Consider the following 70,006-nt stretch of genomic DNA (forward strand, 5'->3'; position numbering starts at 1 on the left):
AAATTTTTTCACAAAAGTTTTGATAGAATAATTAAATTTATGATGACATAGTAAATATATTTAATTGGAATTTATCACATTTCTCTAGTAGAGATATCCACCTAAATGACAAAAAGGATTTCAATTAATAATATTGAAGGGCTAGAGTATTATAATCTTTTGAGTTGAAAGTTTATAAAAGTGTCATCATAAATTTCCAACTAAATTATATAAATTTTACTATTTTTATTGAAAATTTTATAAAATAAAAAATTTATAGGGAATCTTGATATGTTTTCTTTAAAGAAATACGAAAAAATTATACAATTTGCATAGTTTTCATGGTAAAATATTCAATTATATTATGTCGTCTATGACAGTGGAATTCATCATATTGGGATATTTTCCATGAATAAAAGTTTTTCTGCAAATTAATTTCAAAGCTCAAAAGTAAAAATGTTTTAGGAAATTTTCATTCAAAAATATAATAGAAATCACACATTTATACTAAAATATAACATTATTAATAAAAAGTGTCAAATTGTAACGAAAAGTTAAAATAATCGTGAAGGTGTGGTATATCATGTACAGCGATGTTAACAATGTTGAATATAGTTGAAACCATAAAATTAAAATATTTGCAAAAGAAATTAAATATATATATAAAAAATATTAAAACATCGTAGAAAAAATACATGTCGGATTATAATACCATTTTAACAAAATTTTAAATCGAAATAATATGAATAAAAATTTGCCATAGCTGATATACCACCTCTAGCCAAATTTTAAGAAATTGGCTATTTTTGATATAAAATTTCGCAGAAAAACTAAAAGAATTATAAAAACAGATGGAATAAATTTAAGTCTAACGACTTTAGGAAATATATAAACTATAAACACCCTAGAAAATTCAAAAATAATCTTCGATTTGTTACGAAAAGTTTGCCATATAGTGTTAGAAAATATTTCATAAAATGTTTGCCGCATTGAATGTAGCATTAGATGAAAATAAGAAACAAATCCTCCTACTTATATCTTTTCTTCTTTTAAAAAATAAATTAATAGAAAATAAATTGTGAATGAGTACGAAAAAATGTAAAACCATTGGAAAGCAAAATCTACATCATATATCAACATTCCCTTCATATCCAACCTAATACAAAAAAAAACACAAATGCAATATATTTTATTGATATCAAATAATTAAGAATAAATTCTTGTCAACTGTAAAGTATTGAAAAAAATTTTTCTCTTTTTATAAAAATATTGTGGTCCTGAAAAGGACCGATTGTTTTTGTAAAAAAAGTTGGCTTTTAATATGTCAAAAATTTAAGCACGTTCTCCACGAATACGTCTGGCCAATTGGATATCCTTAGGCATGATGGTGACACGCTTAGCATGGATGGCACACAAGTTGGTATCTTCGAATAGACCAACCAAGTAGGCTTCGCTGGCTTCTTGCAAGGCCATGACAGCAGAACTCTGGAAACGCAAGTCAGTTTTGAAATCTTGGGCAATTTCACGAACCAAACGTTGGAAAGGCAATTTGCGGATCAACAATTCTGTGCTCTTTTGGTAACGACGGATTTCACGCAAAGCAACGGTACCAGGGCGGAAACGATGGGGTTTCTTGACACCGCCGGTGGCTGGGGCACTCTTACGAGCAGCTTTAGTAGCCAATTGCTTACGAGGGGCTTTGCCACCGGTAGATTTACGGGCAGTTTGCTTGGTACGAGCCATTTTTCACTTTATATTTTTTTCACTTCACGATATGAACACAAACACTTTCAAGATAGTATTAATTGTGTGCCGAGCATGAACGCGCATATTTATAGAAAAATTGAGCGCGCAAACTGTTAGTTAAGGGTGTGTGTAGGGAAAGATTGAAATATTGTATCTTACAGCTGCCTGTATAAACACGAAGTATACACGAACGAATCCGAGGGTAGATCGTGTCATTAATATTAGTAAGCATTTCAGGGCATTTTTGTATAAATAGAAGCGAAATGATGTTGGAACAGTATTAGTTCTTGTGCAACGTTTGTGAAGTGAATTTAAAAAAAAAGTGAAAAATGACTGGTCGTGGTAAAGGTGGCAAAGGCTTGGGAAAAGGTGGCGCTAAACGTCATCGTAAAGTGTTGCGTGATAACATCCAAGGTATTACCAAGCCTGCAATCAGACGTTTGGCTCGTCGTGGCGGTGTAAAACGTATCTCTGGATTGATATACGAAGAAACCCGTGGTGTCCTCAAGGTGTTTTTGGAAAACGTTATTCGTGATGCTGTCACCTACACCGAACATGCTAAGCGTAAAACCGTCACCGCTATGGATGTCGTCTACGCTTTGAAGAGACAAGGCCGCACTTTGTACGGTTTCGGCGGTTAAACATTTTCTTGACGCTATTTGGAGAATATTTAAATACTTTAATACAAAAACAATCGGTCCTTTTCAGGACCACAAAATATATTTACAAAAGAGATCATCTTGTTACAAATTTATTTAATTATTTTAATAAAATTTTAAATTTACTTGGTTTAAATAAAATTACAAACATTTGGTTTGCCGTCGGCAAAACATTGTTACTAACCCAATGAAACAATTATGTATGGACTTACCAAAGGCGACTACTATGCTATTTTTCTGCCGTCGGCACTTGAAAAACATGACACACTACAAAAGAAAAACACTACGAATGTAATACATACGAAACATATATGCAATTCTCAATATGCCATTTCTCGTCCCATTCCCCAAAGAAAATGATTCTATGATTCTCTTACTCTTTTGCAGAAATCAAAGAAAATGATTCTATGTTGCACTGTACTCGATCCTAGTCTCATTTGTTCTTACTCTCTTTTTGCAGAAATCAATTATGTATGTATTGGTACAAACAACTTCCTCTGTCATCAACTATTTGCAACTTTCCGCTAGAAGTTACGAACACTTACGATCCTACTAGACTTCGGCATTGCCAAAGCATACAAAAGATACATATGTAGTAAATAATCAGAGTTGATACAGATGAAAATAAAAACACTTCGGCTCAGAAAACGAATGCTCTCTTAATGAAATTGGTGGGAATTTGTTGTTTTGCGATATTAGGAATAAATGGCATTAGATAGGAACAAAATGAAAATATGAAGTGGCGAAATTTTTCGATAAACTAAATATATGTATATATAGTGACGAAATTTTTCGATGCCATAACAGATGAATATCTTCATATAAATTTTTTTATAGTAAATTTTATTGTTACAGAAAAAAAGTATGTATGAAATTATATTGTTTGAAAGTATTTTTTCTCTTTTTAAAAATGTTTTGTCGTCCTGAAAAGGACGGATTGTTGTTTGATAGAGATACGATGGTCTGTATTTACATTTTCTTGTAGATAATTTAAGCCTTCTTTTCGGTCTTCTTGGGCAAGAGAACAGCTTGGATGTTTGGCAATACACCACCTTGAGCAATGGTGACACCGGACAACAATTTGTTCAATTCTTCGTCATTACGGATAGCCAATTGCAAGTGACGAGGGATAATTCTTGTCTTTTTGTTGTCACGAGCAGCGTTACCAGCCAATTCAAGAACTTCAGCGGCCAAGTATTCCATCACAGCAGCCAAGTAAACTGGAGCTCCAGCACCAACACGCTCAGCATAGTTGCCTTTGCGCAAAAGACGATGGATACGACCGACGGGGAATTGAAGCCCAGCACGATTGGAACGAGACTTTGCCTTTCCCTTAACTTTGCCACCTTTACCGCGTCCAGACATGTTTCAAATTTTTTTTTCTTTTTCACTTCACTTCACAAAACACTAATGATAGCGTTTTACTAGTTGTCAGTTCTTTATATACTTTTCGTTCGAGCTATTTAATACATTTGAGGGTTGTTTTGCTGCACGAAGTGGCTCGTTTTCCGCTACCTGAATATCTTGTCCACGAAATGGTACAAATGTGTGCTCATCGCTGCAAACACACAAAATTCTCTTTTGAACAGTGTAAACAGTGTTTGTGTGAAAAAAAAATAGTGAAAATGCCTCCAAAAGCCAGTGGTAAAGCAGCAAAGAAGGCCGGCAAAGCCCAAAAGAACATCACAAAGGGTGACAAGACCAAGAGACGCACCAAGCGTAAGGAGAGTTATGCCATCTACATTTACAAAGTGTTGAAGCAAGTACATCCCGATACTGGTATCTCTTCAAAGGCAATGAGCATCATGAACAGTTTCGTTAATGATATCTTCGAACGTATTGCCGCCGAAGCCTCTCGTTTGGCTCACTACAACAAGCGTTCCACCATCACCAGTCGGGAAATCCAAACTGCCGTTCGTCTATTATTGCCCGGTGAATTGGCTAAGCACGCTGTCAGTGAAGGTACCAAAGCCGTTACTAAGTACACCAGCTCCAAGTAAATGGCTTCATATTTCGTCGAAAATTTATTTCCTCCACCATCAAAGGCCCTTTTCAGGGCCACAAAAATCATTAAAAAAGAGATTTTCTTTGTTGATCAACTAAAAACAAAATATCCTTATTTTATTTCAATAAAAAAAAAAAATAAATACATCTTCCATCGAATAATAACAAATAATTGATTTTTCAACTAAGAAAAATTCAATGTTGTAATCTTCATTTTATTAAAATTCTATTATGGCATTTCATTACTATGTCTAACTTCTATTAAAATTCTAATTTGGCATTTCATTACTGTTTCTTCAATATTTCTTCTTTTTATTTTTCTTCATTATAATAACGTCGCTATAATATTTTTCTCAGAGTAAAAGACTTTATTACATTGATCGTATGCATTACTGTAAATGGCGTAGTTAAAGGATGTGTGTGTGTGTGTGAGAGAGAGAGTTTTGATGATGACTCTATGCGTAGGTATATGAAACCTTTTTTTCTAGAATTCTAATTGCTGTGGTTTATTACCACATCCCAATTGGCTAATCCAGTTTTGGAAAAATTCCCATAAAACATGTGATTATAAATTTCAATTTTACCATGAAAAATAGATTAAGTACAATGTATATTTATTTAAATAAAAATTAGGTAACAAAACAAAATTGTTTGTATAAAATTTGTTCTCTTTTTCAAAGATATTTTGTAGCCCTGAAAAGGGCTGTTAGATAAACTGCTTTCGAATATCGAAAATAATCATTCTGCCATGAAATAGAAAATTTACTTCTTGGCGGCGGCTTTTTTAGCAGCTGGTTTCTTGGCAGCGGCGGCCTTTTTGGGTTTGGCTGCTGCTACTGTTTTTGCCTTGGGTGCTTTTGGTTTTGTGGCGGAGGCCTTGGCCTTGGCGGCGGTTTTTGCTGGTTTAGCTTTAACTGTACCGGTCTTTTTGGCAGTTTTAGCCTTAGCCTTTTCGGTCTTCTTCTTTTCTGCTGTCTTCTTAGCGGCAGAAGGTTTCTTTGCAGCAGCCTTCTTTTCTCCACTGGCCTTTTTGGGTGCGGCAGCCTTCTTTTTCTTATCACCAGCTGGGGCCTTCTTCTTTTCGGCGCTCATTGCTTTAGACATTTTGAATGAACCAGATGCACCCTTACCTTTAGTTTGGATCAATTTTCCACTGGCAACAGCGCCCTTCAAATACTTCTTGATGAAGGGAGCCAATTTTTGGGCATCAACTTTGTAGGTGCTGGCCAAATATTTCTTGATGGCAGGCAATGATGAACCACCACGTTCTTTCAATGTTTTGATGGCAGCATCGACCATTTGTTGGGTTGGTGGATGAGATGGGGCAGCAGAGGGCTTCTTTGCCTTGGCAGCAGCTTTTTTAGGTGCCTTTTTCTCAACAGCGGCAACTGGAGATGCGGTGGCTTCAACTACGGCGGCGTCAGACATGTTTATGTTTTTCACTTAGATTCACTTCAAGCACTAATATACACTAACACGCGTGTACGTTTATTATATATGATTTTTACCGTTCAACGTAGCTATTCTTGGGTACATCGGAATTATGAGAAGTACATAGTAGTCAGCTACGAAATTTTGTGAATTCTTGTGTGGAAGAGAATAAATTTTTTCACAAAAGTTTTGATAGAATAATTAAATTTATGATGACATAGTAAATATATTTAATTGGAATTTATCACATTTCTCTAGTAGAGATATCCACCTAAATGACAAAAAGGATTTCAATTAATAATATTGAAGGGCTAGAGTATTATAATCTTTTGAGTTGAAAGTTTATAAAAGTGTCATCATAAATTTCCAACTAAATTATATAAATTTTACTATTTTTATTGAAAATTTTATAAAATAAAAAATTTATAGGGAATCTTGATATGTTTTCTTTAAAGAAATACGAAAAAATTATACAATTTGCATAGTTTTCATGGTAAAATATTCAATTATATTATGTCGTCTATGACAGTGGAATTCATCATATTGGGATATTTTCCATGAATAAAAGTTTTTCTGCAAATTAATTTCAAAGCTCAAAAGTAAAAATGTTTTAGGAAATTTTCATTCAAAAATATAATAGAAATCACACATTTATACTAAAATATAACATTATTAATAAAAAGTGTCAAATTGTAACGAAAAGTTAAAATAATCGTGAAGGTGTGGTATATCATGTACAGCGATGTTAACAATGTTGAATATAGTTGAAACCATAAAATTAAAATATTTGCAAAAGAAATTAAATATATATATAAAAAATATTAAAACATCGTAGAAAAAATACATGTCGGATTATAATACCATTTTAACAAAATTTTAAATCGAAATAATATGAATAAAAATTTGCCATAGCTGATATACCACCTCTAGCCAAATTTTAAGAAATTGGCTATTTTTGATATAAAATTTCGCAGAAAAACTAAAAGAATTATAAAAACAGATGGAATAAATTTAAGTCTAACGACTTTAGGAAATATATAAACTATAAACACCCTAGAAAATTCAAAAATAATCTTCGATTTGTTACGAAAAGTTTGCCATATAGTGTTAGAAAATATTTCATAAAATGTTTGCCGCATTGAATGTAGCATTAGATGAAAATAAGAAACAAATCCTCCTACTTATATCTTTTCTTCTTTTAAAAAATAAATTAATAGAAAATAAATTGTGAATGAGTACGAAAAAATGTAAAACCATTGGAAAGCAAAATCTACATCATATATCAACATTCCCTTCATATCCAACCTAATACAAAAAAAAACACAAATGCAATATATTTTATTGATATCAAATAATTAAGAATAAATTCTTGTCAACTGTAAAGTATTGAAAAAAATTTTTCTCTTTTTATAAAAATATTGTGGTCCTGAAAAGGACCGATTGTTTTTGTAAAAAAAGTTGGCTTTTAATATGTCAAAAATTTAAGCACGTTCTCCACGAATACGTCTGGCCAATTGGATATCCTTAGGCATGATGGTGACACGCTTAGCATGGATGGCACACAAGTTGGTATCTTCGAATAGACCAACCAAGTAGGCTTCGCTGGCTTCTTGCAAGGCCATGACAGCAGAACTCTGGAAACGCAAGTCAGTTTTGAAATCTTGGGCAATTTCACGAACCAAACGTTGGAAAGGCAATTTGCGGATCAACAATTCTGTGCTCTTTTGGTAACGACGGATTTCACGCAAAGCAACGGTACCAGGGCGGAAACGATGGGGTTTCTTGACACCGCCGGTGGCTGGGGCACTCTTACGAGCAGCTTTAGTAGCCAATTGCTTACGAGGGGCTTTGCCACCGGTAGATTTACGGGCAGTTTGCTTGGTACGAGCCATTTTTCACTTTATATTTTTTTCACTTCACGATATGAACACAAACACTTTCAAGATAGTATTAATTGTGTGCCGAGCATGAACGCGCATATTTATAGAAAAATTGAGCGCGCAAACTGTTAGTTAAGGGTGTGTGTAGGGAAAGATTGAAATATTGTATCTTACAGCTGCCTGTATAAACACGAAGTATACACGAACGAATCCGAGGGTAGATCGTGTCATTAATATTAGTAAGCATTTCAGGGCATTTTTGTATAAATAGAAGCGAAATGATGTTGGAACAGTATTAGTTCTTGTGCAACGTTTGTGAAGTGAATTTAAAAAAAAAGTGAAAAATGACTGGTCGTGGTAAAGGTGGCAAAGGCTTGGGAAAAGGTGGCGCTAAACGTCATCGTAAAGTGTTGCGTGATAACATCCAAGGTATTACCAAGCCTGCAATCAGACGTTTGGCTCGTCGTGGCGGTGTAAAACGTATCTCTGGATTGATATACGAAGAAACCCGTGGTGTCCTCAAGGTGTTTTTGGAAAACGTTATTCGTGATGCTGTCACCTACACCGAACATGCTAAGCGTAAAACCGTCACCGCTATGGATGTCGTCTACGCTTTGAAGAGACAAGGCCGCACTTTGTACGGTTTCGGCGGTTAAACATTTTCTTGACGCTATTTGGAGAATATTTAAATACTTTAATACAAAAACAATCGGTCCTTTTCAGGACCACAAAATATATTTACAAAAGAGATCATCTTGTTACAAATTTATTTAATTATTTTAATAAAATTTTAAATTTACTTGGTTTAAATAAAATTACAAACATTTGGTTTGCCGTCGGCAAAACATTGTTACTAACCCAATGAAACAATTATGTATGGACTTACCAAAGGCGACTACTATGCTATTTTTCTGCCGTCGGCACTTGAAAAACATGACACACTACAAAAGAAAAACACTACGAATGTAATACATACGAAACATATATGCAATTCTCAATATGCCATTTCTCGTCCCATTCCCCAAAGAAAATGATTCTATGATTCTCTTACTCTTTTGCAGAAATCAAAGAAAATGATTCTATGTTGCACTGTACTCGATCCTAGTCTCATTTGTTCTTACTCTCTTTTTGCAGAAATCAATTATGTATGTATTGGTACAAACAACTTCCTCTGTCATCAACTATTTGCAACTTTCCGCTAGAAGTTACGAACACTTACGATCCTACTAGACTTCGGCATTGCCAAAGCATACAAAAGATACATATGTAGTAAATAATCAGAGTTGATACAGATGAAAATAAAAACACTTCGGCTCAGAAAACGAATGCTCTCTTAATGAAATTGGTGGGAATTTGTTGTTTTGCGATATTAGGAATAAATGGCATTAGATAGGAACAAAATGAAAATATGAAGTGGCGAAATTTTTCGATAAACTAAATATATGTATATATAGTGACGAAATTTTTCGATGCCATAACAGATGAATATCTTCATATAAATTTTTTTATAGTAAATTTTATTGTTACAGAAAAAAAGTATGTATGAAATTATATTGTTTGAAAGTATTTTTTCTCTTTTTAAAAATGTTTTGTCGTCCTGAAAAGGACGGATTGTTGTTTGATAGAGATACGATGGTCTGTATTTACATTTTCTTGTAGATAATTTAAGCCTTCTTTTCGGTCTTCTTGGGCAAGAGAACAGCTTGGATGTTTGGCAATACACCACCTTGAGCAATGGTGACACCGGACAACAATTTGTTCAATTCTTCGTCATTACGGATAGCCAATTGCAAGTGACGAGGGATAATTCTTGTCTTTTTGTTGTCACGAGCAGCGTTACCAGCCAATTCAAGAACTTCAGCGGCCAAGTATTCCATCACAGCAGCCAAGTAAACTGGAGCTCCAGCACCAACACGCTCAGCATAGTTGCCTTTGCGCAAAAGACGATGGATACGACCGACGGGGAATTGAAGCCCAGCACGATTGGAACGAGACTTTGCCTTTCCCTTAACTTTGCCACCTTTACCGCGTCCAGACATGTTTCAAATTTTTTTTTCTTTTTCACTTCACTTCACAAAACACTAATGATAGCGTTTTACTAGTTGTCAGTTCTTTATATACTTTTCGTTCGAGCTATTTAATACATTTGAGGGTTGTTTTGCTGCACGAAGTGGCTCGTTTTCCGCTACCTGAATATCTTGTCCACGAAATGGTACAAATGTGTGCTCATCGCTGCAAACACACAAAATTCTCTTTTGAACAGTGTAAACAGTGTTTGTGTGAAAAAAAAATAGTGAAAATGCCTCCAAAAGCCAGTGGTAAAGCAGCAAAGAAGGCCGGCAAAGCCCAAAAGAACATCACAAAGGGTGACAAGACCAAGAGACGCACCAAGCGTAAGGAGAGTTATGCCATCTACATTTACAAAGTGTTGAAGCAAGTACATCCCGATACTGGTATCTCTTCAAAGGCAATGAGCATCATGAACAGTTTCGTTAATGATATCTTCGAACGTATTGCCGCCGAAGCCTCTCGTTTGGCTCACTACAACAAGCGTTCCACCATCACCAGTCGGGAAATCCAAACTGCCGTTCGTCTATTATTGCCCGGTGAATTGGCTAAGCACGCTGTCAGTGAAGGTACCAAAGCCGTTACTAAGTACACCAGCTCCAAGTAAATGGCTTCATATTTCGTCGAAAATTTATTTCCTCCACCATCAAAGGCCCTTTTCAGGGCCACAAAAATCATTAAAAAAGAGATTTTCTTTGTTGATCAACTAAAAACAAAATATCCTTATTTTATTTCAATAAAAAAAAAAAATAAATACATCTTCCATCGAATAATAACAAATAATTGATTTTTCAACTAAGAAAAATTCAATGTTGTAATCTTCATTTTATTAAAATTCTATTATGGCATTTCATTACTATGTCTAACTTCTATTAAAATTCTAATTTGGCATTTCATTACTGTTTCTTCAATATTTCTTCTTTTTATTTTTCTTCATTATAATAACGTCGCTATAATATTTTTCTCAGAGTAAAAGACTTTATTACATTGATCGTATGCATTACTGTAAATGGCGTAGTTAAAGGATGTGTGTGTGTGTGTGAGAGAGAGAGTTTTGATGATGACTCTATGCGTAGGTATATGAAACCTTTTTTTCTAGAATTCTAATTGCTGTGGTTTATTACCACATCCCAATTGGCTAATCCAGTTTTGGAAAAATTCCCATAAAACATGTGATTATAAATTTCAATTTTACCATGAAAAATAGATTAAGTACAATGTATATTTATTTAAATAAAAATTAGGTAACAAAACAAAATTGTTTGTATAAAATTTGTTCTCTTTTTCAAAGATATTTTGTAGCCCTGAAAAGGGCTGTTAGATAAACTGCTTTCGAATATCGAAAATAATCATTCTGCCATGAAATAGAAAATTTACTTCTTGGCGGCGGCTTTTTTAGCAGCTGGTTTCTTGGCAGCGGCGGCCTTTTTGGGTTTGGCTGCTGCTACTGTTTTTGCCTTGGGTGCTTTTGGTTTTGTGGCGGAGGCCTTGGCCTTGGCGGCGGTTTTTGCTGGTTTAGCTTTAACTGTACCGGTCTTTTTGGCAGTTTTAGCCTTAGCCTTTTCGGTCTTCTTCTTTTCTGCTGTCTTCTTAGCGGCAGAAGGTTTCTTTGCAGCAGCCTTCTTTTCTCCACTGGCCTTTTTGGGTGCGGCAGCCTTCTTTTTCTTATCACCAGCTGGGGCCTTCTTCTTTTCGGCGCTCATTGCTTTAGACATTTTGAATGAACCAGATGCACCCTTACCTTTAGTTTGGATCAATTTTCCACTGGCAACAGCGCCCTTCAAATACTTCTTGATGAAGGGAGCCAATTTTTGGGCATCAACTTTGTAGGTGCTGGCCAAATATTTCTTGATGGCAGGCAATGATGAACCACCACGTTCTTTCAATGTTTTGATGGCAGCATCGACCATTTGTTGGGTTGGTGGATGAGATGGGGCAGCAGAGGGCTTCTTTGCCTTGGCAGCAGCTTTTTTAGGTGCCTTTTTCTCAACAGCGGCAACTGGAGATGCGGTGGCTTCAACTACGGCGGCGTCAGACATGTTTATGTTTTTCACTTAGATTCACTTCAAGCACTAATATACACTAACACGCGTGTACGTTTATTATATATGATTTTTACCGTTCAACAAGATTTCAAGATTTCAAAATTTAGGTTTTATTGGTCAAAAATTTCTAAACTATTACAGTTGAAACCTTACAACTACAATTTTCAACTACATACATACATATATAGATTCTTATATTTAGCGTATATATAATACTTTTCTAAATTTATCTAAATATTACAAAATACGGCTTAAACTATTTATTTAAGCTAGTCTCTATTTCAAATTTTTTCTCAATTAAACAAAATTTCCCTGAAAAATGACTAATAAAAACAGGGGCCATAACATTTTTCTATTATTTACTTAAAAACTATCACTTAAAACTAAAAATCAAAAAAATATATACAATTGTCCTTAGAGTTACTATTGTGCCAAACTGTAAACAGTGTCGTCCACGTCTAGCGTACCATATCGTCGATGATAAAACACAAGCCTCTCATCCCTAAAGAGAAGTCCCTGTCTATCTAACTGTAACAGACAAATCTGCCTTGGAGAATCACGCCTAAGTATTTAATGCTTTCACAAGTGCGAATGGTACGATCACCAATTGCAATGGCTGGCTCGTATCTTCTAGAGCGAGGATACAAGTTTCGCCTATTGCCTTTGAAAATCACACCTTCACACTTGTCCACATTAAGCCTTAGTCGCCACATATCGAAATATGTGGATAGTTCACCCAAGTATTGATTCAATCTGTCATTGACAACCGCTGCATCTGCTCCTGATGCTGCGACGAATATGTCGTCAGCATATATCAGGAGTAAATCTCCAGATGGTGGTTGCGGTATGTCACTAATAAAAATGTTGTAGAGGACTGGACCCAGTAAAGAGCCCTGGGGTACACCAGTCCTTACAACCCTATCGCTAGAGTAGTCATCGCCTACTCTAACCCTAAATGTCCTGTCCCTAAGAAAGTCCGCGACGATCCTACATAAACTAGTATCAAAGCCTAATACTCTCATTTTGTATATGAGAGCATCATGCCAGACACTATCAAATGCCCTAGAGAAATCGAGACTAACGGCGATAGTCACGCGACGTCTATTGAGCGATCTAACCACATGATCACCGAGCACAGTCAGCGCATGTGTTGTGGAGAGGCCTTGTCTAAAGCCAAATTGGCTATCAGACAAGATCGACCTATCATCTAGCGTCTCCCTAATACCGTCGAGTATGAAATACTCGAAAAGTTTACCGAGCGATGACAGTAAACTAATCGGTCTATAACTCTTACTGCTCGTTGGATCTTTTCCTGCCTTTAGGATGGGGACGGTGATCGCCCTTTTCCATAAGGCCGGAAAATAACCAATGTTCAAGCAGTGGTTATATAGAATCGCGAGAAAAGTCCATGTGTGGTGGTCAGTTTTCCTTAACACCACATCAGGAATTTTATCCTCGCCGCTAGATTTGAGATGTTGCACTGTACTCGATCCTAGTCTCATTTGTTCTTACTCTCTTTTTGCAGAAATCAATTATGTATGTATTGGTACAAACAACTTCCTCTGTCATCAACTATTTGCAACTTTCCGCTAGAAGTTACGAACACTTACGATCCTACTAGACTTCGGCATTGCCAAAGCATACAAAAGATACATATGTAGTAAATAATCAGAGTTGATACAGATGAAAATAAAAACACTTCGGCTCAGAAAACGAATGCTCTCTTAATGAAATTGGTGGGAATTTGTTGTTTTGCGATATTAGGAATAAATGGCATTAGATAGGAACAAAATGAAAATATGAAGTGGCGAAATTTTTCGATAAACTAAATATATGTATATATAGTGACGAAATTTTTCGATGCCATAACAGATGAATATCTTCATATAAATTTTTTTATAGTAAATTTTATTGTTACAGAAAAAAAGTATGTATGAAATTATATTGTTTGAAAGTATTTTTTCTCTTTTTAAAAATGTTTTGTCGTCCTGAAAAGGACGGATTGTTGTTTGATAGAGATACGATGGTCTGTATTTACATTTTCTTGTAGATAATTTAAGCCTTCTTTTCGGTCTTCTTGGGCAAGAGAACAGCTTGGATGTTTGGCAATACACCACCTTGAGCAATGGTGACACCGGACAACAATTTGTTCAATTCTTCGTCATTACGGATAGCCAATTGCAAGTGACGAGGGATAATTCTTGTCTTTTTGTTGTCACGAGCAGCGTTACCAGCCAATTCAAGAACTTCAGCGGCCAAGTATTCCATCACAGCAGCCAAGTAAACTGGAGCTCCAGCACCAACACGCTCAGCATAGTTGCCTTTGCGCAAAAGACGATGGATACGACCGACGGGGAATTGAAGCCCAGCACGATTGGAACGAGACTTTGCCTTTCCCTTAACTTTGCCACCTTTACCGCGTCCAGACATGTTTCAAATTTTTTTTTCTTTTTCACTTCACTTCACAAAACACTAATGATAGCGTTTTACTAGTTGTCAGTTCTTTATATACTTTTCGTTCGAGCTATTTAATACATTTGAGGGTTGTTTTGCTGCACGAAGTGGCTCGTTTTCCGCTACCTGAATATCTTGTCCACGAAATGGTACAAATGTGTGCTCATCGCTGCAAACACACAAAATTCTCTTTTGAACAGTGTAAACAGTGTTTGTGTGAAAAAAAAATAGTGAAAATGCCTCCAAAAGCCAGTGGTAAAGCAGCAAAGAAGGCCGGCAAAGCCCAAAAGAACATCACAAAGGGTGACAAGACCAAGAGACGCACCAAGCGTAAGGAGAGTTATGCCATCTACATTTACAAAGTGTTGAAGCAAGTACATCCCGATACTGGTATCTCTTCAAAGGCAATGAGCATCATGAACAGTTTCGTTAATGATATCTTCGAACGTATTGCCGCCGAAGCCTCTCGTTTGGCTCACTACAACAAGCGTTCCACCATCACCAGTCGGGAAATCCAAACTGCCGTTCGTCTATTATTGCCCGGTGAATTGGCTAAGCACGCTGTCAGTGAAGGTACCAAAGCCGTTACTAAGTACACCAGCTCCAAGTAAATGGCTTCATATTTCGTCGAAAATTTATTTCCTCCACCATCAAAGGCCCTTTTCAGGGCCACAAAAATCATTAAAAAAGAGATTTTCTTTGTTGATCAACTAAAAACAAAATATCCTTATTTTATTTCAATAAAAAAAAAAAATAAATACATCTTCCATCGAATAATAACAAATAATTGATTTTTCAACTAAGAAAAATTCAATGTTGTAATCTTCATTTTATTAAAATTCTATTATGGCATTTCATTACTATGTCTAACTTCTATTAAAATTCTAATTTGGCATTTCATTACTGTTTCTTCAATATTTCTTCTTTTTATTTTTCTTCATTATAATAACGTCGCTATAATATTTTTCTCAGAGTAAAAGACTTTATTACATTGATCGTATGCATTACTGTAAATGGCGTAGTTAAAGGATGTGTGTGTGTGTGTGAGAGAGAGAGTTTTGATGATGACTCTATGCGTAGGTATATGAAACCTTTTTTTCTAGAATTCTAATTGCTGTGGTTTATTACCACATCCCAATTGGCTAATCCAGTTTTGGAAAAATTCCCATAAAACATGTGATTATAAATTTCAATTTTACCATGAAAAATAGATTAAGTACAATGTATATTTATTTAAATAAAAATTAGGTAACAAAACAAAATTGTTTGTATAAAATTTGTTCTCTTTTTCAAAGATATTTTGTAGCCCTGAAAAGGGCTGTTAGATAAACTGCTTTCGAATATCGAAAATAATCATTCTGCCATGAAATAGAAAATTTACTTCTTGGCGGCGGCTTTTTTAGCAGCTGGTTTCTTGGCAGCGGCGGCCTTTTTGGGTTTGGCTGCTGCTACTGTTTTTGCCTTGGGTGCTTTTGGTTTTGTGGCGGAGGCCTTGGCCTTGGCGGCGGTTTTTGCTGGTTTAGCTTTAACTGTACCGGTCTTTTTGGCAGTTTTAGCCTTAGCCTTTTCGGTCTTCTTCTTTTCTGCTGTCTTCTTAGCGGCAGAAGGTTTCTTTGCAGCAGCCTTCTTTTCTCCACTGGCCTTTTTGGGTGCGGCAGCCTTCTTTTTCTTATCACCAGCTGGGGCCTTCTTCTTTTCGGCGCTCATTGCTTTAGACATTTTGAATGAACCAGATGCACCCTTACCTTTAGTTTGGATCAATTTTCCACTGGCAACAGCGCCCTTCAAATACTTCTTGATGAAGGGAGCCAATTTTTGGGCATCAACTTTGTAGGTGCTGGCCAAATATTTCTTGATGGCAGGCAATGATGAACCACCACGTTCTTTCAATGTTTTGATGGCAGCATCGACCATTTGTTGGGTTGGTGGATGAGATGGGGCAGCAGAGGGCTTCTTTGCCTTGGCAGCAGCTTTTTTAGGTGCCTTTTTCTCAACAGCGGCAACTGGAGATGCGGTGGCTTCAACTACGGCGGCGTCAGACATGTTTATGTTTTTCACTTAGATTCACTTCAAGCACTAATATACACTAACACGCGTGTACGTTTATTATATATGATTTTTACCGTTCAACAAGATTTCAAGATTTCAAAATTTAGGTTTTATTGGTCAAAAATTTCTAAACTATTACAGTTGAAACCTTACAACTACAATTTTCAACTACATACATACATATATAGATTCTTATATTTAGCGTATATATAATACTTTTCTAAATTTATCTAAATATTACAAAATACGGCTTAAACTATTTATTTAAGCTAGTCTCTATTTCAAATTTTTTCTCAATTAAACAAAATTTCCCTGAAAAATGACTAATAAAAACAGGGGCCATAACATTTTTCTATTATTTACTTAAAAACTATCACTTAAAACTAAAAATCAAAAAAATATATACAATTGTCCTTAGAGTTACTATTGTGCCAAACTGTAAACAGTGTCGTCCACGTCTAGCGTACCATATCGTCGATGATAAAACACAAGCCTCTCATCCCTAAAGAGAAGTCCCTGTCTATCTAACTGTAACAGACATATCGGCGGTCGATATGTTAAATGAGGAAGATTGGCTGGACTGATGTCCTCTACCAAGCAACCCCTCACTAGCGGATTGTCTACAAAAGATGCCCTATCTAGAAAATTTAATGCATTTCTAGTCAGAAATACATCAATCCTATCAATCTCTGCAGAGTCGTAGATGGATTGGTTGGAAGGTCTCCGCCATACACCATCCTCTCCTCTAACAGGCACTAAACCTACACAAGAAGCTAAAATTCTTCTCTCCCATATCCTGAGTAATTCCATTTGGTGTGAAGAAATTCCATACCAAATTGGAAAAGCATTAGCGATGATTGGCCTAATGATTTGTCGATAAATCAATAGTTTCACCTCCTTACTCAGGCCATTTGAGCGTCGAAAGACGCTCAAATAGCAGAAGAACATCCTCTTAACCTTGTCAAGAAGATAGCTAATATGCGACACAAAATCAAATCTGCCTTGGAGAATCACGCCTAAGTATTTAATGCTTTCACAAGTGCGAATGGTACGATCACCAATTGCAATGGCTGGCTCGTATCTTCTAGAGCGAGGATACAAGTTTCGCCTATTGCCTTTGAAAATCACACCTTCACACTTGTCCACATTAAGCCTTAGTCGCCACATATCGAAATATGTGGATAGTTCACCCAAGTATTGATTCAATCTGTCATTGACAACCGCTGCATCTGCTCCTGATGCTGCGACGAATATGTCGTCAGCATATATCAGGAGTAAATCTCCAGATGGTGGTTGCGGTATGTCACTAATAAAAATGTTGTAGAGGACTGGACCCAGTAAAGAGCCCTGGGGTACACCAGTCCTTACAACCCTATCGCTAGAGTAGTCATCGCCTACTCTAACCCTAAATGTCCTGTCCCTAAGAAAGTCCGCGACGATCCTACATAAACTAGTATCAAAGCCTAATACTCTCATTTTGTATATGAGAGCATCATGCCAGACACTATCAAATGCCCTAGAGAAATCGAGACTAACGGCGATAGTCACGCGACGTCTATTGAGCGATCTAACCACATGATCACCGAGCACAGTCAGCGCATGTGTTGTGGAGAGGCCTTGTCTAAAGCCAAATTGGCTATCAGACAAGATCGACCTATCATCTAGCGTCTCCCTAATACCGTCGAGTATGAAATACTCGAAAAGTTTACCGAGCGATGACAGTAAACTAATCGGTCTATAACTCTTACTGCTCGTTGGATCTTTTCCTGCCTTTAGGATGGGGACGGTGATCGCCCTTTTCCATAAGGCCGGAAAATAACCAATGTTCAAGCAGTGGTTATATAGAATCGCGAGAAAAGTCCATGTGTGGTGGTCAGTTTTCCTTAACACCACATCAGGAATTTTATCCTCGCCGCTAGATTTGAGATTTTTTCTTGATCTCAAAGCTGTCCTAATCCTTTCACACGAAACGAACCTATTTCTATTCGCACTAACGTCCCTTATTTCACCATCAGCCGTAAGAAACGGCGAGAAGTGAACTAAGGGATTTCTATCAACCAAGGGAAAAGTATTTTCCCTAACGGTTGTGTCAATCGGCATTCCCCGATCGGCCACATCAGCTAAATCGCCTTGTACCACGTCGGCCAAGAGATCAGCTTTACGGCAATCCTGCGAAATCGTCAATCCATCATCTGTTTTCAAATCAGGAATTGACGTTTTTCGATTTAAACCGATAGCAGATTTAACTCTGCTATATACCCTATCATTAACGCGGATACTACGAAGAAAGCGAATATTTCGCTCTTCTTCATAGTCCCTAATAGCCGAACTAATCACCGAATCTAGTTCGCGAATTTCCGCTTTGAGTATATCATACCTCAAAGGATTAGTCGTTCTATGAAGAGTTCTTCTCAGCCTCTTCTTTCGAGCGATCACCTCGAGGACATGAGGTGGCAGCTGTCTTGGGCCTCTATTCCCAGGACGAATCTTGGGAATAGATGCATCCATTGCTTCACGAAATGCCTCGCCCATAGTATCAATGCAAGCATCAATTTCTGAGCAAGTCGCATTTCGATCCACTGGCAGCTGACAACCCTCTAATGCCCTATTCAACGACCGATTAAAACGTCGCCTATCCATACGCCGAAAATTATAAATTAATTCGCGTTCCCTATCAACCGTTTCGCCACTAGAGATAATAATCTCTAGGGCTCTATGGTCAGACTCATAGTCTAACGTCCTAATTTGACCATTGGCATTGGGAACAATTATTCCAGCAGATGCCATACAAATATCGATAAAAGAGCTGGTGCTCCTACCGATTCTTGTTGGTCCTTCTGTTGGAATTATCCCTAAATCAGGACAACCCAACAGAAAATCCCTAATTAACCGGCCTCTAGCGCATGTCGTGCTTCCTCCCCAGTCAACATTTCTGGCATTGAGGTCTGCCGCGACGACCACATCATTGGCTGATGCCAATGATGCGATTGTGTCCAAATCTGATGCAACGAAATTTGCATTTGGCGCACAATATAACGAGATAACATAGAGATGGTTACCGTCCATTCTATGTATCTTTACACACGTTCCCTCTATCGAACCTAACTCTATTTCAAATCGTTCGCTTTTAATCGAATCTCTAACTAACACGGCCGTACCGCCCCCTGAGCGTTCGCGCCTAATCTGGGTATATATCGAATACCCATCCATATCAAACACGTGTCCTGAATTCAGCTTATGTTCGGCCATAAGCATGACATCAGGACAATGCCTATCTAAAAATAATTTTAGATAATGTCTCTTCAGTCGTGATACCACTGAATTGACATTTGCAAAGATTATTTTCATTTCCCTAGACATCGCATAAAGAATCGACAACAGACATCATAGCGCCGCAGATGTCCCCTTTCGTGATTAATGCTCTTACGTCATCCATACGTCGACGCAACACACTTGCACAGGCAAGGAAATCCTTGCCAAACGCCTCGCGACACTTTTCATCAAAAGTGGCAAACAAGCCAGCTGTCGATGTAAGGGTCGACGAGGCGTTGCTACCTCTGTTACCTGTGGTAACAGCTGCAGCTGCACGTGGTTTTACCGCGGTCGAGTAGGAAATTCCCGCGCGAACGTTGTTACTACCTGACCTACCTGTGTTGCTGTCCTTTATGACCGCAACACGTGCGTTGGCTGTAGAGGCTGGCTTTGGGATTTTCCCCTCAGCCTGCTTAGCCATTAAAGATTGCCTGTAAGGGCAATTCTTTGAATTTGCCGAGTGACCGCTCACTCCACAATTTGCACACCTGAGCACGAACTCAGGCTGCATACTAACCGCACCTGTCTTACTGTCCCTAACAGCCACGACGCGCGGTTTCGAAACGCCCTTAGGTATGGTGCATTTACCGGCACCATGGTCGCCCGCGCACTTAACACACCTGTAAGGCATGTTGCAACCGTTCGCGGTATGTCCGTACCTCTGGCAATTGAAGCATTGCGTCAAGCCCTTCTTCGTGTCTTTTCTCACGTAGACACGATGGCTTAGCAATCTTTCCACACCGTATAACGCGACGATATCCGATTCCTTATCTAGGTGAATAAGCCATTTGCCTTCACCTAGATTCACGACGCGTTTGATAATGATGTTAATGGGAAGAGCACATAATGCACTCTTCACATCACCATCGCTAAACGATGACGACAAGCCCTCTATCACGACCGAGTGAGCCTGTCCTTTCGGGGAATAGGTTATCGCAGAGATAGCCTTTTCCTTAATCAACTTTAAAATAGCAGAATGCTCTTCTAAAGTCGAGACCCGAACACTAGCTCCATTACGCCCGAGCAATGACAAAGTAAATTTGTCATGGCCTAGCAACGTTTTTAGGTTTTCACCGAACTCGCGAATATTCGTGTTATAAATTTTCACGATCGGCACTTTTTCACTTTTTCCGCGTTTCTCCGTCGACTCGCGTTTTTCCCTAGCTTCACACTCGCGATTGTCCGTCTTCGAAACACTGTTCACACTTTTTTCACTATTTTTCACTCTACTCACGTTATTTTCGTTTTCATTCTCCAACTTCCTCGATCTTTTTGCCTCTTCCGGCGTCTTTCCATCGATTACAGGGCCAGCGTATAGTACCACGGCCTTCCTTTTGGCCTTCTTCTTGGTGACGGTGGTCCACTGATTACCTTCATCTTTTTCTTGTGAGGCCGGCGTTGCCTTCACTTCTTCCTTCTTCTTCTCCCCGGGCATTGGCTTCTTGCACCCGGGCTGGTGCACCGGCGTTGTGCCACCAGTAGCCTTCAATCGGCTTATCTCCTCGCTCATTGCATTCATCTGCGCTTCCATTCGTTGGATGATACGGTGGCAGATGACATTCTCCTTTATGGCTTTCCGGCATTCAGCCAGTTGAGCAACCATGCCGTCAAAATGCTTCTTCTTGACGTGTACAGTATCGCCATCGTGTGTGACCTCGAAGTCGTACTCAATATCCATTTCCATGTCTCCGCTACCTGCGGTTAGAGATGCGGTGGCTTCAACTACGGCGGCGTCAGACATGTTTATGTTTTTCACTTAGATTCACTTCAAGCACTAATATACACTAACACGCGTGTACGTTTATTATATATGATTTTTACCGTTCAACGTAGCTATTCTTGGGTACATCGGAATTATGAGAAGTACATAGTAGTCAGCTACGAAATTTTGTGAATTCTTGTGTGGAAGAGAATAAATTTTTTCACAAAAGTTTTGATAGAATAATTAAATTTATGATGACATAGTAAATATATTTAATTGGAATTTATCACATTTCTCTAGTAGAGATATCCACCTAAATGACAAAAAGGATTTCAATTAATAATATTGAAGGGCTAGAGTATTATAATCTTTTGAGTTGAAAGTTTATAAAAGTGTCATCATAAATTTCCAACTAAATTATATAAATTTTACTATTTTTATTGAAAATTTTATAAAATAAAAAATTTATAGGGAATCTTGATATGTTTTCTTTAAAGAAATACGAAAAAATTATACAATTTGCATAGTTTTCATGGTAAAATATTCAATTATATTATGTCGTCTATGACAGTGGAATTCATCATATTGGGATATTTTCCATGAATAAAAGTTTTTCTGCAAATTAATTTCAAAGCTCAAAAGTAAAAATGTTTTAGGAAATTTTCATTCAAAAATATAATAGAAATCACACATTTATACTAAAATATAACATTATTAATAAAAAGTGTCAAATTGTAACGAAAAGTTAAAATAATCGTGAAGGTGTGGTATATCATGTACAGCGATGTTAACAATGTTGAATATAGTTGAAACCATAAAATTAAAATATTTGCAAAAGAAATTAAATATATATATAAAAAATATTAAAACATCGTAGAAAAAATACATGTCGGATTATAATACCATTTTAACAAAATTTTAAATCGAAATAATATGAATAAAAATTTGCCATAGCTGATATACCACCTCTAGCCAAATTTTAAGAAATTGGCTATTTTTGATATAAAATTTCGCAGAAAAACTAAAAGAATTATAAAAACAGATGGAATAAATTTAAGTCTAACGACTTTAGGAAATATATAAACTATAAACACCCTAGAAAATTCAAAAATAATCTTCGATTTGTTACGAAAAGTTTGCCATATAGTGTTAGAAAATATTTCATAAAATGTTTGCCGCATTGAATGTAGCATTAGATGAAAATAAGAAACAAATCCTCCTACTTATATCTTTTCTTCTTTTAAAAAATAAATTAATAGAAAATAAATTGTGAATGAGTACGAAAAAATGTAAAACCATTGGAAAGCAAAATCTACATCATATATCAACATTCCCTTCATATCCAACCTAATACAAAAAAAAACACAAATGCAATATATTTTATTGATATCAAATAATTAAGAATAAATTCTTGTCAACTGTAAAGTATTGAAAAAAATTTTTCTCTTTTTATAAAAATATTGTGGTCCTGAAAAGGACCGATTGTTTTTGTAAAAAAAGTTGGCTTTTAATATGTCAAAAATTTAAGCACGTTCTCCACGAATACGTCTGGCCAATTGGATATCCTTAGGCATGATGGTGACACGCTTAGCATGGATGGCACACAAGTTGGTATCTTCGAATAGACCAACCAAGTAGGCTTCGCTGGCTTCTTGCAAGGCCATGACAGCAGAACTCTGGAAACGCAAGTCAGTTTTGAAATCTTGGGCAATTTCACGAACCAAACGTTGGAAAGGCAATTTGCGGATCAACAATTCTGTGCTCTTTTGGTAACGACGGATTTCACGCAAAGCAACGGTACCAGGGCGGAAACGATGGGGTTTCTTGACACCGCCGGTGGCTGGGGCACTCTTACGAGCAGCTTTAGTAGCCAATTGCTTACGAGGGGCTTTGCCACCGGTAGATTTACGGGCAGTTTGCTTGGTACGAGCCATTTTTCACTTTATATTTTTTTCACTTCACGATATGAACACAAACACTTTCAAGATAGTATTAATTGTGTGCCGAGCATGAACGCGCATATTTATAGAAAAATTGAGCGCGCAAACTGTTAGTTAAGGGTGTGTGTAGGGAAAGATTGAAATATTGTATCTTACAGCTGCCTGTATAAACACGAAGTATACACGAACGAATCCGAGGGTAGATCGTGTCATTAATATTAGTAAGCATTTCAGGGCATTTTTGTATAAATAGAAGCGAAATGATGTTGGAACAGTATTAGTTCTTGTGCAACGTTTGTGAAGTGAATTTAAAAAAAAAGTGAAAAATGACTGGTCGTGGTAAAGGTGGCAAAGGCTTGGGAAAAGGTGGCGCTAAACGTCATCGTAAAGTGTTGCGTGATAACATCCAAGGTATTACCAAGCCTGCAATCAGACGTTTGGCTCGTCGTGGCGGTGTAAAACGTATCTCTGGATTGATATACGAAGAAACCCGTGGTGTCCTCAAGGTGTTTTTGGAAAACGTTATTCGTGATGCTGTCACCTACACCGAACATGCTAAGCGTAAAACCGTCACCGCTATGGATGTCGTCTACGCTTTGAAGAGACAAGGCCGCACTTTGTACGGTTTCGGCGGTTAAACATTTTCTTGACGCTATTTGGAGAATATTTAAATACTTTAATACAAAAACAATCGGTCCTTTTCAGGACCACAAAATATATTTACAAAAGAGATCATCTTGTTACAAATTTATTTAATTATTTTAATAAAATTTTAAATTTACTTGGTTTAAATAAAATTACAAACATTTGGTTTGCCGTCGGCAAAACATTGTTACTAACCCAATGAAACAATTATGTATGGACTTACCAAAGGCGACTACTATGCTATTTTTCTGCCGTCGGCACTTGAAAAACATGACACACTACAAAAGAAAAACACTACGAATGTAATACATACGAAACATATATGCAATTCTCAATATGCCATTTCTCGTCCCATTCCCCAAAGAAAATGATTCTATGATTCTCTTACTCTTTTGCAGAAATCAAAGAAAATGATTCTATGTTGCACTGTACTCGATCCTAGTCTCATTTGTTCTTACTCTCTTTTTGCAGAAATCAATTATGTATGTATTGGTACAAACAACTTCCTCTGTCATCAACTATTTGCAACTTTCCGCTAGAAGTTACGAACACTTACGATCCTACTAGACTTCGGCATTGCCAAAGCATACAAAAGATACATATGTAGTAAATAATCAGAGTTGATACAGATGAAAATAAAAACACTTCGGCTCAGAAAACGAATGCTCTCTTAATGAAATTGGTGGGAATTTGTTGTTTTGCGATATTAGGAATAAATGGCATTAGATAGGAACAAAATGAAAATATGAAGTGGCGAAATTTTTCGATAAACTAAATATATGTATATATAGTGACGAAATTTTTCGATGCCATAACAGATGAATATCTTCATATAAATTTTTTTATAGTAAATTTTATTGTTACAGAAAAAAAGTATGTATGAAATTATATTGTTTGAAAGTATTTTTTCTCTTTTTAAAAATGTTTTGTCGTCCTGAAAAGGACGGATTGTTGTTTGATAGAGATACGATGGTCTGTATTTACATTTTCTTGTAGATAATTTAAGCCTTCTTTTCGGTCTTCTTGGGCAAGAGAACAGCTTGGATGTTTGGCAATACACCACCTTGAGCAATGGTGACACCGGACAACAATTTGTTCAATTCTTCGTCATTACGGATAGCCAATTGCAAGTGACGAGGGATAATTCTTGTCTTTTTGTTGTCACGAGCAGCGTTACCAGCCAATTCAAGAACTTCAGCGGCCAAGTATTCCATCACAGCAGCCAAGTAAACTGGAGCTCCAGCACCAACACGCTCAGCATAGTTGCCTTTGCGCAAAAGACGATGGATACGACCGACGGGGAATTGAAGCCCAGCACGATTGGAACGAGACTTTGCCTTTCCCTTAACTTTGCCACCTTTACCGCGTCCAGACATGTTTCAAATTTTTTTTTCTTTTTCACTTCACTTCACAAAACACTAATGATAGCGTTTTACTAGTTGTCAGTTCTTTATATACTTTTCGTTCGAGCTATTTAATACATTTGAGGGTTGTTTTGCTGCACGAAGTGGCTCGTTTTCCGCTACCTGAATATCTTGTCCACGAAATGGTACAAATGTGTGCTCATCGCTGCAAACACACAAAATTCTCTTTTGAACAGTGTAAACAGTGTTTGTGTGAAAAAAAAATAGTGAAAATGCCTCCAAAAGCCAGTGGTAAAGCAGCAAAGAAGGCCGGCAAAGCCCAAAAGAACATCACAAAGGGTGACAAGACCAAGAGACGCACCAAGCGTAAGGAGAGTTATGCCATCTACATTTACAAAGTGTTGAAGCAAGTACATCCCGATACTGGTATCTCTTCAAAGGCAATGAGCATCATGAACAGTTTCGTTAATGATATCTTCGAACGTATTGCCGCCGAAGCCTCTCGTTTGGCTCACTACAACAAGCGTTCCACCATCACCAGTCGGGAAATCCAAACTGCCGTTCGTCTATTATTGCCCGGTGAATTGGCTAAGCACGCTGTCAGTGAAGGTACCAAAGCCGTTACTAAGTACACCAGCTCCAAGTAAATGGCTTCATATTTCGTCGAAAATTTATTTCCTCCACCATCAAAGGCCCTTTTCAGGGCCACAAAAATCATTAAAAAAGAGATTTTCTTTGTTGATCAACTAAAAACAAAATATCCTTATTTTATTTCAATAAAAAAAAAAAATAAATACATCTTCCATCGAATAATAACAAATAATTGATTTTTCAACTAAGAAAAATTCAATGTTGTAATCTTCATTTTATTAAAATTCTATTATGGCATTTCATTACTATGTCTAACTTCTATTAAAATTCTAATTTGGCATTTCATTACTGTTTCTTCAATATTTCTTCTTTTTATTTTTCTTCATTATAATAACGTCGCTATAATATTTTTCTCAGAGTAAAAGACTTTATTACATTGATCGTATGCATTACTGTAAATGGCGTAGTTAAAGGATGTGTGTGTGTGTGTGAGAGAGAGAGTTTTGATGATGACTCTATGCGTAGGTATATGAAACCTTTTTTTCTAGAATTCTAATTGCTGTGGTTTATTACCACATCCCAATTGGCTAATCCAGTTTTGGAAAAATTCCCATAAAACATGTGATTATAAATTTCAATTTTACCATGAAAAATAGATTAAGTACAATGTATATTTATTTAAATAAAAATTAGGTAACAAAACAAAATTGTTTGTATAAAATTTGTTCTCTTTTTCAAAGATATTTTGTAGCCCTGAAAAGGGCTGTTAGATAAACTGCTTTCGAATATCGAAAATAATCATTCTGCCATGAAATAGAAAATTTACTTCTTGGCGGCGGCTTTTTTAGCAGCTGGTTTCTTGGCAGCGGCGGCCTTTTTGGGTTTGGCTGCTGCTACTGTTTTTGCCTTGGGTGCTTTTGGTTTTGTGGCGGAGGCCTTGGCCTTGGCGGCGGTTTTTGCTGGTTTAGCTTTAACTGTACCGGTCTTTTTGGCAGTTTTAGCCTTAGCCTTTTCGGTCTTCTTCTTTTCTGCTGTCTTCTTAGCGGCAGAAGGTTTCTTTGCAGCAGCCTTCTTTTCTCCACTGGCCTTTTTGGGTGCGGCAGCCTTCTTTTTCTTATCACCAGCTGGGGCCTTCTTCTTTTCGGCGCTCATTGCTTTAGACATTTTGAATGAACCAGATGCACCCTTACCTTTAGTTTGGATCAATTTTCCACTGGCAACAGCGCCCTTCAAATACTTCTTGATGAAGGGAGCCAATTTTTGGGCATCAACTTTGTAGGTGCTGGCCAAATATTTCTTGATGGCAGGCAATGATGAACCACCACGTTCTTTCAATGTTTTGATGGCAGCATCGACCATTTGTTGGGTTGGTGGATGAGATGGGGCAGCAGAGGGCTTCTTTGCCTTGGCAGCAGCTTTTTTAGGTGCCTTTTTCTCAACAGCGGCAACTGGAGATGCGGTGGCTTCAACTACGGCGGCGTCAGACATGTTTATGTTTTTCACTTAGATTCACTTCAAGCACTAATATACACTAACACGCGTGTACGTTTATTATATATGATTTTTACCGTTCAACAGATTTCAATTCAGATTTCAAAATTTAGGTTTTATTGGTCAAAAATTTCTAAACTATTACAGTTGAAACCTTACAACTACAATTTTCAACTACATACATACATATATAGATTCTTATATTTAGCGTATATATAATACTTTTCTAAATTTATCTAAATATTACAAAATACGGCTTAAACTATTTATTTAAGCTAGTCTCTATTTCAAATTTTTTCTCAATTAAACAAAATTTCCCTGAAAAATGACTAATAAAAACAGGGGCCATAACATTTTTCTATTATTTACTTAAAAACTATCACTTAAAACTAAAAATCAAAAAAAATATATACAATTGTCCTTAGAGTTACTATTGTGCCAAACTGTAAACAGTGTCGTCCACGTCTAGCGTACCATATCGTCGATGATAAAACACAAGCCTCTCATCCCTAAAGAGAAGTCCCTGTCTATCTAACTGTAACAGACATATCGGCGGTCGATATGTTAAATGAGGAAGATTGGCTGGACTGATGTCCTCTACCAAGCAACCCCTCACTAGCGGATTGTCTACAAGAGATGCCCTATCTAGAAAATTTAATGCATTTCTAGTCAGAAATACATCAATCCTATCAATCTCTGCAGAGTCGTAGATGGATTGGTTGGAAGGTCTCCGCCATACACCATCCTCTCCTCTAACAGGCACTAAACCTACACAAGAAGCTAAAATTCTTCTCTCCCATATCCTGAGTAATTCCATTTGGTGTGAAGAAATTCCATACCAAATTGGAAAAGCATTAGCGATGATTGGCCTAATGATTTGTCGATAAATCAATAGTTTCACCTCCTTACTCAGGCCATTTGAGCGTCGAAAGACGCTCAAATAGCAGAAGAACATCCTCTTAACCTTGTCAAGAAGATAGCTAATATGCGACACAAAATCAAATCTGCCTTGGAGAATCACGCCTAAGTATTTAATGCTTTCACAAGTGCGAATGGTACGATCACCAATTGCAATGGCTGGCTCGTATCTTCTAGAGCGAGGATACAAGTTTCGCCTATTGCCTTTGAAAATCACACCTTCACACTTGTCCACATTAAGCCTTAGTCGCCACATATCGAAATATGTGGATAGTTCACCCAAGTATTGATTCAATCTGTCATTGACAACCGCTGCATCTGCTCCTGATGCTGCGACGAATATGTCGTCAGCATATATCAGGAGTAAATCTCCAGATGGTGGTTGCGGTATGTCACTAATAAAAATGTTGTAGAGGACTGGACCCAGTAAAGAGCCCTGGGGTACACCAGTCCTTACAACCCTATCGCTAGAGTAGTCATCGCCTACTCTAACCCTAAATGTCCTGTCCCTAAGGAAGTCCGCGACGATCCTACATAAACTAGTATCAAAGCCTAATACTCTCATTTTGTATATGAGAGCATCATGCCAGACACTATCAAATGCCCTAGAGAAATCGAGACTAACGGCGATAGTCACGCGACGTCTATTGAGCGATCTAACCACATGATCACCGAGCACAGTCAGCGCATGTGTTGTGGAGAGGCCTTGTCTAAAGCCAAATTGGCTATCAGACAAGATCGACCTATCATCTAGCGTCTCCCTAATACCGTCGAGTATGAAATACTCGAAAAGTTTACCGAGCGATGACAGTAAACTAATCGGTCTATAACTCTTACTGCTCGTTGGATCTTTTCCTGCCTTTAGGATGGGGACGGTGATCGCCCTTTTCCATAAGGCCGGAAAATAACCAATGTTCAAGCAGTGGTTATATAGAATCGCGAGAAAAGTCCATGTGTGGTGGTCAGTTTTCCTTAACACCACATCAGGAATTTTATCCTCGCCGCTAGATTTGAGATTTTTTCTTGATCTCAAAGCTGTCCTAATCCTTTCACACGAAACGAACCTATTTCTATTCGCACTAACGTCCCTTATTTCACCATCAGCCGTAAGAAACGGCGAAAAGTGAACTAAGGGATTTCTATCAACCAAGGGAAAAGTATTTTCCCTAACGGTTGTGTCAATCGGCATTCCCCGATCGGCCACATCAGCTAAATCGCCTTGTACCACGTCGGCCAAGAGATCAGCTTTACGGCAATCCTGCGAAATCGTCAATCCATCATCCGTTCCCAAATCAGGAATTGACGTTTTTCGATTTAAACCGATAGCAGATTTAACTCTGCTATATACCCTATCATTAACGCGGATACTACGAAGAAAGCGAATATTTCGCCCTTCTTCATAGTCCCTAATAGCCGAACTAATCACCGAATCTAGTTCGCGAATTTCCGCTTTGAGTATATCATACCTCAAAGGATTAGTCGTTCTATGAAGAGTTCTTCTCAGCCTCTTCTTTCGAGCGATCATTTCGAGGACATGAGGTGGCAGCTGTCTTGGGCCTCTATTCCCAGGACGAATCTTGGGAATAGATGCATCCATTGCTTCACGAAATGCCTCGCCCATAGTATCAATGCAAGCATCAATTTCTGAGCAAGTCGCATTTCGATCCACTGGCAGCTGACAACCCTCTAATGCCCTATTCAACGACCGATTAAAACGTCGCCTATCCATACGCCGAAAATTATAAATTAATTCGCGTTCCCTATCAACCGTTTCGCCACTAGAGATAATAATCTCTAGGGCTCTATGGTCAGACTCATAGTCTAACGTCCTAATTTGACCATTGGCATTGGGAACAATTATTCCAGCAGATGCCATACAAATATCGATAAAAGAGCTGGTGCTCCTACCGATTCTTGTTGGTCCTTCTGTTGGAATTATCCCTAAATCAGGACAACCCAACAGAAAATCCCTAATTATCCGGCCTCTAGCGCATGTTGTGCTTCCTCCCCAGTCAACATTTCTGGCATTGAGGTCAGCCGCGACGACCACATCATTGGCTGATGCCAATGATGCGATTGTGTCCAAATCTGATGCAACGAAATTTGCATTTGGCGCACAATATAACGAGATAACATAGAGATGGTTACCGTCCATTCTATGTATCTTTACACACGTTCCCTCTATCGAACCTAACTCTATTTCAAATCGTTCGCTTTTTATCGAATCTCTAACTAACACGGCCGTACCGCCCCCTGAGCGTTCGCGCCTAATCTGGGTATATATCGAATACCCATCCATATCAAACACGTGTCCTGAATTCAGCTTATGTTCGGCCATAAGCATGACATCAGGACAATGCCTATCTAAAAATAATTTTAGATAATGTCTCTTCAGTCGTGATACCACTGAATTGACATTTGCAAAGATTATTTTCATTTCCCTAGACATCGCATAAAGAATCGACAACAGACATCATAGCGCCGCAGATGTCCCCTTTCGTGATTAATGCTCTTACGTCATCCATACGTCGACGCAACACACTTGCACAGGCAAGGAAATCCTTGCCAAACGCCTCGCGACACTTTTCATCAAAAGTGGCAAACAAGCCAGCTGTCGATGTAAGGGTCGACGAGGCGTTGCTACCTCTGTTACCTGTGGTAACAGCTGCAGCTGCACGTGGTTTTACCGCGGTCGAGTAGGAAATTCCCGCGCGAACGTTGTTACTACCTGACCTACCTGTGTTGCTGTCCTTTATGACCGCAACACGTGCGTTGGCTGTAGAGGCTGGCTTTGGGATTTTCCCCTCAGCCTGCTTAGCCATTAAAGATTGCCTGTAAGGGCAATTCTTTGAATTTGCCGAGTGACCGCTCACTCCACAATTTGCACACCTGAGCACGAACTCAGGCTGCATACTAACCGCACCTGTCTTACTGTCCCTAACAGCCACGACGCGCGGTTTCGAAACGCCCTTAGGTATGGTGCATTTACCGGCACCATGGTCGCCCGCGCACTTAACACACCTGTAAGGCATGTTGCAACCGTTCGCGGTATGTCCGTACCTCTGGCAATTGAAGCATTGCGTCAAGCCCTTCTTCGTGTCTTTTCTCACGTAGACACGATGGCTTAGCAATCTTTCCACACCGTATAACGCGACGATATCCGATTCTTTATCTAGGTGAATAAGCCATTTGCCTTCACCTAGATTCACGACGCGTTTGATAATGATGTTAATGGGAAGAGCACATAATGCACTCTTCACATCACCATCGCTAAACGATGACGACAAGCCCTCTATCACGACCGAGTGAGCCTGTCCTTTCGGGGAATAGGTTATCGCAGAGATAGCCTTTTCCTTAATCAACTTTAAAATAGCAGAATGCTCTTCTAAAGTCGAGACCCGAACACTAGCTCCATTACGCCCGAGCAATGACAAAGTAAATTTGTCATGGCCTAGCAACGTTTTTAGGTTTTCACCGAACTCGCGAATATTCGTGTTATAAATTTTCACGATCGGCACTTTTTCACTTTTTCCGCGTTTCTCCGTCGACTCGCGTTTTTCCCTAGCTTCACACTCGCGATTGTCCGTCTTCGAAACACTGTTCACACTTTTTTCACTATTTTTCACTCTACTCACGTTATTTTCGTTTTCATTCTCCAACTTCCTCGATCTTTTTGCCTCTTCCGGCGTCTTTCCATCGATTACAGGGCCAGCGTATAGTACCACGGCCTTCCTTTTGGCCTTCTTCTTGGTGACGGTGGTCCACTGATTACCTTCATCTTTTTCTTGTGAGGCCGGCGTTGCCTTCACTTCTTCCTTCTTCTTCTCCCCGGGCATTGGCTTCTTGCACCCGGGCTGGTGCACCGGCGTTGTGCCACCAGTAGCCTTCAATCGGCTTATCTCCTCGCTCATTGCATTCATCTGCGCTTCCATTCGTTGGATGATACGGTGGCAGATGACATTCTCCTTTATGGCTTTCCGGCATTCAGCCAGTTGAGCAACCATGCCGTCAAAATGCTTCTTCTTGACGTGTACAGTATCGCCATCGTGTGTGACCTCGAAGTCGTACTCAATATCCATTTCCATGTCTCCGCTACCTGCGGTTAGAGATGCGGTGGCTTCAACTACGGCGGCGTCAGACATGTTTTTGTTTTTCACTTTGATTCACTTCAAGCACTAATATACACTAACACGCGTGTACGTTTATTATATATGATTTTTACCGTTCAACGTAGCTATTCTTGGGTACATCGGAATTATGAGAAGTACATAGTAGTCAGCTACGAAATTTTGTGAATTCTTGTGTGGAAGAGAATAAATTTTTTCACAAAAGTTTTGATAGAATAATTAAATTTATGATGACATAGTAAATATATTTAATTGGAATTTATCACATTTCTCTAGTAGAGATATCCACCTAAATGACAAAAAGGATTTCAATTAATAATATTGAAGGGCTAGAGTATTATAATCTTTTGAGTTGAAAGTTTATAAAAGTGTCATCATAAATTTCCAACTAAATTATATAAATTTTACTATTTTTATTGAAAATTTTATAAAATAAAAAATTTATAGGGAATCTTGATATGTTTTCTTTAAAGAAATACGAAAAAATTATACAATTTGCATAGTTTTCATGGTAAAATATTCAATTATATTATGTCGTCTATGACAGTGGAATTCATCATATTGGGATATTTTCCATGAATAAAAGTTTTTCTGCAAATTAATTTCAAAGCTCAAAAGTAAAAATGTTTTAGGAAATTTTCATTCAAAAATATAATAGAAATCACACATTTATACTAAAATATAACATTATTAATAAAAAGTGTCAAATTGTAACGAAAAGTTAAAATAATCGTGAAGGTGTGGTATATCATGTACAGCGATGTTAACAATGTTGAATATAGTTGAAACCATAAAATTAAAATATTTGCAAAAGAAATTAAATATATATATAAAAAATATTAAAACATCGTAGAAAAAATACATGTCGGATTATAATACCATTTTAACAAAATTTTAAATCGAAATAATATGAATAAAAATTTGCCATAGCTGATATACCACCTCTAGCCAAATTTTAAGAAATTGGCTATTTTTGATATAAAATTTCGCAGAAAAACTAAAAGAATTATAAAAACAGATGGAATAAATTTAAGTCTAACGACTTTAGGAAATATATAAACTATAAACACCCTAGAAAATTCAAAAATAATCTTCGATTTGTTACGAAAAGTTTGCCATATAGTGTTAGAAAATATTTCATAAAATGTTTGCCGCATTGAATGTAGCATTAGATGAAAATAAGAAACAAATCCTCCTACTTATATCTTTTCTTCTTTTAAAAAATAAATTAATAGAAAATAAATTGTGAATGAGTACGAAAAAATGTAAAACCATTGGAAAGCAAAATCTACATCATATATCAACATTCCCTTCATATCCAACCTAATACAAAAAAAAACACAAATGCAATATATTTTATTGATATCAAATAATTAAGAATAAATTCTTGTCAACTGTAAAGTATTGAAAAAAATTTTTCTCTTTTTATAAAAATATTGTGGTCCTGAAAAGGACCGATTGTTTTTGTAAAAAAAGTTGGCTTTTAATATGTCAAAAATTTAAGCACGTTCTCCACGAATACGTCTGGCCAATTGGATATCCTTAGGCATGATGGTGACACGCTTAGCATGGATGGCACACAAGTTGGTATCTTCGAATAGACCAACCAAGTAGGCTTCGCTGGCTTCTTGCAAGGCCATGACAGCAGAACTCTGGAAACGCAAGTCAGTTTTGAAATCTTGGGCAATTTCACGAACCAAACGTTGGAAAGGCAATTTGCGGATCAACAATTCTGTGCTCTTTTGGTAACGACGGATTTCACGCAAAGCAACGGTACCAGGGCGGAAACGATGGGGTTTCTTGACACCGCCGGTGGCTGGGGCACTCTTACGAGCAGCTTTAGTAGCCAATTGCTTACGAGGGGCTTTGCCACCGGTAGATTTACGGGCAGTTTGCTTGGTACGAGCCATTTTTCACTTTATATTTTTTTCACTTCACGATATGAACACAAACACTTTCAAGATAGTATTAATTGTGTGCCGAGCATGAACGCGCATATTTATAGAAAAATTGAGCGCGCAAACTGTTAGTTAAGGGTGTGTGTAGGGAAAGATTGAAATATTGTATCTTACAGCTGCCTGTATAAACACGAAGTATACACGAACGAATCCGAGGGTAGATCGTGTCATTAATATTAGTAAGCATTTCAGGGCATTTTTGTATAAATAGAAGCGAAATGATGTTGGAACAGTATTAGTTCTTGTGCAACGTTTGTGAAGTGAATTTAAAAAAAAAGTGAAAAATGACTGGTCGTGGTAAAGGTGGCAAAGGCTTGGGAAAAGGTGGCGCTAAACGTCATCGTAAAGTGTTGCGTGATAACATCCAAGGTATTACCAAGCCTGCAATCAGACGTTTGGCTCGTCGTGGCGGTGTAAAACGTATCTCTGGATTGATATACGAAGAAACCCGTGGTGTCCTCAAGGTGTTTTTGGAAAACGTTATTCGTGATGCTGTCACCTACACCGAACATGCTAAGCGTAAAACCGTCACCGCTATGGATGTCGTCTACGCTTTGAAGAGACAAGGCCGCACTTTGTACGGTTTCGGCGGTTAAACATTTTCTTGACGCTATTTGGAGAATATTTAAATACTTTAATACAAAAACAATCGGTCCTTTTCAGGACCACAAAATATATTTACAAAAGAGATCATCTTGTTACAAATTTATTTAATTATTTTAATAAAATTTTAAATTTACTTGGTTTAAATAAAATTACAAACATTTGGTTTGCCGTCGGCAAAACATTGTTACTAACCCAATGAAACAATTATGTATGGACTTACCAAAGGCGACTACTATGCTATTTTTCTGCCGTCGGCACTTGAAAAACATGACACACTACAAAAGAAAAACACTACGAATGTAATACATACGAAACATATATGCAATTCTCAATATGCCATTTCTCGTCCCATTCCCCAAAGAAAATGATTCTATGATTCTCTTACTCTTTTGCAGAAATCAAAGAAAATGATTCTATGTTGCACTGTACTCGATCCTAGTCTCATTTGTTCTTACTCTCTTTTTGCAGAAATCAATTATGTATGTATTGGTACAAACAACTTCCTCTGTCATCAACTATTTGCAACTTTCCGCTAGAAGTTACGAACACTTACGATCCTACTAGACTTCGGCATTGCCAAAGCATACAAAAGATACATATGTAGTAAATAATCAGAGTTGATACAGATGAAAATAAAAACACTTCGGCTCAGAAAACGAATGCTCTCTTAATGAAATTGGTGGGAATTTGTTGTTTTGCGATATTAGGAATAAATGGCATTAGATAGGAACAAAATGAAAATATGAAGTGGCGAAATTTTTCGATAAACTAAATATATGTATATATAGTGACGAAATTTTTCGATGCCATAACAGATGAATATCTTCATATAAATTTTTTTATAGTAAATTTTATTGTTACAGAAAAAAAGTATGTATGAAATTATATTGTTTGAAAGTATTTTTTCTCTTTTTAAAAATGTTTTGTCGTCCTGAAAAGGACGGATTGTTGTTTGATAGAGATACGATGGTCTGTATTTACATTTTCTTGTAGATAATTTAAGCCTTCTTTTCGGTCTTCTTGGGCAAGAGAACAGCTTGGATGTTTGGCAATACACCACCTTGAGCAATGGTGACACCGGACAACAATTTGTTCAATTCTTCGTCATTACGGATAGCCAATTGCAAGTGACGAGGGATAATTCTTGTCTTTTTGTTGTCACGAGCAGCGTTACCAGCCAATTCAAGAACTTCAGCGGCCAAGTATTCCATCACAGCAGCCAAGTAAACTGGAGCTCCAGCACCAACACGCTCAGCATAGTTGCCTTTGCGCAAAAGACGATGGATACGACCGACGGGGAATTGAAGCCCAGCACGATTGGAACGAGACTTTGCCTTTCCCTTAACTTTGCCACCTTTACCGCGTCCAGACATGTTTCAAATTTTTTTTTCTTTTTCACTTCACTTCACAAAACACTAATGATAGCGTTTTACTAGTTGTCAGTTCTTTATATACTTTTCGTTCGAGCTATTTAATACATTTGAGGGTTGTTTTGCTGCACGAAGTGGCTCGTTTTCCGCTACCTGAATATCTTGTCCACGAAATGGTACAAATGTGTGCTCATCGCTGCAAACACACAAAATTCTCTTTTGAACAGTGTAAACAGTGTTTGTGTGAAAAAAAAATAGTGAAAATGCCTCCAAAAGCCAGTGGTAAAGCAGCAAAGAAGGCCGGCAAAGCCCAAAAGAACATCACAAAGGGTGACAAGACCAAGAGACGCACCAAGCGTAAGGAGAGTTATGCCATCTACATTTACAAAGTGTTGAAGCAAGTACATCCCGATACTGGTATCTCTTCAAAGGCAATGAGCATCATGAACAGTTTCGTTAATGATATCTTCGAACGTATTGCCGCCGAAGCCTCTCGTTTGGCTCACTACAACAAGCGTTCCACCATCACCAGTCGGGAAATCCAAACTGCCGTTCGTCTATTATTGCCCGGTGAATTGGCTAAGCACGCTGTCAGTGAAGGTACCAAAGCCGTTACTAAGTACACCAGCTCCAAGTAAATGGCTTCATATTTCGTCGAAAATTTATTTCCTCCACCATCAAAGGCCCTTTTCAGGGCCACAAAAATCATTAAAAAAGAGATTTTCTTTGTTGATCAACTAAAAACAAAATATCCTTATTTTATTTCAATAAAAAAAAAAAATAAATACATCTTCCATCGAATAATAACAAATAATTGATTTTTCAACTAAGAAAAATTCAATGTTGTAATCTTCATTTTATTAAAATTCTATTATGGCATTTCATTACTATGTCTAACTTCTATTAAAATTCTAATTTGGCATTTCATTACTGTTTCTTCAATATTTCTTCTTTTTATTTTTCTTCATTATAATAACGTCGCTATAATATTTTTCTCAGAGTAAAAGACTTTATTACATTGATCGTATGCATTACTGTAAATGGCGTAGTTAAAGGATGTGTGTGTGTGTGTGAGAGAGAGAGTTTTGATGATGACTCTATGCGTAGGTATATGAAACCTTTTTTTCTAGAATTCTAATTGCTGTGGTTTATTACCACATCCCAATTGGCTAATCCAGTTTTGGAAAAATTCCCATAAAACATGTGATTATAAATTTCAATTTTACCATGAAAAATAGATTAAGTACAATGTATATTTATTTAAATAAAAATTAGGTAACAAAACAAAATTGTTTGTATAAAATTTGTTCTCTTTTTCAAAGATATTTTGTAGCCCTGAAAAGGGCTGTTAGATAAACTGCTTTCGAATATCGAAAATAATCATTCTGCCATGAAATAGAAAATTTACTTCTTGGCGGCGGCTTTTTTAGCAGCTGGTTTCTTGGCAGCGGCGGCCTTTTTGGGTTTGGCTGCTGCTACTGTTTTTGCCTTGGGTGCTTTTGGTTTTGTGGCGGAGGCCTTGGCCTTGGCGGCGGTTTTTGCTGGTTTAGCTTTAACTGTACCGGTCTTTTTGGCAGTTTTAGCCTTAGCCTTTTCGGTCTTCTTCTTTTCTGCTGTCTTCTTAGCGGCAGAAGGTTTCTTTGCAGCAGCCTTCTTTTCTCCACTGGCCTTTTTGGGTGCGGCAGCCTTCTTTTTCTTATCACCAGCTGGGGCCTTCTTCTTTTCGGCGCTCATTGCTTTAGACATTTTGAATGAACCAGATGCACCCTTACCTTTAGTTTGGATCAATTTTCCACTGGCAACAGCGCCCTTCAAATACTTCTTGATGAAGGGAGCCAATTTTTGGGCATCAACTTTGTAGGTGCTGGCCAAATATTTCTTGATGGCAGGCAATGATGAACCACCACGTTCTTTCAATGTTTTGATGGCAGCATCGACCATTTGTTGGGTTGGTGGATGAGATGGGGCAGCAGAGGGCTTCTTTGCCTTGGCAGCAGCTTTTTTAGGTGCCTTTTTCTCAACAGCGGCAACTGGAGATGCGGTGGCTTCAACTACGGCGGCGTCAGACATGTTTATGTTTTTCACTTAGATTCACTTCAAGCACTAATATACACTAACACGCGTGTACGTTTATTATATATGATTTTTACCGTTCAACGTAGCTATTCTTGGGTACATCGGAATTATGAGAAGTACATAGTAGTCAGCTACGAAATTTTGTGAATTCTTGTGTGGAAGAGAATAAATTTTTTCACAAAAGTTTTGATAGAATAATTAAATTTATGATGACATAGTAAATATATTTAATTGGAATTTATCACATTTCTCTAGTAGAGATATCCACCTAAATGACAAAAAGGATTTCAATTAATAATATTGAAGGGCTAGAGTATTATAATCTTTTGAGTTGAAAGTTTATAAAAGTGTCATCATAAATTTCCAACTAAATTATATAAATTTTACTATTTTTATTGAAAATTTTATAAAATAAAAAATTTATAGGGAATCTTGATATGTTTTCTTTAAAGAAATACGAAAAAATTATACAATTTGCATAGTTTTCATGGTAAAATATTCAATTATATTATGTCGTCTATGACAGTGGAATTCATCATATTGGGATATTTTCCATGAATAAAAGTTTTTCTGCAAATTAATTTCAAAGCTCAAAAGTAAAAATGTTTTAGGAAATTTTCATTCAAAAATATAATAGAAATCACACATTTATACTAAAATATAACATTATTAATAAAAAGTGTCAAATTGTAACGAAAAGTTAAAATAATCGTGAAGGTGTGGTATATCATGTACAGCGATGTTAACAATGTTGAATATAGTTGAAACCATAAAATTAAAATATTTGCAAAAGAAATTAAATATATATATAAAAAATATTAAAACATCGTAGAAAAAATACATGTCGGATTATAATACCATTTTAACAAAATTTTAAATCGAAATAATATGAATAAAAATTTGCCATAGCTGATATACCACCTCTAGCCAAATTTTAAGAAATTGGCTATTTTTGATATAAAATTTCGCAGAAAAACTAAAAGAATTATAAAAACAGATGGAATAAATTTAAGTCTAACGACTTTAGGAAATATATAAACTATAAACACCCTAGAAAATTCAAAAATAATCTTCGATTTGTTACGAAAAGTTTGCCATATAGTGTTAGAAAATATTTCATAAAATGTTTGCCGCATTGAATGTAGCATTAGATGAAAATAAGAAACAAATCCTCCTACTTATATCTTTTCTTCTTTTAAAAAATAAATTAATAGAAAATAAATTGTGAATGAGTACGAAAAAATGTAAAACCATTGGAAAGCAAAATCTACATCATATATCAACATTCCCTTCATATCCAACCTAATACAAAAAAAAACACAAATGCAATATATTTTATTGATATCAAATAATTAAGAATAAATTCTTGTCAACTGTAAAGTATTGAAAAAAATTTTTCTCTTTTTATAAAAATATTGTGGTCCTGAAAAGGACCGATTGTTTTTGTAAAAAAAGTTGGCTTTTAATATGTCAAAAATTTAAGCACGTTCTCCACGAATACGTCTGGCCAATTGGATATCCTTAGGCATGATGGTGACACGCTTAGCATGGATGGCACACAAGTTGGTATCTTCGAATAGACCAACCAAGTAGGCTTCGCTGGCTTCTTGCAAGGCCATGACAGCAGAACTCTGGAAACGCAAGTCAGTTTTGAAATCTTGGGCAATTTCACGAACCAAACGTTGGAAAGGCAATTTGCGGATCAACAATTCTGTGCTCTTTTGGTAACGACGGATTTCACGCAAAGCAACGGTACCAGGGCGGAAACGATGGGGTTTCTTGACACCGCCGGTGGCTGGGGCACTCTTACGAGCAGCTTTAGTAGCCAATTGCTTACGAGGGGCTTTGCCACCGGTAGATTTACGGGCAGTTTGCTTGGTACGAGCCATTTTTCACTTTATATTTTTTTCACTTCACGATATGAACACAAACACTTTCAAGATAGTATTAATTGTGTGCCGAGCATGAACGCGCATATTTATAGAAAAATTGAGCGCGCAAACTGTTAGTTAAGGGTGTGTGTAGGGAAAGATTGAAATATTGTATCTTACAGCTGCCTGTATAAACACGAAGTATACACGAACGAATCCGAGGGTAGATCGTGTCATTAATATTAGTAAGCATTTCAGGGCATTTTTGTATAAATAGAAGCGAAATGATGTTGGAACAGTATTAGTTCTTGTGCAACGTTTGTGAAGTGAATTTAAAAAAAAAGTGAAAAATGACTGGTCGTGGTAAAGGTGGCAAAGGCTTGGGAAAAGGTGGCGCTAAACGTCATCGTAAAGTGTTGCGTGATAACATCCAAGGTATTACCAAGCCTGCAATCAGACGTTTGGCTCGTCGTGGCGGTGTAAAACGTATCTCTGGATTGATATACGAAGAAACCCGTGGTGTCCTCAAGGTGTTTTTGGAAAACGTTATTCGTGATGCTGTCACCTACACCGAACATGCTAAGCGTAAAACCGTCACCGCTATGGATGTCGTCTACGCTTTGAAGAGACAAGGCCGCACTTTGTACGGTTTCGGCGGTTAAACATTTTCTTGACGCTATTTGGAGAATATTTAAATACTTTAATACAAAAACAATCGGTCCTTTTCAGGACCACAAAATATATTTACAAAAGAGATCATCTTGTTACAAATTTATTTAATTATTTTAATAAAATTTTAAATTTACTTGGTTTAAATAAAATTACAAACATTTGGTTTGCCGTCGGCAAAACATTGTTACTAACCCAATGAAACAATTATGTATGGACTTACCAAAGGCGACTACTATGCTATTTTTCTGCCGTCGGCACTTGAAAAACATGACACACTACAAAAGAAAAACACTACGAATGTAATACATACGAAACATATATGCAATTCTCAATATGCCATTTCTCGTCCCATTCCCCAAAGAAAATGATTCTATGATTCTCTTACTCTTTTGCAGAAATCAAAGAAAATGATTCTATGTTGCACTGTACTCGATCCTAGTCTCATTTGTTCTTACTCTCTTTTTGCAGAAATCAATTATGTATGTATTGGTACAAACAACTTCCTCTGTCATCAACTATTTGCAACTTTCCGCTAGAAGTTACGAACACTTACGATCCTACTAGACTTCGGCATTGCCAAAGCATACAAAAGATACATATGTAGTAAATAATCAGAGTTGATACAGATGAAAATAAAAACACTTCGGCTCAGAAAACGAATGCTCTCTTAATGAAATTGGTGGGAATTTGTTGTTTTGCGATATTAGGAATAAATGGCATTAGATAGGAACAAAATGAAAATATGAAGTGGCGAAATTTTTCGATAAACTAAATATATGTATATATAGTGACGAAATTTTTCGATGCCATAACAGATGAATATCTTCATATAAATTTTTTTATAGTAAATTTTATTGTTACAGAAAAAAAGTATGTATGAAATTATATTGTTTGAAAGTATTTTTTCTCTTTTTAAAAATGTTTTGTCGTCCTGAAAAGGACGGATTGTTGTTTGATAGAGATACGATGGTCTGTATTTACATTTTCTTGTAGATAATTTAAGCCTTCTTTTCGGTCTTCTTGGGCAAGAGAACAGCTTGGATGTTTGGCAATACACCACCTTGAGCAATGGTGACACCGGACAACAATTTGTTCAATTCTTCGTCATTACGGATAGCCAATTGCAAGTGACGAGGGATAATTCTTGTCTTTTTGTTGTCACGAGCAGCGTTACCAGCCAATTCAAGAACTTCAGCGGCCAAGTATTCCATCACAGCAGCCAAGTAAACTGGAGCTCCAGCACCAACACGCTCAGCATAGTTGCCTTTGCGCAAAAGACGATGGATACGACCGACGGGGAATTGAAGCCCAGCACGATTGGAACGAGACTTTGCCTTTCCCTTAACTTTGCCACCTTTACCGCGTCCAGACATGTTTCAAATTTTTTTTTCTTTTTCACTTCACTTCACAAAACACTAATGATAGCGTTTTACTAGTTGTCAGTTCTTTATATACTTTTCGTTCGAGCTATTTAATACATTTGAGGGTTGTTTTGCTGCACGAAGTGGCTCGTTTTCCGCTACCTGAATATCTTGTCCACGAAATGGTACAAATGTGTGCTCATCGCTGCAAACACACAAAATTCTCTTTTGAACAGTGTAAACAGTGTTTGTGTGAAAAAAAAATAGTGAAAATGCCTCCAAAAGCCAGTGGTAAAGCAGCAAAGAAGGCCGGCAAAGCCCAAAAGAACATCACAAAGGGTGACAAGACCAAGAGACGCACCAAGCGTAAGGAGAGTTATGCCATCTACATTTACAAAGTGTTGAAGCAAGTACATCCCGATACTGGTATCTCTTCAAAGGCAATGAGCATCATGAACAGTTTCGTTAATGATATCTTCGAACGTATTGCCGCCGAAGCCTCTCGTTTGGCTCACTACAACAAGCGTTCCACCATCACCAGTCGGGAAATCCAAACTGCCGTTCGTCTATTATTGCCCGGTGAATTGGCTAAGCACGCTGTCAGTGAAGGTACCAAAGCCGTTACTAAGTACACCAGCTCCAAGTAAATGGCTTCATATTTCGTCGAAAATTTATTTCCTCCACCATCAAAGGCCCTTTTCAGGGCCACAAAAATCATTAAAAAAGAGATTTTCTTTGTTGATCAACTAAAAACAAAATATCCTTATTTTATTTCAATAAAAAAAAAAAATAAATACATCTTCCATCGAATAATAACAAATAATTGATTTTTCAACTAAGAAAAATTCAATGTTGTAATCTTCATTTTATTAAAATTTTATTATGGCATTTCATTACTATGTCTAACTTCTATTAAAATTCTAATTTGGCATTTCATTACTGTTTCTTCAATATTTCTTCTTTTTATTTTTCTTCATTATAATAACGTCGCTATAATATTTTTCTCAGAGTAAAAGACTTTATTACATTGATCGTATGCATTACTGTAAATGGCGTAGTTAAAGGATGTGTGTGTGTGTGTGAGAGAGAGAGTTTTGATGATGACTCTATGCGTAGGTATATGAAACCTTTTTTTCTAGAATTCTAATTGCTGTGGTTTATTACCACATCCCAATTGGCTAATCCAGTTTTGGAAAAATTCCCATAAAACATGTGATTATAAATTTCAATTTTACCATGAAAAATAGATTAAGTACAATGTATATTTATTTAAATAAAAATTAGGTAACAAAACAAAATTGTTTGTATAAAATTTGTTCTCTTTTTCAAAGATATTTTGTAGCCCTGAAAAGGGCTGTTAGATAAACTGCTTTCGAATATCGAAAATAATCATTCTGCCATGAAATAGAAAATTTACTTCTTGGCGGCGGCTTTTTTAGCAGCTGGTTTCTTGGCAGCGGCGGCCTTTTTGGGTTTGGCTGCTGCTACTGTTTTTGCCTTGGGTGCTTTTGGTTTTGTGGCGGAGGCCTTGGCCTTGGCGGCGGTTTTTGCTGGTTTAGCTTTAACTGTACCGGTCTTTTTGGCAGTTTTAGCCTTAGCCTTTTCGGTCTTCTTCTTTTCTGCTGTCTTCTTAGCGGCAGAAGGTTTCTTTGCAGCAGCCTTCTTTTCTCCACTGGCCTTTTTGGGTGCGGCAGCCTTCTTTTTCTTATCACCAGCTGGGGCCTTCTTCTTTTCGGCGCTCATTGCTTTAGACATTTTGAATGAACCAGATGCACCCTTACCTTTAGTTTGGATCAATTTTCCACTGGCAACAGCGCCCTTCAAATACTTCTTGATGAAGGGAGCCAATTTTTGGGCATCAACTTTGTAGGTGCTGGCCAAATATTTCTTGATGGCAGGCAATGATGAACCACCACGTTCTTTCAATGTTTTGATGGCAGCATCGACCATTTGTTGGGTTGGTGGATGAGATGGGGCAGCAGAGGGCTTCTTTGCCTTGGCAGCAGCTTTTTTAGGTGCCTTTTTCTCAACAGCGGCAACTGGAGATGCGGTGGCTTCAACTACGGCGGCGTCAGACATGTTTATGTTTTTCACTTAGATTCACTTCAAGCACTAATATACACTAACACGCGTGTACGTTTATTATATATGATTTTTACCGTTCAACGTAGCTATTCTTGGGTACATCGGAATTATGAGAAGTACATAGTAGTCAGCTACGAAATTTTGTGAATTCTTGTGTGGAAGAGAATAAATTTTTTCACAAAAGTTTTGATAGAATAATTAAATTTATGATGACATAGTAAATATATTTAATTGGAATTTATCACATTTCTCTAGTAGAGATATCCACCTAAATGACAAAAAGGATTTCAATTAATAATATTGAAGGGCTAGAGTATTATAATCTTTTGAGTTGAAAGTTTATAAAAGTGTCATCATAAATTTCCAACTAAATTATATAAATTTTACTATTTTTATTGAAAATTTTATAAAATAAAAAATTTATAGGGAATCTTGATATGTTTTCTTTAAAGAAATACGAAAAAATTATACAATTTGCATAGTTTTCATGGTAAAATATTCAATTATATTATGTCGTCTATGACAGTGGAATTCATCATATTGGGATATTTTCCATGAATAAAAGTTTTTCTGCAAATTAATTTCAAAGCTCAAAAGTAAAAATGTTTTAGGAAATTTTCATTCAAAAATATAATAGAAATCACACATTTATACTAAAATATAACATTATTAATAAAAAGTGTCAAATTGTAACGAAAAGTTAAAATAATCGTGAAGGTGTGGTATATCATGTACAGCGATGTTAACAATGTTGAATATAGTTGAAACCATAAAATTAAAATATTTGCAAAAGAAATTAAATATATATATAAAAAATATTAAAACATCGTAGAAAAAATACATGTCGGATTATAATACCATTTTAACAAAATTTTAAATCGAAATAATATGAATAAAAATTTGCCATAGCTGATATACCACCTCTAGCCAAATTTTAAGAAATTGGCTATTTTTGATATAAAATTTCGCAGAAAAACTAAAAGAATTATAAAAACAGATGGAATAAATTTAAGTCTAACGACTTTAGGAAATATATAAACTATAAACACCCTAGAAAATTCAAAAATAATCTTCGATTTGTTACGAAAAGTTTGCCATATAGTGTTAGAAAATATTTCATAAAATGTTTGCCGCATTGAATGTAGCATTAGATGAAAATAAGAAACAAATCCTCCTACTTATATCTTTTCTTCTTTTAAAAAATAAATTAATAGAAAATAAATTGTGAATGAGTACGAAAAAATGTAAAACCATTGGAAAGCAAAATCTACATCATATATCAACATTCCCTTCATATCCAACCTAATACAAAAAAAAACACAAATGCAATATATTTTATTGATATCAAATAATTAAGAATAAATTCTTGTCAACTGTAAAGTATTGAAAAAAATTTTTCTCTTTTTATAAAAATATTGTGGTCCTGAAAAGGACCGATTGTTTTTGTAAAAAAAGTTGGCTTTTAATATGTCAAAAATTTAAGCACGTTCTCCACGAATACGTCTGGCCAATTGGATATCCTTAGGCATGATGGTGACACGCTTAGCATGGATGGCACACAAGTTGGTATCTTCGAATAGACCAACCAAGTAGGCTTCGCTGGCTTCTTGCAAGGCCATGACAGCAGAACTCTGGAAACGCAAGTCAGTTTTGAAATCTTGGGCAATTTCACGAACCAAACGTTGGAAAGGCAATTTGCGGATCAACAATTCTGTGCTCTTTTGGTAACGACGGATTTCACGCAAAGCAACGGTACCAGGGCGGAAACGATGGGGTTTCTTGACACCGCCGGTGGCTGGGGCACTCTTACGAGCAGCTTTAGTAGCCAATTGCTTACGAGGGGCTTTGCCACCGGTAGATTTACGGGCAGTTTGCTTGGTACGAGCCATTTTTCACTTTATATTTTTTTCACTTCACGATATGAACACAAACACTTTCAAGATAGTATTAATTGTGTGCCGAGCATGAACGCGCATATTTATAGAAAAATTGAGCGCGCAAACTGTTAGTTAAGGGTGTGTGTAGGGAAAGATTGAAATATTGTATCTTACAGCTGCCTGTATAAACACGAAGTATACACGAACGAATCCGAGGGTAGATCGTGTCATTAATATTAGTAAGCATTTCAGGGCATTTTTGTATAAATAGAAGCGAAATGATGTTGGAACAGTATTAGTTCTTGTGCAACGTTTGTGAAGTGAATTTAAAAAAAAAGTGAAAAATGACTGGTCGTGGTAAAGGTGGCAAAGGCTTGGGAAAAGGTGGCGCTAAACGTCATCGTAAAGTGTTGCGTGATAACATCCAAGGTATTACCAAGCCTGCAATCAGACGTTTGGCTCGTCGTGGCGGTGTAAAACGTATCTCTGGATTGATATACGAAGAAACCCGTGGTGTCCTCAAGGTGTTTTTGGAAAACGTTATTCGTGATGCTGTCACCTACACCGAACATGCTAAGCGTAAAACCGTCACCGCTATGGATGTCGTCTACGCTTTGAAGAGACAAGGCCGCACTTTGTACGGTTTCGGCGGTTAAACATTTTCTTGACGCTATTTGGAGAATATTTAAATACTTTAATACAAAAACAATCGGTCCTTTTCAGGACCACAAAATATATTTACAAAAGAGATCATCTTGTTACAAATTTATTTAATTATTTTAATAAAATTTTAAATTTACTTGGTTTAAATAAAATTACAAACATTTGGTTTGCCGTCGGCAAAACATTGTTACTAACCCAATGAAACAATTATGTATGGACTTACCAAAGGCGACTACTATGCTATTTTTCTGCCGTCGGCACTTGAAAAACATGACACACTACAAAAGAAAAACACTACGAATGTAATACATACGAAACATATATGCAATTCTCAATATGCCATTTCTCGTCCCATTCCCCAAAGAAAATGATTCTATGATTCTCTTACTCTTTTGCAGAAATCAAAGAAAATGATTCTATGTTGCACTGTACTCGATCCTAGTCTCATTTGTTCTTACTCTCTTTTTGCAGAAATCAATTATGTATGTATTGGTACAAACAACTTCCTCTGTCATCAACTATTTGCAACTTTCCGCTAGAAGTTACGAACACTTACGATCCTACTAGACTTCGGCATTGCCAAAGCATACAAAAGATACATATGTAGTAAATAATCAGAGTTGATACAGATGAAAATAAAAACACTTCGGCTCAGAAAACGAATGCTCTCTTAATGAAATTGGTGGGAATTTGTTGTTTTGCGATATTAGGAATAAATGGCATTAGATAGGAACAAAATGAAAATATGAAGTGGCGAAATTTTTCGATAAACTAAATATATGTATATATAGTGACGAAATTTTTCGATGCCATAACAGATGAATATCTTCATATAAATTTTTTTATAGTAAATTTTATTGTTACAGAAAAAAAGTATGTATGAAATTATATTGTTTGAAAGTATTTTTTCTCTTTTTAAAAATGTTTTGTCGTCCTGAAAAGGACGGATTGTTGTTTGATAGAGATACGATGGTCTGTATTTACATTTTCTTGTAGATAATTTAAGCCTTCTTTTCGGTCTTCTTGGGCAAGAGAACAGCTTGGATGTTTGGCAATACACCACCTTGAGCAATGGTGACACCGGACAACAATTTGTTCAATTCTTCGTCATTACGGATAGCCAATTGCAAGTGACGAGGGATAATTCTTGTCTTTTTGTTGTCACGAGCAGCGTTACCAGCCAATTCAAGAACTTCAGCGGCCAAGTATTCCATCACAGCAGCCAAGTAAACTGGAGCTCCAGCACCAACACGCTCAGCATAGTTGCCTTTGCGCAAAAGACGATGGATACGACCGACGGGGAATTGAAGCCCAGCACGATTGGAACGAGACTTTGCCTTTCCCTTAACTTTGCCACCTTTACCGCGTCCAGACATGTTTCAAATTTTTTTTTCTTTTTCACTTCACTTCACAAAACACTAATGATAGCGTTTTACTAGTTGTCAGTTCTTTATATACTTTTCGTTCGAGCTATTTAATACATTTGAGGGTTGTTTTGCTGCACGAAGTGGCTCGTTTTCCGCTACCTGAATATCTTGTGCACGAAATGGTACAAATGTGTGCTCACTGCTGCGAACACACAAATTTCTCTAAGCAGTGTTAAAGTGTTTGTGTGAAAAATAATAACTAGTGAAAATGCCTCCAAAAGCCAGTGGTAAAGCAGCAAAGAAGGCCGGCAAAGCCCAAAAGAACATCACAAAGGGTGACAAGACCAAGAGACGCACCAAGCGTAAGGAGAGTTATGCCATCTACATTTACAAAGTGTTGAAGCAAGTACATCCCGATACTGGTATCTCTTCAAAGGCAATGAGCATCATGAACAGTTTCGTTAATGATATCTTCGAACGTATTGCCGCCGAAGCCTCTCGTTTGGCTCACTACAACAAGCGTTCCACCATCACCAGTCGGGAAATCCAAACTGCCGTTCGTCTATTATTGCCCGGTGAATTGGCTAAGCACGCTGTCAGTGAAGGTACCAAAGCCGTTACTAAGTACACCAGCTCCAAGTAAATGGCTTTATATTTCGTCGAAAATTTATTTCCTCCACCATCAAAGGCCCTTTTCAGGGCCACAAAAATCATTAAAAAAGAGATTTTCTTTGTTGATCAACTAAAAACAAAATATCCTTATTTTATTTCAATAAAAAAATAAATACATCTTCCATCGAATAATAACAAATAATTGATTTTTCAACTAAGATAAATTCAATGTTGTAATCTTCATTTTATTAAAATTCTATTATGGCATTTCATTACTATGTCTAACTTCTATTAAAATTCTAATTTGGCATTTCATTACTGTTTCTTCAATATTTCTTCTTTTTATTTTTCTTCATTATAATAACGTCGCTATAATATTTTTCTCAGAGTAAAAGACTCTATTACATTGATCGTATGCATTACTGTAAATGGCGTAGTTAAAGGATGTGTGTGTGTGAGAGAGAGTTTTGATGATGACTCTATGCGTAGGTACATGAAACCTTTTTTTCTAGAATTCTAATTGCTGCGGTTTATTACCACATCCCAATTGGCTAATCCAGTTTTGGAAAAATTCCCATAAAACATGTGATTATAAATTTCAATTTTACCGTGAAAAATAGATTAAGTACAATGTATATTTATTTAAATAAAAATTAGGTAAAAAAACAAAATTGTTTGCATAAAATTTGTTCTCTTTTTCAAAGATATTTTGTAGCCCTGAAAAGGGCTGTTAGATAAACTGCTTTCGAATATCGAAAATAATCATTCTGCCATGAAATAGAAAATTTACTTCTTGGCGGCGGCTTTTTTAGCAGCTGGTTTCTTGGCAGCGGCGGCCTTTTTGGGTTTGGCTGCTGCTACTGTTTTTGCCTTGGGTGCTTTTGGTTTTGTGGCGGAGGCCTTGGCCTTGGCGGCGGTTTTTGCTGGTTTAGCTTTAACTGTACCGGTCTTTTTGGCAGTTTTAGCCTTAGCCTTTTCGGTCTTCTTCTTTTCTGCTGTCTTCTTAGCGGCAGAAGGTTTCTTTGCAGCAGCCTTCTTTTCTCCACTGGCCTTTTTGGGTGCGGCAGCCTTCTTTTTCTTATCACCAGCTGGGGCCTTCTTCTTTTCGGCGCTCATTGCTTTAGACATTTTGAATGAACCAGATGCACCCTTACCTTTAGTTTGGATCAATTTTCCACTGGCAACAGCGCCCTTCAAATACTTCTTGATGAAGGGAGCCAATTTTTGGGCATCAACTTTGTAGGTGCTGGCCAAATATTTCTTGATGGCAGGCAATGATGAACCACCACGTTCTTTCAATGTTTTGATGGCAGCATCGACCATTTGTTGGGTTGGTGGATGAGATGGGGCAGCAGAGGGCTTCTTTGCCTTGGCAGCAGCTTTTTTAGGTGCCTTTTTCTCAACAGCGGCAACTGGAGATGCGGTGGCTTCAACTACGGCGGCGTCAGACATGTTTATGTTTTTCACTTAGATTCACTTCAAGCACTAATATACACTAACACGCGTGTACGTTTATTATATATGATTTTTACCGTTCAACGTAGCTATTCTTGGGTACATCGGAATTATGAGAAGTACATAGTAGTCAGCTACGAAATTTTGTGAATTCTTGTGTGGAAGAGAATAAATTTTTTCACAAAAGTTTTGATAGAATAATTAAATTTATGATGACATAGTAAATATATTTAATTGGAATTTATCACATTTCTCTAGTAGAGATATCCACCTAAATGACAAAAAGGATTTCAATTAATAATATTGAAGGGCTAGAGTATTATAATCTTTTGAGTTGAAAGTTTATAAAAGTGTCATCATAAATTTCCAACTAAATTATATAAATTTTACTATTTTTATTGAAAATTTTATAAAATAAAAAATTTATAGGGAATCTTGATATGTTTTCTTTAAAGAAATACGAAAAAATTATACAATTTGCATAGTTTTCATGGTAAAATATTCAATTATATTATGTCGTCTATGACAGTGGAATTCATCATATTGGGATATTTTCCATGAATAAAAGTTTTTCTGCAAATTAATTTCAAAGCTCAAAAGTAAAAATGTTTTAGGAAATTTTCATTCAAAAATATAATAGAAATCACACATTTATACTAAAATATAACATTATTAATAAAAAGTGTCAAATTGTAACGAAAAGTTAAAATAATCGTGAAGGTGTGGTATATCATGTACAGCGATGTTAACAATGTTGAATATAGTTGAAACCATAAAATTAAAATATTTGCAAAAGAAATGAAATGTATATATGAAAAATATTAAAACATCGTAGAAAAAATACATGTCGGATTATAATACCATTTTAACAAAATTTTAAATCGAAATACTATGAATAAAAATTTGCCATAGCTGATATACCACCTCTAGCCAAAGAAGTAAAGTAATTGGCTATTTTTGATATAAAATTTCGCAAAAAAAAAACTAAAAGAATTATAACAGCAGAGGGAATAAATTTAAGTCTAACGACTTTAGGAAATATATAAACAATAAACACCCTAGAAAATTCAAAAATAATCTCCGATTTGTTACGAAAAGTTTGCCATATAGGGTTAGAAAATATTTCATAAAATGTTTGCCGCATTGAATGTAGCATTAGATGAAAATAAGAAACAAATCCTCCTACTTATATCTTTTCTTCTTTTGAAAAAATAAATTAATAGAAAATAAATTGTGAATGAGTACGAAAAAATGGAAATTGTGAATGAGTACGAAAAAATGTAAAACCATTGGAAAGCAAAATCTACATCATATAACAACATTCCCTTCATATCCAACCTAATACAAAAAAAAAAAAAACACAAATGCAATATAGTTTATTGATATCAAATAATAAAGAATAAATTCTTGTCAACTGTAAAGTATTGAAAAAAAATTTTCTCTTTTTATAAAAATATTGTGGTCCTGAAAAGGACCGATTGTTTTTGTAAAAAAAGTTGGCTTTTAATATGTCAAAAATTTAAGCACGTTCTCCACGAATACGTCTGGCCAATTGGATATCCTTGGGCATGATGGTGACACGCTTAGCATGGATAGCGCACAAGTTGGTATCTTCGAATAGACCAACCAAGTAGGCTTCGCTAGCTTCTTGCAAGGCCATGACAGCAGAACTCTGGAAACGCAAGTCAGTTTTGAAATCTTGGGCAATTTCACGAACCAAACGTTGGAAAGGCAATTTGCGGATCAACAATTCTGTGCTCTTTTGGTAACGACGGATTTCACGCAAAGCAACGGTACCAGGGCGGAAACGATGGGGCTTCTTGACACCGCCGGTGGCTGGGGCACTCTTACGAGCAGCTTTAGTAGCCAATTGCTTACGAGGGGCTTTGCCACCGGTAGATTTACGGGCAGTTTGCTTGGTACGAGCCATTTTTCACTTTAATTCTTCACTTCACAAGATATGAACACAAACACTGTCAAAACGTTATTACTTGTGTGCCGAGATTTGATTTGATTTGATTTTGCACAAAGGCTATTTTTATTCCATTTCATTCCTATATACTTTACAATAACCTATATGTAAAATTTCTAAAATTACTACCCAGCCATATAGTTATCAGGGTCTTCCAAAATGTATTATATTTGTGATTAACAATATATATTCGATTACTCTACATACCCGTAGATATGCTAATATTTGAACATCGCTGCAAAAATTTAGGACTTTAAAAACAGCTCGTTTTTAGTAGTGATAAAAACAAAACAAAAAGAAAAACAAATTAACTAATCCAGTTCAACTTATATCTAATTACTATGCTACATATTTACAACTTATTACTAATTTTGATAATATCTACAACTTACAAACTAATAAACTATTTACATATATACAAATTTTATTGTACAGTAATATATACTGTATTGGTGAGGTCGAGAGAATCACTGCGTCTGTGGTAATACATCAATTTATCATCGGAATATAAATACCCCTGCTCATTCAGGCCCAGTAGGGCAGCTGGGCGAAGGTGCCTCATAGTTAAATTAGACTGCGGATCAAAGTCAGCCTCCATGCAAGCCTGCACTATCGTGTTCGTGGTGTCCTTACATTTATTCAGATGTTTCAATGCACATCGAATCATAAAAACGTCTATCCTATGAAAGCCAGCTGTATCATAGATCCTTCTACATGAAGGCGCTTTGATAGAGCCGTCTGCACATTGACGGTGACGGAGGCCCATACACATTTTCACTATACCTCTCTCCCATCTGCGAATCCTCTCCATCTGGTGAGAGGATATACCAAGAAAACATGGAAACGCATATGCTAGAATCGGTCTAATTATCTGCTTATAAATCAATAATTTTATCCTCGGAGAGAGGCCTTCCCTCATTCGAAGAACTCTGGAATACCCAAAATAAACTTTCCTAGATTTGCTAAGAATATGGTCAATGTGCCTGCAAAAGTCAAACCTCTCGTGAAATATTACGCCCAAGTATTTGATAGATTCCTCTACCAGTATTTGTTCCCCGCCTATCATAAGTACCGGTTTGTGCTTTCTGAAATTTGGGAATGTCACCCTGGGTTTGCCCCTGAGTTTCACAGCTACACATTTATCCACGTTGAGTCGTAGTCCCCAATCGCCAAAATACTGATTAAGATCCTCTAAATAAACATTAATAATTTTACATACATTGCTTGCCCTTGGACCAGTGGACACTATGAGCACATCATCGGCATAAGTCAGTAGCAGACTTCTCTCAGGAGGCCCAGGAATATCGCTGATGAAAATGTTGTACAGTATGGGTCCCAGCAGAGAGCCCTGGGGCACCCCTGCGTGTACCACATACTGTCCAGACAATTTTTCACCAACTTTAACCCTGTATATCCGTCCTTTAAGAAAGCTTGCTACTAACCTACACGTCTGATGATCAAAGCCGAATGAACGAAGTTTATATAATAGTCCATTATGCCATACTGAGTCAAATGCCTTGGCGAAATCCAGCCCAACCGCTATGGATCCCCACTTCCTCGCAAAGCCTTTAACGACAAAGTCGGTGAAAGCCATGAGAGCATGTGAGGTTCCAAGGCCAGGCCGGAAACCGAATTGGCAGTCCCTCAGTATGTCTTTGTCCTCAATGGTCCTCTGGATCCTGGCCAGTACAAATGACTCATACAATTTTCCAAATGAGGATAATAATGAAATAGGCCTATATCCGCCAACTGAACCGCGATCAGCACCAGGTTTAGCAATCGGGACCACGACTGCCTCCTTCCAAATCTTAGGGAAATATCCGAGGTTCAGACATTGGTTGAAAAGCACAGTGAGAAATACCAGGGCATTCTCATTTGCTTGTTTCAAAACAATGTCTGGGACCCCATCAATTCCATAAGACTTTTTGGGAGGTCTTCGGGACAGGGCATCACGAACAGACCCCGGGGTGATAAAACCGCAGTTATACCACATATCTCTGTCCAATATCATAGAACCATCCGCCAAAAGTTCAAACGAAAAATTTACCATAGGGGCAACATTCCCAAATTCACAGACAGCACTATCTACCCTAGTCCGAAGTGAGTCATTCCTTGTAAAACCGTCTTGTATCTGTGTCCCCTGCACATACACAGCCAACGCCTCAGCCTTATGCGCATCATCTACAATCGTCAGTCCGTCAGCCCCAACAATGTCCCCCACAGGCTCCCTTGATGTCAGTCCTACAGCATTTTTCACCTTACTATACGTGCTCGAGTTCACCCGTATATCCTCTAACCGTTTCTTGAAGCGATCCTCCTCATAAGTCCGGATTGACCCCTGTATAATTCTGTCCAAATTGTAAATATCCGCCCTAAGAGTCGCATGTCGTCCAGGATCGCCTGTCGTATGTAACGTCCTTCGAAGTCTTTTGCGTTGCCTAATGAAACGAAGTATATGTGGTGGGAGATTTCCAAGAAAGCCCGCCCTCGCCTCTACTTTGGCAATAGATATTCTCATAGCCTCCGTAAAAACATCGTTCATGCCATTAATGCAATGATCAATCTCATCTACCGTTGCATTCGTGTCAATAGGCAACGCATGTCCTGGCAGATTGTCGTCTAAATGTCTCCTAAAACGTCGAATATTAAATTTCTTAAAGTCATAATAAGATGTCCTTTCCCTACTAATAATTCCCTGATTCGTCAAAGTAAATTCCAAAGCCCTGTGGTCAGATTCATACTCATGAGTCTTAATTAGGTCACGTCCACTATATGATAAACCCGCTGTCCAAAGAAAAAGGTCAATATATGTCCCTGTCAATCCGTTTGGTCTGGTGGGCAAGTCCGCTGGTCTTGTCTCAAAGTTCGGAAAGTCAATCAAAAACTGATGTAACTGTCTACCCTTCGTGTCACATTCGTCACCCCCCCAATCAATATGTCTTGCATTCATGTCACAACCAATCAATACCTCCCCCTGAGCGTTTAAATCCGTCAACGGCTCCAAGTCACACTGTCTGATGGCATCGCCCGGTCTCGAATACATTGAAACGAAAATAATCGACGTCCCGTCAGATCTGAAAACTTTACAGGCACATGACTCAATTAACCCGGTATCAATATGGACTCTCTCCGATTTAAATGTATCTCTAATAAAAACCGCTGTACCTCCTCCCATACCCTGTGTCCTATCCTGTCTATATATCGTATAGCCATTCAGTGAAAATTTATGTCGTGATGATAATTTGGTCTCAGCCAGTAAAACTACATCAGGGTCATGTTCCTTGACAAAAATACTCAAAAAATGTCTCCTAGAGATAGAAACAATAGAGTTGACATTAATAAATACAATTTTAAACATCATTAGAAACCCTGTATATGCATAAGCAAACCTAACAGTGCACTGGGGCCATTCCCCTCGCTCTCAAGTCTCCTGAATTCAGGGCCAAAATTTCTTATGTCAGCCATCACTGACAAAATATCTTTGCCAAAGTATGTTTGGCAAGACTCTGCAATAGATCTACCCCTTTGTGAGGCAGCATTTGTGGTCATCGGCAAAGTCGCCGTTGTTCTAATTTGGCCAGGGAGAGGAATTGCCCGGCCACTCAGGTCCGAAATATTTGCATGTGCGGTGGTGTGTGCGCGTGCAGCGCTGGCATATGAAACGCCGGCATTTAAGCCAGATAATCTTAAAGAGCGTGTCTGAGCCCTATTTTGTGCCTCCAATTTCCTTTCAGCCACTTTCGCCAAAAGTGCCACTCGTTTGGGGCAAGTACGAGAGCTGGCGGCATGACCATCAACCTCACAGTTCGCACACCGCAATTTGGAGTCGTCAATCATAGCCGAGCCGTCCTCCAAAGCCACTGACCTTTGTCCCTTCGGTAAAATTTCACATTTACCCGGGCCGTGTGAACCAGCACACTTAACGCACCGATATTTCATTGTGCAATTCAAGGAGACATGTGAAAAGCGTTGACAATTATAGCACTGTACTACATCGCGGCTCTTGCTTTTCTTCATCTTAACACAACAGTTAATGATTACATTCATCCTATAGACACTTTCAATATCCGTATCCCTGCCTAGACGTACTATCCATTTATCCTCAGCAATGTTTTTAGCATCTAAGAAAACTACTTTAAATGGCTGCTCTAAGAAAAAATCACAAATCTCCTCTTTAGAATAATCATGGGATAAACCCAAAATTAGTACCGAGTACGGCAATAAAATCTTAGGTGTATGTGTATGGGCCTCATATCCCCTTTCTTTAAATATGTTCCTAATTTTGTCAAAATTATCAAGACCACGAATTCTAATTGATAGTGCAGACTTACCAGCTATTTTGATTATATATGCATCTTTTTGTAGATGTATATTAAGTAAATTGGTGATCTCTCTCACTCCTACATTATATATAGTTATTGCAGGTGAAAGTTTTCCTGCATTCGATTTTGTACTGGGCGGTGTATTCATGTCCGCGGTATTTGTAACTGCTTGAGTTGCTTTTGGAATCGCACCGGTTTTCGTGCTGTTGGATGTTGATGTTGTGGCATTTTTTATGCCCGATGTTGTTGTTGTTGCATTTTCTATGCTGGATGCTGATGGTGTCATTTTTGCATTTTTTTTGCCCGATGTTGATGGTGTCATTGTTGATTTCATTGTTGGCTTCATTGTTGTTGTTTTTGTTGCCGTCATCTTCGTTGTTGATATGTTATCCAGCTTCTTTGGTGGGATTTTGCTATTAACCATATCTTCAGGTTCTTCATTGCAGTCGACCGCCATACCTGTGTCTTCGGCTACACAGGCAGCATTATTGTTTGAAACTCCCCCAGCAATGGAGTTTCTAAGCTGACTAATTTCATAAGTGAGTTTTTCAATTGTCATTGTAAGCGCTTGTATTTGCTTGCGCTGGTCTTCAATGATGGAAATGAGTTGATGCGTGTTTGCTTTCTCTGATTGCAGGTCCTCAATCAGTTTTTCATTGGTCAGTTGTAGACGCATATTTTGATATGCCTCGCCTGAGTCTTCGCTACTATAGCCTTTTTTACGTCTTTTCTTTTTTCCCTTTTTAAGGGGTACTTGATTGTTGTCTGATATGGTACCAGCATCAGAGCCGTTAGTCCATATCAAATTGTCGTTGTTATTTTCATTTACATTTAATTCACTAGCCGCAACTAGTGAGACATTTTGTTGTTGTTCAGCCATTATATGATGATATTCGACGATATTTAATGGATTTTTTGCAATTAAATTTTGGCAAACGGCCCCTTTCATCAGAAGGGGATTTATGCCAGCTCTGTTGGGTGCAGCGGCTTCCTCGCGTCCACCGCTGCACTTATTTTCCTCGAGTTTTTCGATGATTTCAGCCAATTTAAATTTTACTGCCTACTATGCAATTCTCAATGTACGCACTTAAACAAAAGTTCTTGCACTAGTTTTTGAGATTAAATCTCGTTTCAAACTAATTTTTTCTTCCGCTTCTCGATGTTATCACTTCAAGCACTGACACTAGAATCTCACTTGTGTGCCGAGCATGAACGCGCATATTTATAGAAAAATTGAGCGCGCAAACTGTTAGTTAAGGGTGTGTGTAGGGAAAGATTGAAATATTGTATCTTACAGCTGCCTGTATAAACACGAAGTATACACGAACGAACCCGAGGGTAGATCGTGTCATTAATATTAGTAAGCATTTCAGGGCATTTTTGTATAAATAGAAGCGAAATGAGGCTGGAACAGTATTAGTTCTTGTGCATCATTCGTGAAGTGAAATTTAAAAGTGAAAAATGACTGGTCGTGGTAAAGGTGGCAAAGGCTTGGGAAAAGGTGGCGCTAAACGTCATCGTAAAGTGTTGCGTGATAACATCCAAGGTATTACCAAGCCTGCAATCAGACGTTTGGCTCGTCGTGGCGGTGTAAAACGTATCTCTGGATTGATATACGAAGAAACCCGTGGTGTCCTCAAGGTGTTTTTGGAAAACGTTATTCGTGATGCTGTCACCTACACCGAACATGCTAAGCGTAAAACCGTCACCGCTATGGATGTCGTCTACGCTTTGAAGAGACAAGGCCGCACTTTGTACGGTTTCGGCGGTTAAACATTTTCTTGACGCTATTTGGAGAATATTTAAATACTTTAATACAAAAACAATCGGTCCTTTTCAGGACCACAAAATATATTTACAAAAGAGATCATCTTGTTACAAATTTATTTAATTATTTTAATAATAAAATTTTAAATTTACTTGGTTTAAATAAAATTACAAACATTTGGTTTGCCGTCGGCAAAACATTGTTACTAACCCAATGAAACAATTATGTATGGACTTACCAAAGGCGACTACTATGCTATTTTTCTGAAAAACATGACATACGCTACAAAAGAAAAACACTACGAATGTAATACATACGAAACATATATGCAATTCTCTATATGTCATTTCTCGTCCCATTCCCCAAAGAAAATGATTCTATGATTCTCTTACTCTCTTTTTGCAGAAATCAAAGAAAATGATTCTATGTTGCACTGTACTCGATCCTAGTGTCATTTGTTCTTTTGCGTGACGTTCTTACTCTCTTTTTGCAGAAATCAGTTATGTATGTATTGATACAAACAGCTTTCTCTGTCATCAACTATTTGCAACTTCCCGCTAGAAGTTACGAACACTTACGATCCTACTAGACTTCGGCTTTGCCAAAGCATACAAAAGATACATATGTAGTAAATAATCAGGGTTGATACAGATGAAAATTAAAACACTTCGGCTCAGAAAACGAATGCTCTCTTAATGAAATTGGTGGGAATTTGTTGTTTTTCGATATTAAGCTGAGTACTATGTTCAGTTTTCAAGCTGAAAACCAGCTTATTTTCACGGTTACTTTTTTTAATCAATTAATTTTGAAATATTAAATGGTTCGCAATCAATACATTGGATCCTTTCCATCCATAATTTGAAGAGACTTGATAAAAATGTTATCGTCTTCATATATATTTTTGCACTTTTAATTTAGTGTTTTGGTGAAAAACTCGAACATAGTACTCACCTTTAGGAATAAATGGCATTAGATAGGAACAAAATGAAAATATGAAGTGGCGAAATTTTTCGATGCCATGACAGATGAATATCTTCATATAAATTTTTTTATAGTAAATTTTATTGTTACAGAAAGAAAGTATGTATGAAATTATATTGTTTGAAAATATTTTTTCTCTTTTTAAAAATGTTTTGTCGTCCTGAAAAGGACGGATTGTTGTTTGATAGAGATACGATGGTCTGTATTTACATTTTCTTGTAGATAATTTAAGCCTTCTTTTCGGTCTTCTTGGGCAAGAGAACAGCTTGGATGTTTGGCAATACACCACCTTGAGCAATGGTGACACCGGACAACAATTTGTTCAATTCTTCGTCATTACGGATAGCCAATTGCAAGTGACGAGGGATAATTCTTGTCTTTTTGTTGTCACGAGCAGCGTTACCAGCCAATTCAAGAACTTCAGCGGCCAAGTATTCCATCACAGCAGCCAAGTAAACTGGAGCTCCAGCACCAACACGCTCAGCATAGTTGCCTTTGCGCAAAAGACGATGAATACGACCGACGGGGAATTGAAGCCCAGCACGATTGGAACGAGACTTTGCCTTTCCCTTAACTTTGCCACCTTTACCGCGTCCAGACATGTTTCAATTGTTTTTTCTTTTTCACTTCACTTCACAAAACACTAATGATAGCGTTTAACTAGTTGTCAGTTCTTTATATACTTTTCGTTCGAGCTATTTAATACATTTGAGGGTTGTTTTGCTGCACGAAGAGGCTCGTTTTCCGCTACCTGAATATCTTGTCCACGAAATGGTACAAATGTGTGCTCATCGCTGCGCACACACAAAATTCTCTTTTGAACAGTGTAAACAGTGTTTGTGTGAAAAAAAAAATAGTGAAAATGCCTCCAAAAGCCAGTGGTAAAGCAGCAAAGAAGGCCGGCAAAGCCCAAAAGAACATCACAAAGGGTGACAAGACCAAGAGACGCACCAAGCGTAAGGAGAGTTATGCCATCTACATTTACAAAGTGTTGAAGCAAGTACATCCCGATACTGGTATCTCTTCAAAGGCAATGAGCATCATGAACAGTTTCGTTAATGATATCTTCGAACGTATTGCCGCCGAAGCCTCTCGTTTGGCTCACTACAACAAGCGTTCCACCATCACCAGTCGGGAAATCCAAACTGCCGTTCGTCTATTATTGCCCGGTGAATTGGCTAAGCACGCTGTCAGTGAAGGTACCAAAGCCGTTACTAAGTACACCAGCTCCAAGTAAATGGCTTTATATTTCGTCGAAAATTTATTTCCTCCACCATCAAAGGCCCTTTTCAGGGCCACAAAAATCATTAAAAAAGAGATTTTCTTTGTTGATCAACTAAAAACAAAATATCTTTATTTTATTTCAATAAAAAAAAAAAATACATCTTCCATCGAATAATAAGAAATAATTGATTTTTCAACTAAGAAAAATTCAATGTTGTAATCTTCATTTTATTAAAATTCTATTATGGCATTTCATTACTATGTCTAACTTCTATTAAAATTCTAATTTGGCATTTCATTACTGTTTCTTCAATATTTCTTCTTTTTATTTTTCTTCATTATAATAACGTCGCTATAATATTTTTCTCAGAGTAAAAGACTTTATTACATTGATCGTATGCATTACTGTAAATGGCGTAGAGTTAAAGGATGTGTGTGTGTGTGTGAGTTTTGATGATGACTCTATGCGTAGGTACATGAAACCTTTTTTTCTAGAATTCTAATTGCTGTGGTTTATTACCACATCCCAATTGGCTAATCCAGTTTTGGAAAAATTCCCATAAAACATGTGATTATAAATTTCAATTTTACCGTGAAAAATAGATTAAGTACAATGTATATTTATTTAAATAAGTTACGAACACTTACGATCCTACTAGACTTCGGCTTTGCCAAAGCATACAAAAGATACATATGTAGTAAATAATCAGGGTTGATACAGATGAAAATTAAAACACTTCGGCTCAGAAAACGAATGCTCTCTTAATGAAATTGGTGGGAATTTGTTGTTTTTCGATATTAAGCTGAGTACTATGTTCAGTTTTCAAGCTGAAAACCAGCTTATTTTCACGGTTACTTTTTTTAATCAATTAATTTTGAAATATTAAATGGTTCGCAATCAATACATTGGATCCTTTCCATCCATAATTTGAAGAGACTTGATAAAAATGTTATCGTCTTCATATATATTTTTGCACTTTTAATTTAGTGTTTTGGTGAAAAACTCGAACATAGTACTCACCTTTAGGAATAAATGGCATTAGATAGGAACAAAATGAAAATATGAAGTGGCGAAATTTTTCGATGCCATGACAGATGAATATCTTCATATAAATTTTTTTATAGTAAATTTTATTGTTACAGAAAGAAAGTATGTATGAAATTATATTGTTTGAAAATATTTTTTCTCTTTTTAAAAATGTTTTGTCGTCCTGAAAAGGACGGATTGTTGTTTGATAGAGATACGATGGTCTGTATTTACATTTTCTTGTAGATAATTTAAGCCTTCTTTTCGGTCTTCTTGGGCAAGAGAACAGCTTGGATGTTTGGCAATACACCACCTTGAGCAATGGTGACACCGGACAACAATTTGTTCAATTCTTCGTCATTACGGATAGCCAATTGCAAGTGACGAGGGATAATTCTTGTCTTTTTGTTGTCACGAGCAGCGTTACCAGCCAATTCAAGAACTTCAGCGGCCAAGTATTCCATCACAGCAGCCAAGTAAACTGGAGCTCCAGCACCAACACGCTCAGCATAGTTGCCTTTGCGCAAAAGACGATGAATACGACCGACGGGGAATTGAAGCCCAGCACGATTGGAACGAGACTTTGCCTTTCCCTTAACTTTGCCACCTTTACCGCGTCCAGACATGTTTCAATTGTTTTTTCTTTTTCACTTCACTTCACAAAACACTAATGATAGCGTTTAACTAGTTGTCAGTTCTTTATATACTTTTCGTTCGAGCTATTTAATACATTTGAGGGTTGTTTTGCTGCACGAAGAGGCTCGTTTTCCGCTACCTGAATATCTTGTCCACGAAATGGTACAAATGTGTGCTCATCGCTGCGCACACACAAAATTCTCTTTTGAACAGTGTAAACAGTGTTTGTGTGAAAAAAAAAATAGTGAAAATGCCTCCAAAAGCCAGTGGTAAAGCAGCAAAGAAGGCCGGCAAAGCCCAAAAGAACATCACAAAGGGTGACAAGACCAAGAGACGCACCAAGCGTAAGGAGAGTTATGCCATCTACATTTACAAAGTGTTGAAGCAAGTACATCCCGATACTGGTATCTCTTCAAAGGCAATGAGCATCATGAACAGTTTCGTTAATGATATCTTCGAACGTATTGCCGCCGAAGCCTCTCGTTTGGCTCACTACAACAAGCGTTCCACCATCACCAGTCGGGAAATCCAAACTGCCGTTCGTCTATTATTGCCCGGTGAATTGGCTAAGCACGCTGTCAGTGAAGGTACCAAAGCCGTTACTAAGTACACCAGCTCCAAGTAAATGGCTTTATATTTCGTCGAAAATTTATTTCCTCCACCATCAAAGGCCCTTTTCAGGGCCACAAAAATCATTAAAAAAGAGATTTTCTTTGTTGATCAACTAAAAACAAAATATCTTTATTTTATTTCAATAAAAAAAAAAAATACATCTTCCATCGAATAATAAGAAATAATTGATTTTTCAACTAAGAAAAATTCAATGTTGTAATCTTCATTTTATTAAAATTCTATTATGGCATTTCATTACTATGTCTAACTTCTATTAAAATTCTAATTTGGCATTTCATTACTGTTTCTTCAATATTTCTTCTTTTTATTTTTCTTCATTATAATAACGTCGCTATAATATTTTTCTCAGAGTAAAAGACTTTATTACATTGATCGTATGCATTACTGTAAATGGCGTAGAGTTAAAGGATGTGTGTGTGTGTGTGAGTTTTGATGATGACTCTATGCGTAGGTACATGAAACCTTTTTTTCTAGAATTCTAATTGCTGTGGTTTATTACCACATCCCAATTGGCTAATCCAGTTTTGGAAAAATTCCCATAAAACATGTGATTATAAATTTCAATTTTACCGTGAAAAATAGATTAAGTACAATGTATATTTATTTAAATAAAAATTAGGTAACAAAACAAAATTGTTTGCATAAAATTTGTTCTCTTTTTCAAAGATATTTTGTAGCCCTGAAAAGGGCTGTTAGATAAACTGCTTTCGAATATCGAAAATAATCATTCTGCCATGAAATAGAAAATTTACTTCTTGGCGGCGGCTTTTTTAGCAGCTGGTTTCTTGGCAGCCTTTTTGGGTTTGGCTGCTGCTACTGTTTTTGCCTTGGGTGCTTTTGGTTTTGTGGCGGAGGCCTTGGCCTTGGCGGCGGTTTTTGCTGGTTTAGCTTTAACTGTACCGGTCTTTTTGGCAGTTTTAGCCTTAGCCTTTTCGGTCTTCTTCTTTTCTGCTGTCTTCTTAGCGGCAGAAGGTTTCTTTGCAGCAGCCTTCTTTTCTCCACTGGCCTTTTTGGGTGCGGCAGCCTTCTTTTTCTTATCACCAGCTGGGGCCTTCTTCTTTTCGGCGCTCATTGCTTTAGACATTTTAAATGAACCAGATGCACCCTTACCTTTAGTTTGGATCAATTTTCCACTGGCAACAGCGCCTTTCAAATACTTCTTGATGAAGGGAGCCAATTTTTGGGCATCAACTTTGTAGGTGCTGGCCAAATATTTCTTGATGGCAGGCAATGATGAACCACCACGTTCTTTCAATGTTTTGATGGCAGCATCGACCATTTGTTGGGTTGGTGGATGAGATGGGGCAGCAGAGGGCTTCTTTGCCTTGGCAGCAGCTTTTTTAGGTGCCTTTTTCTCAACAGCGGCAACTGGAGATGCGGTGGCTTCAACTACGGCGGCGTCAGACATGTTTTTGTTTTTCACTTTGATTCACTTCAAGCACTAATATACACTAACACGCGTGTACGTTTATTATATATGATTTTTACCGTTCGAACTAGCTATTCTTGGGTACATCGGAATTATGAGAAGTACATAGTAGTCAGCTACGAAATTTTGTGAATTCTTGTGTGGAAGAGAATAAATTTTTTCACAAAAGTTTTGATAGAATAATTAAATTTATGATGACATAGTAAATATATTTAATTGGAATTTATCACATTTCTCTAGTAGAGATATCCACCTAAATGACAAAAAGAATTTCAATTAATAATATTGAAGGGCTAGAGTATTATAATCTTTTGAGTTGTAAGTTTATAAAAGTGTCATCATAAATTTCCAACTAAATTATATAAATTTTACTATTTTTATTGAAAATTGTATAAAATAAAAAAATTATAGGGAATCTTGATATGTTTTCTTTAAAGAAATACGAAAAAATTATACAATTTGCATAGTTTTCATGGTAAAATATTCAATTATATTATGTCGTCTATGACAGTGGAATTCATCATATTGGGATATTTTCCATGAATAAAAGTTTTTCTGCAAATTAATTTCAAAGCTCAAAACTAAAAATGTTTTAGGAAATTTTCATTCAAAAATATAATAGAAATCACACATTTATACTAAAATATAACATTATTAATAAAAAGTGTCAAATTGTAACGAAAAGTTAAAATAATCGTGAAGGTGTGGTATATCATGTACAGCGATGTTAACAATGTTGAATATAGTTGAAACCATAAAATTAAAATATTTGCAAAAGAAATGAAATGTATATATGAAAAATATTAAAACATCGTAGAAAAAATACATGTCGGATTATAATACCATTTTAACAAAATTTTAAATCGAAATACTATGAATAAAAATTTGCCATAGCTGATATACCACCTCTAGCCAAAGAAGTAAAGTAATTGGCTATTTTTGATATAAAATTTCGCAAAAAAAAAACTAAAAGAATTATAACAGCAGAGGGAATAAATTTAAGTCTAACGACTTTAGGAAATATATAAACAATAAACACCCTAGAAAATTCAAAAATAATCTCCGATTTGTTACGAAAAGTTTGCCATATAGGGTTAGAAAATATTTCATAAAATGTTTGCCGCATTGAATGTAGCATTAGATGAAAATAAGAAACAAATCCTCCTACTTATATCTTTTCTTCTTTTGAAAAAATAAATTAATAGAAAATAAATTGTGAATGAGTACGAAAAAATGGAAATTGTGAATGAGTACGAAAAAATGTAAAACCATTGGAAAGCAAAATCTACATCATATAACAACATTCCCTTCATATCCAACCTAATACAAAAAAAAAAAAAAACACAAATGCAATATAGTTTATTGATATCAAATAATAAAGAATAAATTCTTGTCAACTGTAAAGTATTGAAAAAAAATTTTCTCTTTTTATAAAAATATTGTGGTCCTGAAAAGGACCGATTGTTTTTGTAAAAAAAGTTGGCTTTTAATATGTCAAAAATTTAAGCACGTTCTCCACGAATACGTCTGGCCAATTGGATATCCTTGGGCATGATGGTGACACGCTTAGCATGGATAGCGCACAAGTTGGTATCTTCGAATAGACCAACCAAGTAGGCTTCGCTAGCTTCTTGCAAGGCCATGACAGCAGAACTCTGGAAACGCAAGTCAGTTTTGAAATCTTGGGCAATTTCACGAACCAAACGTTGGAAAGGCAATTTGCGGATCAACAATTCTGTGCTCTTTTGGTAACGACGGATTTCACGCAAAGCAACGGTACCAGGGCGGAAACGATGGGGCTTCTTGACACCGCCGGTGGCTGGGGCACTCTTACGAGCAGCTTTAGTAGCCAATTGCTTACGAGGGGCTTTGCCACCGGTAGATTTACGGGCAGTTTGCTTGGTACGAGCCATTTTTCACTTTAATTCTTCACTTCACAAGATATGAACACAAACACTGTCAAAACGTTATTACTTGTGTGCCGATTCAGATTCAGATTCGTTTTTATTTTCCATTAGTCTTAAATCTAATTTTACAATATTTAAATCTTGTATCTTATATTATATTGATATCTACTCCTCAGCATGAACATAGAGATTCATTTTTCTAGGAATGCATTCGTTTCGTTAAATATTAAGTAGCTCAGAAAGACTAGACCACTTTATAATGCCAATTTTGTTTGTTATTTCAATTTGTATGAATTTCCCGTTAAAAAAGGGTAAAAAAATCGGGAACACTTTTTGGTTTTTTTCATTGATGCTTAACTACTACGATGTTTACACTTGTGTGCCGAGCATGAACGCGCATATTTATAGAAAAATTGAGCGCGCAAACTGTTAGTTAAGGGTGTGTGTAGGGAAAGATTGAAATATTGTATCTTACAGCTGCCTGTATAAACACGAAGTATACACGAACGAACCCGAGGGTAGATCGTGTCATTAATATTAGTAAGCATTTCAGGGCATTTTTGTATAAATAGAAGCGAAATGAGGCTGGAACAGTATTAGTTCTTGTGCATCATTCGTGAAGTGAAATTTAAAAGTGAAAAATGACTGGTCGTGGTAAAGGTGGCAAAGGCTTGGGAAAAGGTGGCGCTAAACGTCATCGTAAAGTGTTGCGTGATAACATCCAAGGTATTACCAAGCCTGCAATCAGACGTTTGGCTCGTCGTGGCGGTGTAAAACGTATCTCTGGATTGATATACGAAGAAACCCGTGGTGTCCTCAAGGTGTTTTTGGAAAACGTTATTCGTGATGCTGTCACCTACACCGAACATGCTAAGCGTAAAACCGTCACCGCTATGGATGTCGTCTACGCTTTGAAGAGACAAGGCCGCACTTTGTACGGTTTCGGCGGTTAAACATTTTCTTGACGCTATTTGGAGAATATTTAAATACTTTAATACAAAAACAATCGGTCCTTTTCAGGACCACAAAATATATTTACAAAAGAGATCATCTTGTTACAAATTTATTTAATTATTTTAATAATAAAATTTTAAATTTACTTGGTTTAAATAAAATTACAAACATTTGGTTTGCCGTCGGCAAAACATTGTTACTAACCCAATGAAACAATTATGTATGGACTTACCAAAGGCGACTACTATGCTATTTTTCTGAAAAACATGACATACGCTACAAAAGAAAAACACTACGAATGTAATACATACGAAACATATATGCAATTCTCTATATGTCATTTCTCGTCCCATTCCCCAAAGAAAATGATTCTATGATTCTCTTACTCTCTTTTTGCAGAAATCAAAGAAAATGATTCTATGTTGCACTGTACTCGATCCTAGTGTCATTTGTTCTTTTGCGTGACGTTCTTACTCTCTTTTTGCAGAAATCAGTTATGTATGTATTGATACAAACAGCTTTCTCTGTCATCAACTATTTGCAACTTCCCGCTAGAAGTTACGAACACTTACGATCCTACTAGACTTCGGCTTTGCCAAAGCATACAAAAGATACATATGTAGTAAATAATCAGGGTTGATACAGATGAAAATTAAAACACTTCGGCTCAGAAAACGAATGCTCTCTTAATGAAATTGGTGGGAATTTGTTGTTTTTCGATATTAAGCTGAGTACTATGTTCAGTTTTCAAGCTGAAAACCAGCTTATTTTCACGGTTACTTTTTTTAATCAATTAATTTTGAAATATTAAATGGTTCGCAATCAATACATTGGATCCTTTCCATCCATAATTTGAAGAGACTTGATAAAAATGTTATCGTCTTCATATATATTTTTGCACTTTTAATTTAGTGTTTTGGTGAAAAACTCGAACATAGTACTCACCTTTAGGAATAAATGGCATTAGATAGGAACAAAATGAAAATATGAAGTGGCGAAATTTTTCGATGCCATGACAGATGAATATCTTCATATAAATTTTTTTATAGTAAATTTTATTGTTACAGAAAGAAAGTATGTATGAAATTATATTGTTTGAAAATATTTTTTCTCTTTTTAAAAATGTTTTGTCGTCCTGAAAAGGACGGATTGTTGTTTGATAGAGATACGATGGTCTGTATTTACATTTTCTTGTAGATAATTTAAGCCTTCTTTTCGGTCTTCTTGGGCAAGAGAACAGCTTGGATGTTTGGCAATACACCACCTTGAGCAATGGTGACACCGGACAACAATTTGTTCAATTCTTCGTCATTACGGATAGCCAATTGCAAGTGACGAGGGATAATTCTTGTCTTTTTGTTGTCACGAGCAGCGTTACCAGCCAATTCAAGAACTTCAGCGGCCAAGTATTCCATCACAGCAGCCAAGTAAACTGGAGCTCCAGCACCAACACGCTCAGCATAGTTGCCTTTGCGCAAAAGACGATGAATACGACCGACGGGGAATTGAAGCCCAGCACGATTGGAACGAGACTTTGCCTTTCCCTTAACTTTGCCACCTTTACCGCGTCCAGACATGTTTCAATTGTTTTTTCTTTTTCACTTCACTTCACAAAACACTAATGATAGCGTTTAACTAGTTGTCAGTTCTTTATATACTTTTCGTTCGAGCTATTTAATACATTTGAGGGTTGTTTTGCTGCACGAAGAGGCTCGTTTTCCGCTACCTGAATATCTTGTCCACGAAATGGTACAAATGTGTGCTCATCGCTGCGCACACACAAAATTCTCTTTTGAACAGTGTAAACAGTGTTTGTGTGAAAAAAAAAATAGTGAAAATGCCTCCAAAAGCCAGTGGTAAAGCAGCAAAGAAGGCCGGCAAAGCCCAAAAGAACATCACAAAGGGTGACAAGACCAAGAGACGCACCAAGCGTAAGGAGAGTTATGCCATCTACATTTACAAAGTGTTGAAGCAAGTACATCCCGATACTGGTATCTCTTCAAAGGCAATGAGCATCATGAACAGTTTCGTTAATGATATCTTCGAACGTATTGCCGCCGAAGCCTCTCGTTTGGCTCACTACAACAAGCGTTCCACCATCACCAGTCGGGAAATCCAAACTGCCGTTCGTCTATTATTGCCCGGTGAATTGGCTAAGCACGCTGTCAGTGAAGGTACCAAAGCCGTTACTAAGTACACCAGCTCCAAGTAAATGGCTTTATATTTCGTCGAAAATTTATTTCCTCCACCATCAAAGGCCCTTTTCAGGGCCACAAAAATCATTAAAAAAGAGATTTTCTTTGTTGATCAACTAAAAACAAAATATCTTTATTTTATTTCAATAAAAAAAAAAAAATACATCTTCCATCGAATAATAAGAAATAATTGATTTTTCAACTAAGAAAAATTCAATGTTGTAATCTTCATTTTATTAAAATTCTATTATGGCATTTCATTACTATGTCTAACTTCTATTAAAATTCTAATTTGGCATTTCATTACTGTTTCTTCAATATTTCTTCTTTTTATTTTTCTTCATTATAATAACGTCGCTATAATATTTTTCTCAGAGTAAAAGACTTTATTACATTGATCGTATGCATTACTGTAAATGGCGTAGAGTTAAAGGATGTGTGTGTGTGTGTGAGTTTTGATGATGACTCTATGCGTAGGTACATGAAACCTTTTTTTCTAGAATTCTAATTGCTGTGGTTTATTACCACATCCCAATTGGCTAATCCAGTTTTGGAAAAATTCCCATAAAACATGTGATTAT

General features: G+C 36.8%; 18 protein-coding genes across 18 annotated transcripts; 6 read left to right on the top strand and 12 right to left on the bottom strand.

Moving 5' to 3' along the window:
- Positions 1-1,311: 1,311 nt before the first annotated feature.
- On the bottom strand, positions 1,312-1,722 carry LOC142242656 (histone H3). The gene has a single exon (XM_075314221.1). It carries the CDS (start codon positions 1,720-1,722, stop codon positions 1,312-1,314), a length of 411 nt encoding a protein of 136 aa, XP_075170336.1.
- Positions 1,723-3,206: 1,484 nt separating this feature from the next.
- On the bottom strand, positions 3,207-3,779 carry LOC142242738 (histone H2A). Its single transcript, XM_075314297.1, has one exon. It carries the CDS (start codon positions 3,747-3,749, stop codon positions 3,375-3,377), a length of 375 nt encoding a protein of 124 aa, XP_075170412.1. The 5' UTR covers positions 3,750-3,779; the 3' UTR covers positions 3,207-3,374.
- A 3,521-nt stretch (positions 3,780-7,300) lies between these two features.
- Positions 7,301-7,711, bottom strand: LOC142242657 (histone H3). Its single transcript, XM_075314222.1, has one exon. It carries the CDS (start codon positions 7,709-7,711, stop codon positions 7,301-7,303), a length of 411 nt encoding a protein of 136 aa, XP_075170337.1.
- A 1,484-nt stretch (positions 7,712-9,195) lies between these two features.
- Positions 9,196-9,768, bottom strand: LOC142242739 (histone H2A). The gene has a single exon (XM_075314298.1). The coding sequence runs from the start codon at positions 9,736-9,738 to the stop codon at positions 9,364-9,366; it is 375 nt and encodes a 124-aa protein (XP_075170413.1). The 5' UTR covers positions 9,739-9,768; the 3' UTR covers positions 9,196-9,363.
- A 3,930-nt stretch (positions 9,769-13,698) lies between these two features.
- LOC142242740 (histone H2A) lies at positions 13,699-14,271 on the bottom strand. Its single transcript, XM_075314299.1, has one exon. It carries the CDS (start codon positions 14,239-14,241, stop codon positions 13,867-13,869), a length of 375 nt encoding a protein of 124 aa, XP_075170414.1. The 5' UTR covers positions 14,242-14,271; the 3' UTR covers positions 13,699-13,866.
- An 8,580-nt stretch (positions 14,272-22,851) lies between these two features.
- Positions 22,852-23,262, bottom strand: LOC142242659 (histone H3). Its single transcript, XM_075314223.1, has one exon. The coding sequence runs from the start codon at positions 23,260-23,262 to the stop codon at positions 22,852-22,854; it is 411 nt and encodes a 136-aa protein (XP_075170338.1).
- A 1,484-nt stretch (positions 23,263-24,746) lies between these two features.
- On the bottom strand, positions 24,747-25,319 carry LOC142242741 (histone H2A). The gene has a single exon (XM_075314300.1). It carries the CDS (start codon positions 25,287-25,289, stop codon positions 24,915-24,917), a length of 375 nt encoding a protein of 124 aa, XP_075170415.1. The 5' UTR covers positions 25,290-25,319; the 3' UTR covers positions 24,747-24,914.
- Positions 25,320-33,903: 8,584 nt separating this feature from the next.
- On the bottom strand, positions 33,904-34,314 carry LOC142242660 (histone H3). The gene has a single exon (XM_075314224.1). It carries the CDS (start codon positions 34,312-34,314, stop codon positions 33,904-33,906), a length of 411 nt encoding a protein of 136 aa, XP_075170339.1.
- Positions 34,315-36,577: 2,263 nt separating this feature from the next.
- LOC142242730 (histone H2B.1/H2B.2) lies at positions 36,578-37,031 on the top strand. The gene has a single exon (XM_075314290.1). It carries the CDS (start codon positions 36,602-36,604, stop codon positions 36,974-36,976), a length of 375 nt encoding a protein of 124 aa, XP_075170405.1. The 5' UTR covers positions 36,578-36,601; the 3' UTR covers positions 36,977-37,031.
- A 2,861-nt stretch (positions 37,032-39,892) lies between these two features.
- LOC142242661 (histone H3) lies at positions 39,893-40,303 on the bottom strand. The gene has a single exon (XM_075314225.1). It carries the CDS (start codon positions 40,301-40,303, stop codon positions 39,893-39,895), a length of 411 nt encoding a protein of 136 aa, XP_075170340.1.
- Positions 40,304-42,566: 2,263 nt separating this feature from the next.
- Positions 42,567-43,020, top strand: LOC142242729 (histone H2B.1/H2B.2). The gene has a single exon (XM_075314288.1). The coding sequence runs from the start codon at positions 42,591-42,593 to the stop codon at positions 42,963-42,965; it is 375 nt and encodes a 124-aa protein (XP_075170403.1). The 5' UTR covers positions 42,567-42,590; the 3' UTR covers positions 42,966-43,020.
- Positions 43,021-45,881: 2,861 nt separating this feature from the next.
- LOC142242662 (histone H3) lies at positions 45,882-46,292 on the bottom strand. Its single transcript, XM_075314226.1, has one exon. It carries the CDS (start codon positions 46,290-46,292, stop codon positions 45,882-45,884), a length of 411 nt encoding a protein of 136 aa, XP_075170341.1.
- A 2,241-nt stretch (positions 46,293-48,533) lies between these two features.
- Positions 48,534-48,953, top strand: LOC142242742 (histone H2B.1/H2B.2). The gene has a single exon (XM_075314301.1). The coding sequence runs from the start codon at positions 48,579-48,581 to the stop codon at positions 48,951-48,953; it is 375 nt and encodes a 124-aa protein (XP_075170416.1). The 5' UTR covers positions 48,534-48,578.
- Positions 48,954-51,896: 2,943 nt separating this feature from the next.
- Positions 51,897-52,307, bottom strand: LOC142242663 (histone H3). The gene has a single exon (XM_075314227.1). It carries the CDS (start codon positions 52,305-52,307, stop codon positions 51,897-51,899), a length of 411 nt encoding a protein of 136 aa, XP_075170342.1.
- Positions 52,308-60,282: 7,975 nt separating this feature from the next.
- On the top strand, positions 60,283-60,657 carry LOC142242752 (histone H2B.1/H2B.2). Its single transcript, XM_075314309.1, has one exon. The coding sequence runs from the start codon at positions 60,283-60,285 to the stop codon at positions 60,655-60,657; it is 375 nt and encodes a 124-aa protein (XP_075170424.1).
- A 1,900-nt stretch (positions 60,658-62,557) lies between these two features.
- LOC142242750 (histone H2B.1/H2B.2) lies at positions 62,558-62,932 on the top strand. The gene has a single exon (XM_075314308.1). The coding sequence runs from the start codon at positions 62,558-62,560 to the stop codon at positions 62,930-62,932; it is 375 nt and encodes a 124-aa protein (XP_075170423.1).
- A 2,939-nt stretch (positions 62,933-65,871) lies between these two features.
- Positions 65,872-66,282, bottom strand: LOC142242665 (histone H3). The gene has a single exon (XM_075314228.1). It carries the CDS (start codon positions 66,280-66,282, stop codon positions 65,872-65,874), a length of 411 nt encoding a protein of 136 aa, XP_075170343.1.
- A 2,785-nt stretch (positions 66,283-69,067) lies between these two features.
- Positions 69,068-69,442, top strand: LOC142242749 (histone H2B.1/H2B.2). Its single transcript, XM_075314307.1, has one exon. It carries the CDS (start codon positions 69,068-69,070, stop codon positions 69,440-69,442), a length of 375 nt encoding a protein of 124 aa, XP_075170422.1.
- Positions 69,443-70,006: the final 564 nt, after the last annotated feature.

This window comes from Haematobia irritans, unplaced genomic scaffold (assembly GCF_050003625.1).
Source record: "Haematobia irritans isolate KBUSLIRL unplaced genomic scaffold, ASM5000362v1 scaffold_6, whole genome shotgun sequence".
NCBI classification, from domain to species: Eukaryota; Metazoa; Arthropoda; class Insecta; order Diptera; family Muscidae; genus Haematobia; species Haematobia irritans.

Coding starts and splice junctions, on each gene's coding strand:
- LOC142242665 (XM_075314228.1), bottom strand. CDS start 66,282: ATGGCTCGTACCAAGCAAACTGCCCGTAAATCTACCGGTGGCAAAGCC.
- LOC142242656 (XM_075314221.1), bottom strand. CDS start 1,722: ATGGCTCGTACCAAGCAAACTGCCCGTAAATCTACCGGTGGCAAAGCC.
- LOC142242663 (XM_075314227.1), bottom strand. CDS start 52,307: ATGGCTCGTACCAAGCAAACTGCCCGTAAATCTACCGGTGGCAAAGCC.
- LOC142242741 (XM_075314300.1), bottom strand. CDS start 25,289: ATGTCTGGACGCGGTAAAGGTGGCAAAGTTAAGGGAAAGGCAAAGTCT.
- LOC142242738 (XM_075314297.1), bottom strand. CDS start 3,749: ATGTCTGGACGCGGTAAAGGTGGCAAAGTTAAGGGAAAGGCAAAGTCT.
- LOC142242752 (XM_075314309.1), top strand. CDS start 60,283: ATGCCTCCAAAAGCCAGTGGTAAAGCAGCAAAGAAGGCCGGCAAAGCC.
- LOC142242749 (XM_075314307.1), top strand. CDS start 69,068: ATGCCTCCAAAAGCCAGTGGTAAAGCAGCAAAGAAGGCCGGCAAAGCC.
- LOC142242662 (XM_075314226.1), bottom strand. CDS start 46,292: ATGGCTCGTACCAAGCAAACTGCCCGTAAATCTACCGGTGGCAAAGCC.
- LOC142242750 (XM_075314308.1), top strand. CDS start 62,558: ATGCCTCCAAAAGCCAGTGGTAAAGCAGCAAAGAAGGCCGGCAAAGCC.
- LOC142242739 (XM_075314298.1), bottom strand. CDS start 9,738: ATGTCTGGACGCGGTAAAGGTGGCAAAGTTAAGGGAAAGGCAAAGTCT.
- LOC142242730 (XM_075314290.1), top strand. CDS start 36,602: ATGCCTCCAAAAGCCAGTGGTAAAGCAGCAAAGAAGGCCGGCAAAGCC.
- LOC142242657 (XM_075314222.1), bottom strand. CDS start 7,711: ATGGCTCGTACCAAGCAAACTGCCCGTAAATCTACCGGTGGCAAAGCC.
- LOC142242742 (XM_075314301.1), top strand. CDS start 48,579: ATGCCTCCAAAAGCCAGTGGTAAAGCAGCAAAGAAGGCCGGCAAAGCC.
- LOC142242740 (XM_075314299.1), bottom strand. CDS start 14,241: ATGTCTGGACGCGGTAAAGGTGGCAAAGTTAAGGGAAAGGCAAAGTCT.
- LOC142242661 (XM_075314225.1), bottom strand. CDS start 40,303: ATGGCTCGTACCAAGCAAACTGCCCGTAAATCTACCGGTGGCAAAGCC.
- LOC142242660 (XM_075314224.1), bottom strand. CDS start 34,314: ATGGCTCGTACCAAGCAAACTGCCCGTAAATCTACCGGTGGCAAAGCC.
- LOC142242729 (XM_075314288.1), top strand. CDS start 42,591: ATGCCTCCAAAAGCCAGTGGTAAAGCAGCAAAGAAGGCCGGCAAAGCC.
- LOC142242659 (XM_075314223.1), bottom strand. CDS start 23,262: ATGGCTCGTACCAAGCAAACTGCCCGTAAATCTACCGGTGGCAAAGCC.